The 72,089-nt window shown below is 37.3% G+C and overlaps 4 protein-coding genes across 4 annotated transcripts in view; 2 read left to right on the plus strand and 2 right to left on the minus strand.

Annotated features, from left to right (window-relative positions):
• The first annotated feature begins 2,586 nt into the window (after nucleotides 1-2,586).
• On the plus strand, nucleotides 2,587-5,431 carry LOC130470579 (uncharacterized). The gene is made up of 3 exons (XM_056840966.1): nucleotides 2,587-2,858; nucleotides 4,108-4,166; nucleotides 5,055-5,431. The coding sequence occupies exons 1-3, from the start codon at nucleotides 2,659-2,661 to the stop codon at nucleotides 5,195-5,197; spliced, it is 402 nt and encodes a 133-aa protein (XP_056696944.1). The 5' UTR covers nucleotides 2,587-2,658; the 3' UTR covers nucleotides 5,198-5,431.
• Nucleotides 5,432-12,120: 6,689 nt separating this feature from the next.
• Nucleotides 12,121-46,525, plus strand: LOC130470187 (uncharacterized). Its single transcript, XM_056839826.1, has 4 exons — nucleotides 12,121-12,903; nucleotides 43,825-44,686; nucleotides 44,818-45,293; nucleotides 45,518-46,525. Exons 1-4 carry the CDS (start codon nucleotides 12,121-12,123, stop codon nucleotides 46,523-46,525), a joined length of 3,129 nt encoding a protein of 1,042 aa, XP_056695804.1.
• Nucleotides 46,526-48,694: 2,169 nt separating this feature from the next.
• LOC110800867 (zinc-finger homeodomain protein 6-like) lies at nucleotides 48,695-50,872 on the minus strand. Its single transcript, XM_022006192.2, has one exon. It carries the CDS (start codon nucleotides 49,776-49,778, stop codon nucleotides 48,939-48,941), a length of 840 nt encoding a protein of 279 aa, XP_021861884.1. The 5' UTR covers nucleotides 49,779-50,872; the 3' UTR covers nucleotides 48,695-48,938.
• An 18,381-nt stretch (nucleotides 50,873-69,253) lies between these two features.
• The window catches only part of LOC110800866 (uncharacterized), an 8,893-nt gene continuing 6,057 nt past the window's right edge, over nucleotides 69,254-72,089 (minus strand). Inside the window, exons 6-8 of the mRNA XM_022006191.2 lie at nucleotides 71,549-71,891; nucleotides 70,724-70,872; nucleotides 69,254-70,151 (exon numbers count right to left, since the gene is read on the minus strand). Of these exons, the coding sequence (XP_021861883.1) occupies nucleotides 69,632-70,151; nucleotides 70,724-70,872; nucleotides 71,549-71,891 (1,012 nt within the window). The 3' untranslated portion in view covers nucleotides 69,254-69,631. The remainder of the gene's footprint in view (nucleotides 70,152-70,723; nucleotides 70,873-71,548; nucleotides 71,892-72,089) is intronic.

The raw sequence follows: 72,089 nt of genomic DNA on the forward strand, positions 1-72,089 counted from the left end.
CCAAACAATGACGGGAATAACCGTCGCAAATGTCTTTTACGACGGATTTACGACAGGATTTTCTATTAACGACGGCCCCCTTTTATGACGGGTTCGCGACAGGAAATCCCGTCATTAATCAACGATTATTGGCCTTTCGCGACGGGATTTCCCGTCATTAATAGTACAATTTCTTGTAGTGTTAAATATTGCACCATGTTGAATTTACGATTCCCAACACACAACTTTGACTCCTAATCTTTCGAATTATGCATAAGTATATATTGATACGAATCTAACAAGATTTTACATTATTATATTTTTTTCGTATATATTACAAAAAATGGTCAAAGACACAACGTAAATAGTACAAAAGTTAACATAGTGCGATATTTATGGATAAAAATTATCCAAGAAGTGGGGGTAAACAGTCAACTAAAGAGAGTTGACAAGTTGTTTGGAGCACCAATGATCAGAATCTGATCCTATTAAATTATTGTATTGTAAAATATACTATTCTTCTTCTTGAATTTTCTATCCAATGAGGTGTATATAAGTGGATCCTGAAAATCTAGCTTTTCCAACTTCAAACCACATTACCAATAATTTGGTAGAGAAAGAGAAATTAAGAAGAAAAGGAAATTAAAGAAGTGAGAGTTAATTAGATGAGGAAATGGGGTCTTACATGAAGATAAGAGCCTTATTTGGTAGCCAAGGATGACTTGCCTGGTTTAAATTATAAGTTAGAGCTCTACTTAATTACACCATGCAAGTCATCTATGGCTTGCTGATAAGCTCTTCTCTTTCATGCTAGGCCTCCTATCCTATTATAATGTTAACCCTTAAATGAGCTTGCGGTATTATTTTCTTTTTAGCTGCAACATTTCTTTTTAGTTAGAACAGTTTCAGAAGACTAGTTGTAGTTGTAAGTACGTTGAATGTTCGATCAATTCCATTTTGTAAGCAATCTAAAAACTTATCTCGATCTCCTATCCATGCTAGCAACTAAGGCTTCATTTATTTTAACGGAAAACATTTTTCCCGATCTTCATGTAGCAACTAAGCTTCATTTGTTCACTTCTCTAGCTCGGAATTCCTATTTTTCTTTGTTTGTTTTTGTTAAGAGTGGAAAACAGTTTTGTTAAAGGTGCACAATAATTTTCCCGGCCAAGTGGAATCAACTTTCCTTTAATTTTAAAAGAAGTAGGAATGTCACATTTTCTCTTTATTGTCGTACATTTCTTTTTCTTGCCTCCTATCCATCTCTTCTTTCCGATTTTATTTATTTTTCTCTATAACTTTTCTTGTAAGGAAACAAACATTAGAAAACCATTTTCGAATGTTTTTTTCTTAAAAATTATTATCCATGAAAAATCATTTTCCTTTAAAAGTATTTTCCGTTAAAATAAACAGATCCTAACAGAGAAAATACGATAGAGTATTGTCAATGTTTGCTTATTGTTCCAGGTCCATTTCCAGATAATTTAAAAGTGTATGTATTTTGCATCTTTTTTATTGGCAAATTAGGTTCTTGAATACTAACAACATTTGACGTGATAAAAGGCCAACGGATTGATAATAGACCTAGTGACCTAAAGGTTCTAAACATAAGTAGGAAAAAAATAGAGAGTAGTGATGAATTGAAATTTTGTTGTTAAAGGAAATAAAGGCACCTTAAGTACAAAAGACACGTTTTTTTGTTGACATAATATTTTACGAAGTATTTTATTTTGGTGACGGAAAAACGTACAAGAAAGAAAAGAACATCGATTGTCAATCTTTGATTACTCTCTCTCAAATGGTATAGTTTACTTGTCTGGTCTTGATAGAATTTTGGTTGATATTTTGGATTTGTGTAGTTTTTATAAGTCAGTTAATTGGTTGTACGTTAAAATAAATGATAATTTTGTGGCTTATCACCTTGCTAAGGTAGTTTCATTTGTAGTTGAACACGTATGTGAAAATCACGGACTATATTAGCGTGGACATGGTCCATAATAATATTAGTGTGGACCGAAAAATCAATAGTTTTCTTTAGCACATTTTACATACATATAGACCTTTATTGTTCATATAATCACTATATTGCTATAATAAATTAAACGCCAAATTTCTTGAATCATAGTAACCCTGTGTTTTTAAAAGTGAATTGTGACTTAAAATCACACTATTCAAGCACATGTATCAACGACACCAATTTGACTCTTTTTTTCATAATAATCATAATAAAATGGCAAAATAAATAAGGAACAAGTTGTTTTCCCTTTTTTTAAGCATGGTCTACAATAAATTTAAATTATGGACTATGTCCATTTAAAATTGGTGAAAATTGAAAAATCATTATCCTATTGAAATCGCTCCATATGTATTGATAGACACTTTATCCTTATATTAACATTTTAGCCTTACTTTTTCCCAAAAAAAACAACTAGACGCGGAAAATTGACAACAATGAAGTATGATGGATTAAATTAAAACCGCATAATACAATCTATATTATGATAAATAAAGCTTTAACAAACGATTTTTACGGAGTTAAATTCTCTGTTCCATTGTTTTTCTTTTAACATCCCTACTTAAAAATGGGGCCTCAATACAAAGTTGTTTTTAATATCACAAACCTATTACATTTCTCGATATAAAAAAATATATAAACAGAAAAGATAAACAGAAATAAAAATGGCGTGCAAAAGAGCAACACCAGTGGTGTGGATGCTGGTGGCGGCGGCGGTGGCGATGGTGGTGGCGCAAAATGGGAGGATGTGCTCCGCATTCGACATGGATGAAGCAAAAGAGACCATGATGGCCAAGGCCGGAGAGGCCAAGGAGACCGCTAGTACTTGGACTTCTTGGGCTTACACCAAACTCTCCGGGAGCAAGTAACTATTTTCATTTTTTCTGCAATTTATGTTTGTCAATGCGCATTTTATATCATTTTATCTCAAATTAAACATTAGTAAAAAAAATATTATTGATGTTACTCCGTATTAAAATATTCATTGAGATGAATCAAACAAGACCTCATTATATAACATCATTATATAAAAGAAAAACTTACAAAATTCTGTTCAATAGTGGAAAGTGTCAAAATTCTAAATTGGAACATCATTATATAACAGAGAATTCACATGGATATATTTTATCTAATATATTGGAAAGAATTTACAAGATTCTTTTCAATAGTAAAAAGTGTCAAAATTATGAATTGGAACATCATTATATAACGGAGGGTGTATATATTATCGGATCAAAAGCTCTTGCGTGCACTTGGTGTAAAATACATCTATTGTACGTGTAACTTTTGTCCAATTTTAATAACCTTTTTAACATGTTTTGATTATCTTTTAATACTATGAAATGAATTTAATGAATAATTTTTTTAAAAGGTTACATAATTACCTTTATACATTACGATTGATTTTAAAGGGATAATTTTTAAAGGGGAAAATTTGTGTATCAATGAAAAAAAAAAAAAAATCGATGTAACTTATAAGTTTTTGAGGTAATTTTAGATTTGTCTTAATATATTTGTTGTACATTGGCTTTTAATTAAAAGTTTGTATTATTGGACTACTTAACTAATACTGAAGTTGAGTATTATACTAATTCATCAAAAAAAAAAAGTTGATTATTATACTATATCTGTTTCATGAAGATCTTTACAGATAATATTTATACAAATATTAAGACAAATATGATTAGGTGTGTAAAAAGAGTGAGTATAATAAAATATGGATAAATTAAGAGATACCGTAGAATAAAAATGTGAATAACTGTAAGAAAAAAATGATTAAAGTAAGAAAAAGTGAGCGAGAAATGTAAATTTACCGGATAAAAGTGGTAAAATAGTACATTTTTATGCCTAAAAATATTATAAAAGCAAAACGCAAAAAACATTATGAAACCGAAAACTATAAATGAGAGTGTAAAAAACTCTTTAATTTAAAACGAAAGTAGTACGCAATATTTAATATTTACTCCGTATAATATATATTTTTCATACGGCTCTAGTATTATCTGTCCGATCACTTGAAATAATGACATAAATTAATTACATTCATAAAATAGCCCAGAAATTCAATTGTTTGCCTTTTCAGATAATTTCTAATTTTATGAATTTTGTGACAGCAAAATAAGTGTTAACCCAGAAGACATGAGATTGAAACAGCCACCGAATGATGATGATGGTACGTAATTTCCTTTCTCCTTAATTAACCACCTAATACGGGAGACCTATACATATGTTGTTCAAAATATCTAGTACAATTGTTAGTTGAATAACATGAGTAAAAATCGAGTACCCGAGTCTGACTAACATGTAATAGAGCCATAGACCTGTTAAACGGGTCGGTCGGGTAGAGTTGTAAAAAAATTAATTTTGGGTTCGGGTTAGATCGGGTCGGTCATTTTCAGGTTCGGGTTTACAAATGCTTGTTCAAGACCCAGAATTTTCGGGTACGGGTCGACCTAACGGGTTGAGAGATTTTAAAACGCTTATTATATTTTCATTAATTTAGGTAATAAATATACAAAATACGGGCACAAAATTAAAAAAAAATTCTTACACAAGTTTATATTTAGTCTAATTCAACCATAAAATGGCGTATAACTCAAATTCTACACTCAACAATAATAAAAACAACGTGTTTACTACGCTTAAAGTTCCTCATAATCCCATTATTACTATAAGTGCAATGTTTTTCAATCGGTCGGGTTCGGGTCGGTTTTCGGGTTGGGTCGATTTTTGACAGATCTAAGTAGATGATCATAATTCTGATTGGACCGGGCTTTAATACAAAACTCATGTCCAAACTGTAAACATTGATTTGGTGCGGGTTTATCAGACTGTGCTCGGACTTTCGTCTAAAAATGCGTATTTGAGCCTGCTCAAACCCACACTTTTTCCGGCTCGTACATGATCAGGGTCATTGTACGGGGATATAGTTGATCAGGTCTAACATGTAATAAAAAAATACACAATCACGACTAAATAGTTACACTTTATCATGTATATATTTTTATATATTTTTCTTAATGCTGGCATTAATAGTTTTTATGTATGACGGTCTCAACAGACGCAACACCCTTTGTATCCGGGAAAGTGCACGCAGTTTCCCACGCAGTAAAAGACAACACCGATGAGTTTTACGCAGCGGCTAAGCGCGACGTTGGGGCAGCCTACGATTCCATGGCATCCAAAAGTGTCCGAGAAGGTTAATTGCATGCTTCTAATTAAGATGAACTCAAAATGTACTCTTAATTAAGGTTATCAATGTATGTATTGATATGAATTCAAGTAATTAGCGACAATAGGAGGTATATAATGTGTAATTAACCTCATGATTTTATGTGCGCTAGTTGTGTTAATTAGCGCACATAGATTATTGGTTTATATGAGTATAATGTCGCATGTTTTGCTTAATTATTGGTTCGGGGTTGATTTTTCCCATAACTTAGTGAGGATAATGTGCACTTCAATCATTTAATTCCAGGTGGAGTTCCTATGGGTAGGGGTGTGTACAGGTCTAAAATCGGATTGGATCGGAACGGAACCGATTGGACCGGAATTTTCAGAATTCACAGATTGAGGTTCGGACCTGAAAGAATCCGGACCGGAAATTTCAGGCCCGGTCCGGTTTTTTTAAACTTTTTTATTTACAATATTAAACTCTTACAATTTTATCTTTTTACAACCTATATTTCTCTTTAAATATCTCATACATAACATCATCAGCTTAATAGAAAGGGGATGAAGGCCAATGACATATAAAAAATATCCAAGTCTTTTTTAGTGTTGGGGAGATCAATATACGTGGGCTACAAGTTGGGCTCTTATATCCAAAATATTTATATATTCTGGGTCACCGGTCCGGACCGGAAATTTCCGGGTTTTGACCGGACCGGACCGGAAAATCGGAATCGTATATTTTCAAGGACCGAGGACCGGACCGAAATCTATTGGTCTGGTCCGATCCGGTCTGATTCCGGTCCGATTCAAGCCTAATTTCCAGTCCAGGTTGGACCGTGCACACCCCTACCTATTGGTATCATCTTTACTAATTGACATTTAAAAAGTTCATCTAGAATACGTACTATAGAAAAATCTAGTAGTCTGGCTAAAATAATATCTAGAATATACCTAAGAAATATCTAGCCAAGTGTCTAGAAAAATCTAACTAGGGAATGAGGTAGAAAATTCTCGATAATGAAGATTATCTACGTTGTACATCTATAAATAGAGCTATATATGTTTGTTGTATGATAATGTGAGACAGGAAATGAGAAATGAAATACAACATTTTATCTCATGCTCATGCTCACCCTCACTCTCCGTATTAAAACATATGCATCAAATACCTATCAAATCTTCCGCATCCAAATTTTTAACATTGACTTCCTTTAATCAACGTTATTAAAACGTTAATATACGCATTTGACGGTTACTTTAAGTTAACTTAAGATGAAAAAGACATAAATACTCTCTTTTAAAACCTTATCATGTCCCCTAGTGTTTAGCTATTGTTGCTTTAAAATAAATGAGTAGTTAAATAGCTAAATTTGGTACTATTACCTAAGAGCATTAAGGATAAAAATGGATACACATCTGCTTAATTGAGAATCACTACCTCAAAATCGGCTAAAAGAATCATCAATAAGAGGTCTTTTTGGACCAAATAAGAGGTTTCTTAATAAAAGAAACCTATTATCATAGAAAAGCGGTTTCTTTTGTTCTCTTTGTGCTTTAAATATCCTATTTCACATAAGAAACCATTTTTTCTTTTAAGAGGTTTCTTTGTTTTCTTTATGAAAAAATAACAATTAAAAAAAAATTAAGAATAGATAAAGAACCTCATCAGTTATGTGGTTTCTTCAATTGTTTTTTTTAAAATAAAAATAAATGAAAAGATAGTGAAAAGAAAAAAGAAAAAAAGAACCCCATACTTACTCCATTATTACTCCATCTCCTTGCCTCCATTATCAAGGGGAAAAGTCCCTCTCATTTTCCCTCCATCTTCTTTGTACTTTCGCTGGCTCGTCCGCCGTTATTCGTAATTTCTTTCCGCTTCCCTCACTCAACCTACCCATTGCCTATGCCGCCTTCATCAACCACCGCACATCGTCAATTCGTATTTATCTCGCTTCAGTTTTCCCTGAAATTGGTTAAGAACTGAATTCGCCCTAATATTTGTGTTGCGTTGTTTATCAATTACTCCCTCCGTCCCGGAATACTCGACCAGGTTTGACCGACACAGAGTGTAAGGGAGTTGAATTGACTTATTTAATTTAATAGGTATTAGTTGATAGTGGGGTATTATTTTAATGTAGTTAGTGGGAGGTGGATTAAAAGGTGGGGTTGGGGGAGAGTAGGGGTTGAATTTTTAATTATTTTTTGTATGGAGTAAGGGGTAGGTGGGTTAATAGGGGTGGAGTGAGAAATAATATAATATTGTTAGAATATTTCCATTTTTAGAAACAGGTCAAATATTAAGGGACGACTCGATAAGGAAAACAGGTCAAGTATTACGGGACGGAGGGAGTATATTAATTTGATATTTAGGTTTTGTGTCTATAATTCCGATTGTAATTGATGATTTAGAATTTAGTGGATTTTTAGGGTATTGAATTTGATTAATTATTTGGCGTATAGGGACGCCAAGTAGAGCAATAGAGCAATGATTCTCCTTATTGTTGTTTCTCCTTCATGTAATTTTCCTTATTGTGTATATAAGGATTGACTTTAATTTGAATTTTTAATATATAAGCTTGGGCTTGTTTTGGATCTACGTTATGCTGAATTGACTTGAGTTAGAATTTGTTTTCTTAGTTTTACATGTCTTTTCCTGTTAGATCTTTGTTATGTTACAAAAACATGAATTTGAATTTCATTCAGTTTACATACAGTATATATGTAAATAGTAGTTTAAATTACAAAATATTCGGTAATAAGTTAATTAAATGGTGTTTAGGCAGTTAGTCTATATACGCAAGGATTTGATTTTAAAAGTTGATGTCTGGATATTATTAGGAATTAATGATTTGTATGAATCTTTAGTCTTTTTTCCAATTTAGTTACAGTTAAGATCACTAGCGTACTTCGCAAAACTCTGAATTTAAATGGATATGTGTTGTAGGTTGAATCTAATTTCTGTTATTTATTCAGCAAAATGATTGATTTCGTTATAAGTGTTTATAAATGATTTGAGTCATATGTATAATAAGGTCTTGCTTGTTGCACTGGTAGCTAGGTTAAGTATTTGTGGATTAGGAACATAATTTATAAGAAATTGAGTCATATCTATTATATTATCTTTAGGCCTCCCTTCTAAGAAATCATCGAGTATAATAGTCATGTACTCATGTACTTTTTGACTGGTTTCTAATAGTCTGAAGAGTTGTCTTTTTTTGCATAGATAGTTTGATAGAGTCGGTTTCTTTGCATAGAACTTTATTATTGTGCCAGATCAGATGTGCCTTCTAATAAGGTTTGTGTATGTTTGGTGTTTGGATTTCAGGTTTTGGAGGAAATCAGACTCGGGCTAGAGTTGAATGACTTCACTATGCAACAACGACGACTTGCACACATGCGTTTCTTAGCGGCGCTATGCTATACTTGATTCTTGTTTGCTGATTAATCCAAGGATGAAGTGGCAGAAAACATAGGTGATCGGTCGGTCGGATTCGGGTTGGTTTTCGCGTCGGGTCGAATTTTGACAAATCTAAGTAGATGATCATAATTCTGATCGGACCGGGCTTTAATACAAAACCCATGTCCAAACTCAAACATTGATTTGGTGCGGGCTTATCAGGCTGTGCTCGGGCTTTCGTCTAAAAATGCGTATTTGAGCCTGCTCAAACCCACACTTTTTCCGGCTCGTACAGGATCGGGGCCATTGTACGGGGATATTGTTGATCAGGTCTAACATGTAATAACAGAAATACACAATCACGACTAAATAGTTACACTTTATCATGTACGTACTCCCTCCGTCCTTTAATACTCGACCTGTTTGACTTTTTGCACTATTCACATAATTCACTTTGACCCTATTTTATTTCTAGTATATGAAAACAAATGTTAGCATATATATTGTTGGCTTCACCTTAATATATATTTTCAAAATATTAATATTTTATAAGTTTTTATAATATGTAGTTAAAAAAATTGGTGGTCAAAGTTGTGTATTAACAAGCGTGTCTGGTCAAAACATATCGAGTATTAAGGGACGGAAGGAGTATATATTTTTATATAATTTTTAATGCTGACATCAATAGTCTTTTATGTATGACGATCTCAACAGATGCAACACTCTTTGTGTCGGGGAAAGTGCACGCAGTTTCGCACACTGTAAAAGACAACACCGATGAGTTTTACGCTGCGGCAAAGCGCGACGTTGTGGCAGCCTACGATTCCATGGCATCCAAAAGTGTCCCAGAAGGTTAATTGCATGCTTCTAATTAAGATGCACTCAAAATGTACTCTTAATATAACTAAGTTTATCAATGTATGAATTCAAGTAATTAGCGACAATAGGAGGTATATATATAATGTGTAATTAACCTCATGATTTTATGTGTGCTAGTTGCGTTAACTTGTACATATAGATTATTGTAAAGGTGTACAATACAATATTGTACCCCCAAAACATATAAAGGTTTATATGAGTATTTGTCGCATGTTTTGCTTAACTCTTTATTTGAGATTGATCTTTCACATAGCTTAGTGATAATAATGTGCACTTCATCATTTTATTTATTCAAGGGAAATTATCATCTTAGTATTGGTTTTTCCCGGCCAACAATACCATTTTACTAATTAACTTCTCACTGATAAATTTGTGATCGTGTTTCTACCAATGTTTTAAAACGTTAATATACGCACCGGATATATATATTAAGTCGAAAAACATGTGACCTTTAAGTTGTGTCACAATGATGACATGACATGCTTACGTGTCATGATTTAAATCGGAAATTAAAATATTTAGCGTATACTTCCTCCGTTTCGCAATAGATGCATCATTTCTTTTTTCATGTATCCCAACATGCTTCTTTGAACATTAATGTCTCTAATTGCGTGTAAGTAAAAAATTATACAAAAAATGATATTTGGAATTCTCACATTGATACGAATTTAACAAGATCTCACTTGACTATGTTTGTTTTTACATAATGTGAAAGAATAATTGTCAAAGTTAGTTAATGAATAGTGTCCAAAAGATAAATGATGCATCTATTGCGGAACGGAGGAAGTATAACCTATTATACATGTTTCAAAAAAAGGTAGGAAAATCTTAATATTCTAATTATTTCCTTATTTATATCGACTACCTTATTTACATTTTTTCATAAAATATTGCATTGATAGTAAAAAAAATTGATGACGCATAACCTACGTGGCGCCTATATGTATCAATTAAACTTCAACACGTAAGATTGCGTTAACTAAATATTGTCCCAAGTTGCGACCTTTATCATCACCCTTATTAAGTTTATGGTATATCGAGTAATTTTTACCAGTGTATCTAATTTTTGATAACTTTTTACATATTTTGAGTAGGATTTTTTGGTATTTACTACCTTCAAAATACACCACTTTTGCATTTACTACCTTATGAAAATTTTATTTTAAATTACTACCTTAAAGTTTCATTTTTTTTGTATTCACTACCATTTTACAGTTTTCTCATTTTAAAATTGAGATATCTCTTTCGTTTTTTAATCATTTTAAGTGATTCAAAACCCATTCTTCTTATTTATGTGTAAGGATTCCATAAGGATCTTTCATTTAACCTTTTGTAAAAGGTAAAATAAATTAAATATTATTTGTAAAATATTAAACTACTTATGAATTATGAAATAATTTTTTTTTGAAATGACGTTCTCAATGAATTCCCTATAGAAAAAGGAAAATAATGAACTTTGAATCACTTTAAACGATTAAGAAATGAAAGAGATATCTTAATTTTAAAATGAGAAAACTATAAAGTGGTAGTAAATAAATAAAAATTGGAAGTTTAAGGTAGTAATTTAAAATAAAAATTTCATAAGGTAGTAAATACAAAAGTGGTGTATTTTAAAGGTAGTAAATACCAAAATTTCCTTTTGAGTATTATAAAATTATTTTTGATAGATTGATAAACTTAATTGGTTACATGGTTACTTTATAAGTGATTTTGTAAGGATAACTCTTTTAAAAACTAATTATCACTAAAAAGTTCTTAAATTAGTTACATTGGGTTAATTTTTAAGTACTTTTATACCGTCTTTAATATTCATGAGGATCAAAGTTTTGTGCGACATTGATAAACCTTTGCGCAGAGGAGTTAAGCTTGCAACGGGGCCTGAAACCGAGATTTGGCTGGACATAAAATACGAAAGATTGGGTGACTTCTGCTACTTCTGTGGTAAGCTTGGTCACACAGAACGGGACTGCCAATCTCAGGTGAAGGCGACGGAGAGTGAGAATGCCGTAGTGTACCAATATGGGCCATGGTTGGTGGCCTCACCTCATAGGCGCCCTAAGATGTCCATAGCTGATAGGGAGAAGGAGAAGAAATGGGTTGATAAATTCTCGGTGAAGAAGCAAGCGCGCCCACAAAGCTACAATGATCCGTTGGCTGTGCGGCTTGGACCACCAAGTGTTGCTCGGAAACTGTTATTCGCTCCCCCACCATCATCAAGGGAGCCTGCCCCCATTGCATCGTTTCCCCAGCCTGAGGAAGACAAGGCTGAGAGCTTGAGCACGGGTAAGGAGGGCAAGAGGGCCACTAGCAGCCTATCACCAACTTCCGAAGGAGCATTGCAGGTGGGAGAGAGTTCTGTACCAAGGCAGGCCCTGGAGTGTAACTTGCAGGAAGCAGAGGTTTCGAAAGATAAAGGTGGAGCTCCAAGGGGGGACACTGATGGCACGACAAAGGGTCCACCTGCGAGGAAAAAATGGAGCAGAAGGGAACGTGAAGGAGGACTCTCAAAAGTGCCATGCACTGGGACTTTATCCCAGAAACGTGCGATCGAGCTAGTGGATATGGAGGTGGATAATGATGGAGATTTTGTAGGGAAGCGCTCTAAACATGCTCCCTTGGGATCTCTTTCTGCAAACCTTGAGGCAGAGGCTGGCACGGATCAGTCCCGCCGCGACCAATGAATTCCTTATGTTGGAATTGTCGAGGGTTTGGCAACCCTCGATCAGTTAATGCACTCCGTAACTGGTGTGCAACTCTTGCCCCCGATCTTGTGTTTTTGTCTGAAACGAAAATTCATAGAAAAGCTGCTAAAAAAGCTAAACACAGATTGGGTTATTCTTGCGCTTTTGGTGTTAGTAGTATTGGATTATCTGGAGGCTTATGTGTTTATTGGAAGGGGGAAAACATCACTTTCAATCTTGTTTCTTTTTCCCAAAATCATATTTGTGGTGACGTTATTGTGTCCAGTGACAGGTCTTGGCGTTTTATTGGCATTTATGGCTGGCCCGAAACGGCAAACAAATACAGAACGTGGGAACTTGTTCGAAAACTCTGCGAAAATGTCCATGGCCCTTTGGTGATAGGTGGTGACTTCAATGAAATTTTGAGCCATGACGAAAAAGAGGGTGGAGCGGACGTGGAGAGAAGAGCCATCCCTGAGTTCAGAGAGATGATGGATGATTGTAGTTTGAGGGACCTGGGTTTCGAAGGACATTGGTACACATGGGAAAGGGGGATAACGGCGCAAACTATGGTTCGTGAAAGACTCGACAAGTTTGTATGCAACACTTCTTGGGCAGCGGCTTTTCCGGAGGCCTCAGTCCAACACCTTGTCCGGTTCAAATCAGACCATACACCCATCCTTCTCTCGATGGGTAGGCCAAGGAAAAGAAAAAAGAAGCGCAAAAGAGCTTTCAAGTTCGAGTCGGCATGGTTGCTAGATGATCAATGTGAACGAGTGGTGCGTGAGTCTTGTGAAGGAAATAATGCCCTTGGTCCAAGTATGCATTCAATGTTAAGTCTAATAAATGCGGTTCAGTATTAATTATCAAGTTAATAATTCAGTGAGATCAAGTGAGCTGAATGCCTAGCTAGAGGCCGCTTCAGTTCAAGTGGAATTAATGATATTAATCCACAGCTTACTCTTGACTGAACCCGTAGGGTCACACAAATAGTACGTAAACGGATCAAGTATTTAATGGCATTAAATACTCTATCTATGGATATTTGGAATCGACGGATCTTAGATGATCAATGTGAACGAGTGGTGTGTGAGTCTTGTGAAGGAAATAATGCCTTTGTTCCAAGTATGCATTCAATGTTAAGTCTAATAAATGCGGTTCAGTATTTATTAACAAGTTAATAATTCAGTGAGATCAAGTGAGCTGAATGCCTAGCTAGAGGCCGCTTCAGTTCAAGTGGAATTAGTTATATTAATCCACAGCTTACTCTTGACTGAACCCGTAGGGTCACACAAATAGTACGTAAACGGATCAAGTATTTAATGGCATTAAATACTCTATCTATGGATATTCGGAATCGACGGATCTTGGTTTCAGTGGGAGCTGAGATCGTCACAAGCAAGAAATGAATACTCCGGAAACGATGATATTGCCGGAAACGGAAATATGGATCGTATCGGAAATATAAATATTATCCAAGTCGTAGATGTTGCCGGAAACGGAAACATGGTACGTATCGGAAAATATTATCGGAAATGGAAATATTGCCGGAATCGGAAATATTACCGGAAACGGAAATATTGTCAGAATCGGAAATATTATCGGAATCGGAAAATAGTTCCGGAAACGGAAATATTAAATATTGTTCGTATCGGAAATGAATTCCGGAACCGGGAATTTAATCGGAAGCGTATCGTACGAATAAGCATCGGACGAGGCCTGCCGGACGAAGGCCCAGCACGAAGCCAGGCCATCGCCCAGCAAGCAAAGACGCGCGCCAACGCCCAGCCCAAGGCAGCGCCAGGCCCACCGCAAGGCAGGCCCAGCGCGCCAAGGCAAGGCTGCCCAGCGTGGGCTGCGTGGGCCGAGCGCACGCGTGCGGGCACCCTCGTGGCTCCGTGCGTGTGTGTTTGTGTTGTTAGGTTATGATACATATGACAATTCATAAATCATGCGGAAAAACCATTTAGCCAGGAATACATATTATTTACACATAATCATATAGCATAGTTTAGATGCATACTCTTTGTTGCGTGCCTTCCCTAGCTGCGCCCGAACCGAACAAGAACAAGTCTTCATGACTCCAAGTGTCGCCCCTGCGTAGATAGTCCACAGCACGTCCGGATCCGCCTTAAGATTGACCAACTAGAATCGCCCTTAAGGTACTAATAATTTCGGCACTTTTAGGCAAGGTATGTGACTGAATTTTTCTCTCAAAAACTCACTTTGAATACTTGAAAAACTCGTTATAAATTGTGAACCCAGGCCACATATTTATAGGGGTATGGAAAGAGAATTGGAATCCTACTAGGATACGAATTAATTAAATTAGAATCCTAGTGAAACTCTTATTTAATTAATTTATCTTTTAGGATTAGGAATTTAATCATTAAACGAATCCTGTACGTTTTAGGTTTCGTATGTGAACACAAACACACACGCACGCACAGCAGCCCACGAGGGGCGCCATGCGCGCGCGCACAGCCCGAGCAACGCAGCCCACGACTGCCGCAGCCTTGGGCGCGCGCTGGGCCTGCCTTGCGGTGGGCCTGGCGCAGCCTTGGGCTGGCGTGTTGTGGCGCGCGTTTCCCTTGCTGGACGTGGGCCTGGCTTCGTGCTGGGCCTTCGTCTAGCAAGCTCGTCCGATGCTAATTCGTACGACGCGCTTCCGATTAATTTTCCGATTCCGGAATTCATTTCCGATACGAACAATATTTAACATTTCCGATTCCGGAATTAATTTCCGTTTCGAACAAATATTTAATATTTCCGTTTCCGGAATTATTTTCCGATTCCGATAATATTTCCGATTCAGACAATATTTCCGTTTCCGGCAATATTTCCGATTCCGACAATATTTCTATTTCCGATAATATTTTCCGATACGTACCATATTTCCGTTTCCGGCAACATCTACGACTTGGATAATATTTATATTTCCGATACGATCCATATTTCCGTTTCCGGCAATATCATCGTTTCCGGAGTATTCATTTGCTTGCCTTTGACGATCTCAGCTCCCACTGGAACCAAGATCCGTCGATTCCGAATATCCATAGATGGAGTATTTAATGCCATTAAATACTTGATCCGTTTACGTACTATTTGTGTGACCCTACGGGTTCAGTCAAGAGTAAGCCGTGGAATAATATCATTAATTCCACTTGAACTGAAGCGGCCTCTAGCTAGGCATTCAGCTCACTTGATCTCACTGAATTATTAACTTGTTAATTAATACTGAACCGCATTTATTAGACTTAACATTGAATGCATACTTGGACCAAGGGCATTATTTCCTTCAGTCTCCCACTTGTCCTTAGGGACAAGTGTGCATTTCCTAATTCCTTTGTCGCTCGATGCTTGCTCTTGAACATAAGGTAAGAGTTGTCATCCTTATTATGTCCAGAGGTGTTCCTCGGTTTCAGAGTTCAACTGATCAAATAAACAGATAATCATAGCCTATGATTCATCCGAGCACGGCCATGCATTTCACAGTTTCTAGCTCTCCGAGTGGCCTTGTACAACTTTTAAGCATCTCATCCCGATTTATGGGAGGACAATCCCAATCTTGCGATCTTGAGATTAGACTTCGTTTGATAGGTGATTACCTGAGCGTTGCCTTTATAGCCTCCTTTTACGGTGCGACGGTTGGTCAACGTCAAAGCAACCAGTTCTCAAACAAGTAATCTCAAATCACTCAGGTATTGAGGATTTAGTGTCTAATAATTTTAATGAAATTTACTTATGACAGATTTTCATCTCTTACAGTAAAGTTTCATAGGTCTTGTCCGATACTAGTCTTCCCAAAGTAAGTATCTATGCAAATGATTATGACATTGCCATGTCCACATAGTTCAAGAAACAGAACTACTAGTCATCTTGCATTCTAGTCGTCTAACGTTTTCTATTCGTCCAATTTTATAGAAAACTCCGACTAGGGACCATTTTCAACCTTTGACATTCAAGTTCACTTGATAGACATTTCTTAGTCACAGGACTGGTCCTGACAGTCTATCTTGAATATTTCGTCAAATTTGAAGGGACTCATCATTTAATACTAAACCAAGATTAAATGGAATATGAAAATACATTTCATATATGATAAATGTTCAACCCCAATGTTTTACGACCATGGGCCTCTAACCCATCTTTAAAACATTTCATGGAATTCAAAGCTATGCTTGATTTCCAGTGCTACAACGTGAGTGTTGCTTCTCACTTGTTGCATAGGTTTAGTTATCATGCTTTGCCAATCTTAACATCCTTTTCATCGAATGTTCTTTGAGATATGATGATAAGATCTTTTCGAGTTTGTTTATTATGTGATCTAGTCTTTCTTACTTCGATGGTGGTTTTACTCATTTTGCAATGAAGAACCATCAAGTTAGCAGACGTTTTTCTTGCTTCAAGAGTGGTTCTACGCATTTTTCAATGAAGAACCATCAAGCCAGCAGATAGGTGATCTACCCAAGTTCAGTGAAGAACTTTAAACAACCCTGTTTTATTGCTTCTTAGGCAATAATTACTTTTACTTCAATTGTATAGGTTGCTAGTGATGCTTTGTTTGGATTTACCTATCCAAGCAGTTCATAGATATGTGGAAGACTCTCCAACTATATCTTAGAACATAGAAATTATTATTTTAATTTCCCACGCAACAACTCATGGTCTCCAACCCATGTTGCCATTTTCAAAACACGATGCTCTATAGCTCGTCTTTATCAATGGTTAACTCCAAAGGGTCTTGCTTGATCCTTTGCCAGTGTTTATGCGTGTAGCATCAATATTTAGCATATCTTTATTTCCTTGAATCAAGAACTATTCCTATGTACCTTTTCAAGTACCATAAGTATTCTTGATCTCAATCTAGTTGATCTTTACTTAGATCAATAGAGATTGGTATATGTTCGTCATGGCTAAAGTCATACGATACGTTTTTGGCGATCCTCATATTATATCATACATGATAAATTCTTTTGCAGAATAATTCCCAATTGAATTCTATTCATGTAACTTTAGCTTATCTGGTTTCAGTAGATACTAAATTCAGCTAAATTCTTTGACATATAATATAGGTTAAGAATCTTATTTAGATCCTTTGATGTTTAACTTAGTAAATGCTTATACATAGTTCAAACATCCTTTACTTAGATTTATTCACATGGGTCGAATATCTCCAATGGAGACTTTCGTGTTTGATTTAGTAAATGCCATTACTTAATCCAAAACAATATCATAAGATCTTTGTAAATAGATCTTAATACCCAGTATGTACTAAGTTTCGCCATGGTCCATCATTGATGAATAATTTCAAATCTAAGTCATTAGCATTTCAATGTTATTTCACAATAGAGAGATATGTGTGTAATACACATAGGACCAATTAAGTTTTAAGTACTCCCACTAAACTTCTTATATATGTATATTTTATGAAACTAAAATGCTTATTAGCTTCACTTAAAATACAGTTCCAATTCCCAATTGCTTGCTTAAATCTGTACTTAGATTTTATAAGCTAGCTTTCCTTTTCAAGCATTTATTTGGATCCACAAATTCTATGACATACCATGTACATATTATATTCCAACATTTGATTGAGGAATACGTTTTGTCATCCAATTGCCATATGTACCAATATGCAATCATTGCTTGAATTATAGACTTAAGCATTACGATTTTGCATGAGGTTTCAACACAATCCATGCCATGAATTTGCTTTTAACCTTTAGAAACTAATCTAGCTTTGTGTGTGAACACAATTCCATGTTTGATGGTTTTTATCCTTAAAATAAACTTGCAACCAATAGGTGTGAAACTATTCTTGCAAATCAACAAATTTTCAATTTTGTCATCAAAACATTGAGTATGTTTTATGGCCTTTAACCAATTAAACATATAGTCTATATATGGCCTCTAACCATTTTAGGGAATCTGGGTTTCGTCATAGCTTTCTTACAAGTCACTTCTTTTAGTTTGACTGCAAGTTGTAGGTTTCTTTACTATCTAATAGAAGAATTGCATAGTTTCAGTGACCTGAACTCCATGTTTCTTCACTATCTAATAGAAGAATCTCATAGTTCCAGTGACTTGAACTCTATGCCTACTAGCGTATAGAACATCAAACAATAGAATATCAATAGCCACTTGAAAGTCCTTTGAATATTCTGTTCTCCTTGAAGCACTTGTAAAGTCTTCTAAGAGATGTCTTTTCTTTAAAGCCACTTCTAAAGTCCTTAAAGAAAAGCCTCCGGAATGTCCGTTTATGTTTGTTGTTCGCCTCGAAGACTTTCGAGGTCTATTTTCTCCCACTTTTCATTTTGGAAACGAATTTCCAAAAAGGACATTATTTCGAGCAAACAAACATTATGTTCTCAAAAATTCGTGGTAGAAACAATACCCTTGTGTTTCATTTGAATAAATCATAATGAAACATATATCTATACTTGAGCCTTAGTTTGTCGAATGACAAACACTAAGCTCCCACTGAGTTTTGCAACTCTCTAGATATATTTTATGAAAAGTTATTCTGAAATTACTTTTCAATAGCTTTGACGAATTTGGTTTAGTTTGGTGGTAGTTGAGCATTTTGTTTTAGAAATTATAGGAAAAGTCTTTATGATCCATCATTGATCGAATCAAGTACTAATTGACTTCGATTATTCCAACTAAGATATGCCATATCTTATGTACCTAGATTGTGAAATTACAACACACAATCATTGATGATCATATTTGGTCTCAAGTAATCATCAACATGATCTAACCTAGATCTTTATGATTTCTTGCCAAGTGGATTTTATACTTCTGAATCTTTGAACTAGCCAAACAGATTCAACTTATATCACATTTGAGTAAATAAACCTATATTCACTCAAATCCATGTGAAATAATAAAGTCATAAAATCTTTCTTTAGCTTTGAACTCTATTGTCTAGGCGTTCTAACAATAGTTCATATCTTTTGTTACTTTCAACAAGTAAGATTAGTTGTCTTAAAATGATCTAGAAATCAATCAACTTTCAAAAGTCCATCAAAATAGAGCTTATGAATGTTAACTTGTTGATATGGTCTAAGCAACAATGCCAAAGATTAGTGGAACTCAAATCAAGGGGTTGATTTGAACCTAGTAAAGTTCTTTAAAGAGTTGTTTGTTTTAATCAAGCATATTGACTCAACCTGTAATTGACCATTTCATTCAAATAAACAAACAAACATTATTTTTGTTTTTCTTGAATGTGAGTCTTTCTGTGTTTGAAGCAGAAATTTAGGTATGCTGATTATGGAACAAAATAGCCATTAAGTTCCAGCCTTCGAAAGGACTTAAAACAAACTTAGATGACCCTACAATTAATGTAGCAAAGCCATGCTTCATTTCCCACTTGTAGGTCATTAGTGTATCCTAGCTTCCATTGTTTGAGTTATTACCGAAGTAAGAACCTCAAGCGGTATATGATACCAAGGAAGTTTGATTGCTAGGTCACTTCTCTTTAAACATTAACTTTTAGGTAGAAACGGAATTGTAAATTCCTTTCATTTGTTCCTTTGTTTTCCTATTTCTTGTACCCTTTCTTATAGTCTTAAGAATTGAATTCTTTAGTGTTGACTTTTATACTTTGTTAGACATGTCCAATGTCACCAACAAGGTTTTTTTACCATTTTAATTTATGTTGAATATTTTGTTTCAACTAGATGATCTTACCAGAAGCTTCTAAAGTTCTCTAAGCATCGATCTATTCGAATGTCTAGGGACTAGACTCATTCGAGAATTAAATGGAAAAAAGATTTTAGGTTGTTAACCATTGGTAAAGCTGAGCGTATTAAACTCAATGCTTTATGATCTCAAAACTACAGTGTATTTTGAATTCACAAGCACCAATTGGTTTGCCATTCGACTTTGATGTTCGAAAACAACCATAAAAGTCGCTATAAGAAACGTACATTTTAAATTGCTCACTTTCTCTCATTTCCGTGAATCGTTCTTGGATTCACTACCAATCGAGGAAATTTACTGTTACCTTTCTAAAAGGATTTACTGCAGTGCAAGATATTTAATTATAAACAATAATTAAAACATACATTGAAGCATGCAAAGTCTAAACATTTATCATGAATAATAACTTGAAAATGAAAAGCAATCATGCAATTTAAACAAGTCATTAGCATTTTATTCGAATTATGTGTTCCGGCAGGTGTGAATAAAATGATTCCAAGATCCTAAAATCATTGAAGAACTAAGCACAGTTTGTCGACTTAATCCTAAAACATCTTAGGTAAGCAAAAGCCTTTTGCTAATAGTCTAGAAACTATTCTTGGTTGATAGGTACGTCTAAGAACTTATTAGGTAAACCTATCGATTTTGCCACGACATAAAAGGACTCCTTACTTATATCGTTGAGTTTCACCAAAACTAACATGTACTCACAATTATTTGTGTACCTTGCCCCTTTAGGACCAATAAGTAACACCTCGCTGAGCGAAAACTATTACTAGATTGATGTAAAGGATATCCAAGCAAGTGTATATTTTGGCATGACACCTTTTAACTCAATTTTTAAGTTTGGAACTTAAGGCTCTTACTATGTTGGTTAGATTTTAAGTGAACTAAAATCCTTAATCATGCAACATAATCAAGCCACAATCTCATGCATAATTAAGACATATTTAAAGCAATAAATAACTTAAAGCATGCATAAGATAAATGTGATCTAGTATGGTCCGACTTCATCTTGAAGCTTTAACTTCAAAGTCCGTCTCGAAAATCTCCGTGGGAGGCACCATTTTCTTCAAATAGGATAAGCTATAATTAAAACTAATTACAACTATTTGATGGTACGCAGACCATATTTGAATTGAAAAACGACTTTGGTACTTTAGACCAATTACATTCAAATTAATGGTACGCATACCATATTTTCTATCCTATTTGGGCCATACTAGTCACTTCATAACCTGCAAAACAGTACATATACAATATATACCATTCACCCATTCATTATCATGAATGGCCCACATAGCTGGTTAGTAAAACACATTATGCATCACATAAACATTTGCAGCAATTAATCAAGGGCACCAATAATCTACCAATTATTCAGTCCTTATTAATTCTAATCAAGTTGTTTTAACCTTAAGGTTTTGTAGACCTAATCAAGAGTTTATGACTAAAAGCGCTCCCACTTAAACCAATAAATTCATATGCTTTACTAATTTTAAACATAAAAATGTATTTCTAGTCTAACCGGAAACATACAAATTTAATTAAAATTTAAAGCTCATATAAATTTATAATTGAATCCAAAATTTAATTTAATTTCAGTCGTATTTAAATTAATTCATGATTTAAATTTTAGTAAAATAATTAGAATAAATAAAATTTATTATAATTATAATATTCAAAATTAAAAATCCAAGAAAATAATTTAAATTATTAATTTTAAAATTAATTAAAATTACGTAAACTGAAAATTTCAAATTAAAATTTCAAAACGATCTAATCGTAACGCAAACACCTCACGCATCGCACGCTCGCCAGCGCTTGCTGTGCGCGCTCGCTAGCGCTCGCTTGGTGCGAGCCAGCGCTCGCTGCGCGCAGCATCGATGCTGGGTGCAGCACTCGTGGCACGCGAGCTTGCGCTCGCTGCGCGCGAGGCAGTGCGCGTTGTGGCGCAGCTCGCTTGCTGCCCACACGCGACCAGCGTGCCTTGCCTTCGCCCATTGCCCATTCGTCCATCGCTCATAGCCCACGACGCAAGGCAGGGCTGCTGCCTTGTGCTCGTGCACCATGGCCTTGCTCATTGCATTCGTGCCGCATGGGCGACGAGCTCCCTTGCTCGTCGTTGCATGCCCGCACTATACAACACCCCTTAAGGGTAACCGTAGCGTCCATTGCTTTGTGCGTGCAAGATTTACGAACGAATCGCATAAAATTTAAAATTTTATATTTAAAATTAATGACAAATTAATAAATAATATTAATTTCATAATTTTTGGGCGAAAAATCGAAAATTTATTATTCAATTGATTTCCGATTAACATGGATTCAAGTCTAGGTCATAAAAATTTAAAATTTAACATAAATTTACAATTTTTATGGTGGTTTTTAATCATAGGTATCTAATTAAATTATAATTAATTATGAAAATCAAATTAATTCTAAATTATTCTAATTTTCAACAAATTAATCATAATTACAAATTAGATTGCATAATTAACAAGGCTAGGCATTCAAACTTGTTAAACATATACAGTAGGTCAATCAAAAATTCAAGATTTATCAACAAGAATCGCAAATATTTAATTTAACATCTTAAATTTACGAAATTTTGTATTCGAAAATTAAAACCTTCGAAAAGTCATAGTTAGGCTTCGAATTTGAGAATTCTGGGTTCGGCAGAAAAATAATACTTTTGTCAAAATTTTAGAATGCCTTTTACATGCGGAATTGACACAAAAATCACTCGATTTGGATGAGTAACGAAGAAACTGCCGAAAAACTGCGTACATATAATTAAATAAACGCAATTTGCAATTAATTAACAATTACGAAAATTAATCACCCCTTTTAATTCTTGCAAATTTGTAATATTTAACCATGTTCATGCAATTTAGATTATGAAAATAATAAGAGGCTCGTGATACCACTGTTAGGTTATGATACATATGACAATTCATAAATCATGCGGAAAAACCATTTAGCCAGGAATACATATTATTTACACATAATCATATAGCATAGTTTAGATGCATACTCGTTGTTGCGTGCCTTCCCTAGCTGCGCCCGAACCGAACAAGAACAAGTCTTTAGGACTCCAAGTGTCGCCCCTCCGTAGATAGTCCACAGCACGTCCGGATCCGCCTTAAGATTGACCAACTAGAATCGCCCTTAAGGTACTAATAATTTCGGCACTTTTAGGCAAGGTATGTGACTGAATTTTTCTCTCAAAAACTCACTTTGAATACTTGAAAAACTCGTTATAAATTGTGAACCCAGGCCACATATTTATAGGGGTATGGAAAGAGAATTGGAATCCTACTAGGATACGAATTAATTAAATTAGAATCCTAGTGAAACTCTCATTTAATTAATTTATCTTTTAGGATTAGGAATTTAATCATTAAACGAATCCTGTACGTTTTAGGTTTCGTATGTGAACACAAACACACACGCACGCACAGCAGCCCACGAGGGGCGCCATGCGCGCGCACGCGCACAGCCCGAGCAACGCAGCCCACGACTGCCGCAGCCTTGGGCGCGCGCTGGGCCTGCCTTGCGGTGGGCCTGGCGCAGCCTTGGGCTGGCGTGTTGTGGCGCGCGTTTCCCTTGCTGGACGTGGGCCTGGCTTCGTGCTGGGCCTTCGTCTAGCAAGCTCGTCCGATGCTAATTCGTACGACGCGCTTCCGATTAATTTTCCGATTCCGGAATTCATTTCCGATACGAACAATATTTAACATTTCCGATTCCGGAATTAATTTCCGTTTCGAACAAATATTTAATATTTCCGTTTCCGGAATTATTTTCCGATTCCGATAATATTTCCGATTCAGACAATATTTTCGTTTCCGGCAATATTTCCGATTCCGGCAATATTTCTATTTCCGATAATATTTTCCGATACGTACCATGTTTCCGTTTCCGGCAACATCTACGACTTGGATAATATTTATATTTCCGATACGATCCATATTTCCGTTTCCGGCAATATCATCGTTTCCGGAGTATTCATTTGCTTGCCTTTGACGATCTCAGCTCCCACTGGAACCAAGATCCGTCGATTCCGAATATCCATAGATGGAGTATTTAATGCCATTAAATACTTGATCCGTTTACGTACTATTTGTGTGACCCTACGGCTTCAGTCAAGAGTAAGCTGTGGATTAATATCATTAATTCCACTTGAACTGAAGCGGCCTCTAGCTAGGCATTCAGCTCACTTGATCTCACTGAATTATTAACTTGTTAATTAATACTGAACCGCATTTATTAGACTTAACATTGAATGCATACTTGGACCAAGGGCATTATTTCCTTCATGTGTCCATGCACAATTCCTAAATCTATTAGGATTTGGTGTATGATTAAATTCCTATTCCTATTAGGATTATTTAATTAATTAGAGTCCTTGTAGGATTCTAAGTTTAATTAAATCGTATCCTACTAGGATTCCAATTCCCTTTCCATACCCCTATAAATAAGGGCCTAGGGTCATAATTTATAAATACGATTGAAGTATTCAAAGGGTAAGTTTTTGAAAGAAAATTCAGCCATAGACTTGCACAACAATAGCCGAAAATTCCTAGCACCTTAAGGGCGATTCTAGTTGGTCAAACTTGAGGCGGATCCGGACGTACTGTGGACTATCTACGGAGGGACGACATTTGGAGTCCTAAAGACTTGTTTTGTTCGGTTCGGGCGCAGCTAGGGAAGGCACGCTACAAAGTGTATGCATCTATATTATGCTAAATGATTATGTGTAAATAATATGTTTCCTGGCATTAAGGTTTTCGGCATGATTTATGTTTTGTCATATGTATCATAACCTAACAGTGGTATCACGAGCCTCTTATTATTTTCATAATCTAAATTGCATAAACATAGTTAAATATTACAAATTTGCAAGAATTAAAAGGGGTGATTAATTTTCGTAATTGTTAATTAATTGCAAATTGCGTTTATTTAATTATATGTACGCAGTTTTTCGGCAGTTTCTTCGTTACTCATCCAAATCGAGTGATTTTTGTGTCAAATCCGCATGCAAAAGGCGTTCTAAAATTCGAAGCCTAACTATGACTTTTCGGAGGTTTTAGTTTTTCGAACGCAAAATTTCGTAAATTTAAGATGTTAAATTAATTATTTGCGATTCTTGTTGATAAATCTTGAATTTTGATTGACCTACTGTATATGTTTAACAAGTTTGAATGCCTAGCCTTGTTAATTATGCAATCTAATTTGTAATTATGATTAATTTGTTGAAAATTGGAATAATTTAGAATTAATTTGATTTTCATAATTAGTTAATAATTTAATTAGATACCTATGATTAAAAACCACCATAAAAATTGTAAATTTGTGTTAAATTTTAAATTTTTATGACCTAGACTTGAATCCATGTTAATCGGAAATCAATTAATTAATAAATTTTCGATTTTTCGCCCTAAAATTATGAAATTAATATGATTTATTAATTTGTCATTAATTTTGAAAATAAAATTTTAATTTTTATGCGATTTGCTCATAAAACTTGCACGCACAAAGCAATGGACGCTACGTGTTACCCTTAAGGGGTGTTGTATAGTGCGGGCATGCGACGACGAGTAAGGGAGCTCGTCGCCCATGCGGTACGAATGCAATGAGTAAGGCTAGGGTGCACGAGCACAAGGCAGCAGCCCTGCCTTGTGTCGTGTGCTGTGAGCGATGGGCGAGTGGGCAAGGGCGAGAGCAAGGTAGCGAGCGGTCGCGTGCAACGCGCACTGCCTCGCGCGCAGCGAACGCTGGCTCGCGTGCGACGAGCGCTACACCCAGCATCGAACGACAGCGCGCAGCGAGCGATGGCTCGCGTGCATCGAGCGCTGGCGCGCGCAGCGAGCAGTTGCCTCGTGTGCTTCGATGGTACCATGCGATGGTGTGCAGCGACGAATGCGACGCAGCACATAGGCTGCGCGCACATGGCCAGCGATGGCTGTGTGCGTGTGGCCTATGGCTGTGCGTTGCGTGATGATGTTGCGCACCTCATGTTACGATTAGATCGTTTTAAAATTTTAATTTGAAATTTTCAGTTTACGTAATTTTAATTAATTTTAAAATTAATAATTTAAATTATTTTCTTGGATTTTAATTTTGAATATTATAATTATAATAAATTTCATTTATTCTAATTATTTTACTAAAATTAAAATCATGAATTAATTTAAATAGGACTGAAAATAAATTAAATATGTGGATTCAATTATAAATTTATATGAGCTTTAAATTTTAATTAAATTTGTATATTTCCGGTTAGACTAGAAATACATTTTTATGTTTAAAATTAGTAAAGCATATGAATTTATTGGTTTAAGTGGGAGCCCTTTTAATCATAAACTCTTGATTAGGTCTACAAATCCTTAAGGTTAAAACAACTTGATTAGAATTAATAAGGACTAAATAATTTGTAGATTATTGGTGCCCTTGATTAATTGCTGCAAATATTTATGTGATGCATAACGTGTTTTACTAACCAGCTATGTGGGTCATTCATGATAATGAATGGGTGAATGGTATATATTGTATATGTACTATTTTGCAGGTTATGAAGTGACTAGTATGGCCCAAATAGGATAGAAAATATGGTCTGCGTACCATTAATTTGAATGTAATTGGTCTAAAGTACCAAAATTGTTTTTCAATTCAAATATGGTCTGTGTACCATCAAATAGTTGTAATTAGTTTAATTATAGCTTATCCTATTTGAAGAAAATGGTGCCTCCCACGGAGATTTTCGAGACGGACTTTGAAGTTAAAGCTTCAAGATGAAGTCGGGCCATACTAGATCACATTTATCTTATGCATGCTTTAAGTTATTTATTGCTTTAAATATGTCTTAAAATGCATGAGATTGTGGCTTGATTATGTTGCATGATTAAGGATTTTAGTTCACTTAAAATCTAACCAACATAGTAAGAGCCTTAAGTTCCAAACTTAAAAATTGAGTTAAAAGGTGCCATGCCAAAATATACACTTGCTTGGATATCCTTTACATCAATCTAGTAATAGTTTTCGCTCAGCGAGGTGTTACTTATTGGTCCTAAAGGGGCAAGGTACACAAATAATTGTGAGTACATGTTAGTTTTGGTGAAACTCAACGATATAAGTAAGGAGTCCTTTTATGTCGTGGCAAAATCGATAGGTTTACGTAATAAGTTCTTAGACGTGCCTATCAACTTTTAGAAAGGTAACAGTAAATTTCCTCGATTGGTAGTGAATCCAAGAAAGATTCACGGAAATGGGAGAAAATGAGCAATTTAAAATGTACGTTTCTTTTAGCGACTTTTATGGTTGTTTTCGAATATCAAAATTGAATGGCGAACCGATTGGTGCTTGTGGATTCAAAATACAATGTAGTTTTGAAATCATAAAGCATTGAGTTTAAACGCTTAGCTTTACCAATGGTTAACAACCTAAAATCTTTGTCCATTTAATTCTCGGATGAGTCTAGTCCCTAGACATTCGAATAGATCGATGCTTAGAGAACTTTAGAAGCTTCTGGTAAGATCATCTAGTTGAAACAAAATATTCAACATAACTTAAAATGGTAAGAACTTTGTTGGAGTGACATTGGACATGTCTAAACAAAATATAAAAGTCAACACTAAAGAATACAATTCTTAAGACTATAAGAAAGGGTACAAGAAATAGGAAAACAAGGAACAAATGAAAGGAATTTACAATTTCGTTTCTACCTATAAGTTTATGTTTAAGAGAGCAGTGACCTAGCAATCAAACTTCCTTGGTATCATATACCGCTTGAGGTTCTTACTTCGGTAATAACTCAAACAATGGAAGCTAGGATACACTAATGACCTACAAGTGGGAAATGAAGCATGGCAATGCTACATTAGTTGTAGGGTCATCTAGTTTGTTTTAAGTCCTTTCAAAGGCTGGAACTTAATGGTTATTTTGTTCCATAATCAACATACCTAAATTTCTGTTTTCAAACACAGAAAGACTCACATTCAAGAAAAACAATGTTTGTTTGTTTATTTGAATGAAATGGTCAATTACAGGTTGAGTCAATATGCTTGATTAAAACAAACAACTCTTTAAAGAACTTTACTAGGTTCAAATCAACCCCTTGATTTGAGTTCCACTAATCTTTGGCATTGTTGCTTAGACCATATCAACAAGTTAACATTCAAAAGCTCTATTTTGATGGACTTTTGAAAGTTCATTGGCTTTTAGATCAATTTAAGACGACTAGTCTTACTTGTTGAAAGTAACAAAAGATATGAACTATTGTTAGAACGCCTAGACAATAGAGTTCAAAGCTAAAGAAAGATTTTATGACTTTATTATTTCACATGGATTTGAGTGAATATAGGTTTATTTACTCAAATGTGATATAAGTTGAATTTGTTTGGTTAGTTCAAAGATTCAGAAGTATAAAATGCACTTGGCAAGAAATCATAAAGATCTAGGTTAGATCATGTTGATGATTACTTGAGACCAAATATGATCATCAATGATTGTGTGTTCACAATCTAGGTCCATAAGATATGGCATATCTTAGTTGGAATAATCAAAGTCAATTAGTACTTGATTCGATTAATGATGAATCATAAAGACTTTTCCTATAATTTCTAAAACAAAATGCTCAACTACCACCAAACTAAACCAAATTCGTCAAAGCTATTGAAAAGTAATTTCAGAATAACTTTTCATAAAATATATCTAGAAAGTTGCAAAACTCAGTGGGAGCTTAGTGTTTGTCATTCGACAAACTAAGGCCCAAGTATAGATATATGTTTCATTGTGATTTATTCAAATGAGACACAAGGGTATTGTTTCTACCACGAATTTTTGAGAACATAATGTTTATTTGCTCGAAATAATGTCCTTTTGGATATTCGTTTCCAAAATGACAAGTGGGAGAAAATAGACCTCGAAAGTCTTCGAGGCGAATAACAAACATAAAAGGACATTCCGGAGGCTTTTCGAAGTTCTTCAGAAAAATCCGAACACTTATTCTTAAGGACTTTAGAAGTGGCTTTAAAGAATAGACATCTCTTAAAAGACTTTACAAGTGCTTCAAGGAGAATAGAATATTCAAAGGACTTTCAAGTGGCTATTGATATTCTATTGTTTGATGTTCTATACCCAAGTAGGCATAGAATTCAGGTCACTGAATCTATGCAATTCTTCTATTAGATAGTGAAGAAACCTACAACTTGCAGTCAAACTATTATGTAGATTAATGAGTTTGTGACCTGTAAGAAAGCTATGACGAAACCCAAATTCCCTAAAATGGTTAGAGGCCATATATAGACTCAAATGTTTTAAATGGTTAGAGGCCATAAAACATACTCAATGTTTTGATGTCAAAATTGAAATTTTTGTTGATTTGCAAGAATAGTTTCACACCTATTGGTTGCAAGTTTGTTTTAAGGATAAAAACCATCAAACATGAAATTGTGTTCACAACACAAAGCTAGATTAGGTGCTAAAGGTTACAAGCAAATTCACGGTGTGGATTGTGTTGAAACCTCATGCATAATCGTAATGCTCAAGTCTATAATTCAAGCAATGATTGCATATTGGTACATATAGCAATTGGATGACAAAACGTATTCCTCAATCAAATGTTGGAATAAACTATGTACATGGTATGTCATAGGATTTGTGGATAAATGCTTGAAAACGAAAGCTAGCTTATAAAATCTAAGTACAGATTTAAGCAAGCAATTGGGAATTGGAATTGTATTTTAGTGAAGCTAATAAGTATTTTAGTTTCATAAAATGCACATGATTCTTATAGATATATAAGAAGTTTAGTGGGAGTACGTAAAACTTAATTGGTCCTATGTGTATCACACACATATCTCTCTATTGTGAAATAACATTCAAATACTAATGACTTGGATTTGAGATTATTCATCAATGATGGACCATGGCAAAACTTAGTACATACTGGGTATTAAGATCTATTTACAAAGATCTTATAATATTGTTTTGGATTAAGTAATGGAATTTACTAAATCAAACACGAAAGACTCCTATGGAGATATTCGACCCATGTGAATAAATCTAAGTAATGAATGTTTAAACTATGTATAAGCATTTACCAAGTTAAACATCATAGATCTAAGTGAGATTCTTAACCTATATTATGTCAAAGAATTTAGCTGGATTCAGTATCTACTGAAATTGAATGAGCTAAAGTTACATGAATAGAATTCAATTGAGAATTATTCTGCAAAAGAATTTATCATGTATGATATAATATGAGGATCGCCAAAAATGTATCGTATGGCTTTAGGTATAACGAACATATACCAATCTCTATTGATCTAAGTGAAGATCAACTAGATTGAGATCAAGAAAAACTTATGGTACTTGAAAAGGTACATAGGAATAGTTCTTGATTCAAGGAAATAAAGATATGATTAATATTGATGCTACACGCATAAACACTGGCAAAGGATCAAGCAAGATTCCTTTGAAGTTAACCATTGACAAGGACAAGCTATAGAGCATTGTGTTTTGAAATGGAAACATGGATTGGAGACCATGAGTTGTTGCGTGGGAAATTAAATATTAATTTCTATGTTCTAAGATACAGCTGGAAAGTCTTCCACATATCTGTGAACTGCTTGGATAAGCAAATCCAAACAAAGCATCACTAGCAACCTATACAGTTGAAGTAAAAGTAATTATTGCCTAAGAAGCAATGAAACAGGGTTGTTTAAGTTAAAGAGTTCTTCACTGAACTTGTGTAGATCACATGTCTGCTGACTTGATGGTTCTTCATTGCAAAATGCGTAGAACCACTCTTGTAGCTAAAAAGAATAGATCACAAACTAAACACACACAAAAGATCTTATCAACCTATCTCGAAAAGACATTCGATGAAAAGGATATTAATATTGGCAAAGCATGATAACTAAACCTGTGCAACAAGTGAGAAGCAACACTCACATTGTAGCACTGGAAATCAAGCATAGCTTTGAATTCCATGAACTGTTTTAAAGATGGGTTTGAGGCCCATGGTTGTAAAACATTGGGGTTGAACATTTATCATATATGAAATGTATTTTCATATTCCGTTTAATCTTGGTTTAGTATTAAATGATGAGTCCCTTCAATTTGACGATATATTCAAGATAGACTGTCAGGACCAGTCCTGTGACTAAGAAATGTCTATCAAGTGAACTTGAATGTCAAAGGTTGAAAATGGTCCCTGGTCGGATTTTCTATAAAATTGGACGCATAGAAAACGTCAGACGACTAGAATGCAAGATGACTAGTAGTTTTGTTTCTTGAACTATGTGGACATGGCAATGTCATAATCATTTGCATAGATACTTACTTTGGGAAGACTAGTATCGGACAGACCTATGAAACTTTACTGTAAGAGATGAAAATCTCTCATAAGTAAATTTCATTAAAATTATTAGACACTAAATCCTCAATACCTGAGTAATTTGAGATTACTTGTTTGAGAACTGGTTGCTTTGGCGTTGACCAACCGTCGCACCGTAAAAGGAGGCTATAAAGGCAACGCTCAGGTAATCACCTATCAAAACGAAGTCTAATCTCAAGATCGCAAGATTGGGATTGTCCTCCCATAAATCGGGATGAGATGGTTAAAAGTTGTACAAGGCCACTCGGAGAGCTAGAAACTGTGAAATGCATGGCCGTGCTCAGATGAATCATAGGCTATGATTATCTGCTTATTTGATTAGTTGAACTCTGAAACCGAGAAACACCTTTGGACATAATAAGGATGACAACTCTTACCTTATGTTCAAGAGCAAGCATCGAGCGACAAAGGAATTAGGAAATGCACACTTGTCCCTAAGGACAAGTGGGAGATTGAAGGAAATAATGCCCTTGGTCCAAGTATGCATTCAATGTTAAGTCTAATAAATGCGGTTCAGTATTAATTAACAAGTTAATAATTCAGTGAGATCAAGTGAGCTGAATGCCTAGCTAGAGGCCGCTTCAGTTCAAGTGGAATTAATGATATTAATCCACTGCTTACTCTTGACTGAACCCGTAGGGTCACACAAATAGTACGTAAACGGATCAAGTATTTAATGGCATTAAATACTCTATCTATGGATATTTGGAATCGACGGATCTTAGATGATCAATGTGAACGAGTGGTGCGTGAGTCTTGTGAAAGAAATAATGCCTTTGGTCCAAGTATGCATTCAATGTTAAGTCTAATAAATGCGGTTCAGTATTTATTAACAATTTAATAATTCAGTGAGATCAAGTGAGCTGAATGCCTAGCTAGAGGCCGCTTCAGTTCAAGTGGAATTAATGATATTAATCCACAGCTTACTCTTGACTGAACCCGTAGGGTCACACAAATAGTACGTAAACGGATCAAGTATTTAATGGCATTAAATACTCTATCTATGGATATTCGGAATCGACGGATCTTGGTTTCAGTGGGAGCTGAGATCGTCACAAGCAAGAAATGAATACTCCGGAAACGGAAATATGGATCGTATCGGAAATATAAATATTATCCAAGTCATAGATGTTGCCGGAAACGGAAACCTGGTACGTATCGGAAAATATTATCGGAAATGGAAATATTGCCGGAATCGGAAATATTACCGGAAACGGAAATATTGTCAGAATCGGAAATATTATCGGAATCGGAAAATAGTTCCGGAAACGGAAATATTAAATATTGTTCGTATCGGAAATGAATTCCGGAACCGGGAATTTAATCGGAAGCGTATCGTACGAATAAGCATCGGACGAGGCCTGCCGGACGAAGGCCCAGCACGAAGCCAGGCCATCGCCCAGCAAGCAAAGACGCGCGCTAACGCCCAGCCCAAGGCAGCGCCAGGCCCACCGCAAGGCAGGCCCAGCGCGCCAAGGCAAGGCTGCCCAGCGTGGGCTGCGTGGGCCGAGCTGTTAGGTTATGATACATATGACATTACATAGATCATGCGGAAACAACCATTAACCCAGGAAACATATTATTTACACATAATCATTTAGCATAGTTTAGATGCATACTCTTTGTTGCGTGCCTTCCCTAGCTGCGCCCGAACCGAACAAGAACAAGTCTTTTAGGACTCCAAGTGTCGTCCCTCCGTAGAAAGTCCACAGCACGTCCGGATCCGCATTAAGATTGACCAACTAGAATCGCCCTTAAGGTACTCAGAAAATTCGGCACTTTTGGGGCAAGATGGGTGTTTGAATTTTCTCTCAAAAAACTCACTTTTGAATACTTTGAAACTTGTGTATAAATTATGACCCCTAGGCCTTTATTTATAGAGTTATGGAAAAGGAATCGTAATCCTAGTAGGATGCGAATTAATTGGAATTAGAATTCTACATGAATTCTACTTAATCAATTTATCCAATAGGAATAGACATTTAATCACACACTGACTCTTGCAGATTCAGGAATCTCGCATGAGCTCAAACTCACACACACACGGCAGCCACAAGGGCTGCCCACGCATGCGAGCAGCAGCCCACGCAGCGCGGCCCACTCATGCGTGGCCTTGTGCGCGCTGGGCTGTGGCGTGCGTGCTTGCTGGGCGATGGCCTGGCTTCGTGCTGGGCCTTCGTCCGGCAGGCCTCGTCCGATGCTAATTCGTACGATACGCTTCCGATTAAAATTCCATTTCCGGAATCTATTTCCGATACGAACAATATTCAATATTTCCGATTCCGGAATTAATTTCCGTTTCGAACAAATATTTAATATTTCCGTTTCCGGAATTATTTTCCGATTCCGGTAATATTTCCGATTCTGACAATATTTCCGTTTCCGGCAATATTTCCGATTCTGGTAATATTTCCATTTCCAACAATATTTTCCGATACGTACCATGTTTCCGTTTCCGGCAACATCTACGACTTGGATAATATTCATATTTCCGATACGATCCATATTTCCGTTTCCGGCAATATCATCGTTTCCGGAGTATTCATTTCTTGCCTGTGACGATCTTAGCTCCCACTGAAACCAAGATCCGTCGGTTCCGAATATTCATAGATGGAGTATTTAATGCCATTAAATACTTGATCCGTTTACGTACTATTTGTGTGACCCTACGGGTTCAGTCAAGAGTAAGCTGTGGATTAATATCATTAATTCCACTTGAACTGAAGCGGCCTCTAGCTAGGCATTCAGCTCACTTGATCTCACTGAATTATTAACTTGTTAATTAATACTGAACCGCATTTATTAGACTTAACATAGAATGCATACTTGGACCAAGGGCATTATTTCCTTCAGTCTCCCACTTGTCCTTAGGGACAAGTGTGCATTTCCTAATTCCTTTGTCGCTCGATGCTTGCTCTTGAACATAAGGTAAGAGTTGTCATCCTTATTATGTCCAGAGGTGTTCCTCGGTTTCAGAGTTCAACTGATCAAATAAACAGATAATCATAGCCTATGATTCATCCGAGCACGGCCATGCATTTCACAGTTTCTAGCTCTCCGAGTGGCCTTGTACAACTTTTAAGCATCTCATCCCGATTTATGGGAGGACAATCCCAATCTTGCGATCTTGAGATTAGACTTCGTTTGATAGGTGATTACCTGAGCGTTGCCTTTATAGCCTCCTTTTACGGTGCGACGGTTGGTCAACGTCAAAGCAACCAGTTCTCAAACAAGTAATCTCAAATCACTCAGGTATTGAGGATTTAGTGTCTAATAATTTAATGAAATTTACTTATGACAGACTTTCATCTCTTACAGTAAAGTTTCATAGGTCTTGTCCGATACTAGTCTTCCCAAAGTAAGTATCTATGCAAATGATTATGACATTGCCATGTCCACATAGTTCAAGAAACAGAACTACTAGTCATCTTGCATTCTAATCGTCTAACGTTTTCTATGCGTCCAATTTTATAGAAAACTCCGACTAGGGACCATTTTCAACCTTTGACATTCAAGTTCACTTGATAGACATTTCTTAGTCACAGGACTGGTCCTGACAGTCTATCTTGAATATATCGTCAAGTTGAAGGGACTCATCATTTAATAAACCACAAATTAAATGGAAAAATGAATTCCTTTCATTTATTGTGAATGATTAACCAATAATGTTTAAACTCTAAAACTTTAAAACATTAAACAGAGACATCAAAGCCATTCTCCAATATGCTTGATTCCCATAGCTGCAGTGTGCGAGTTGTGCTTCGCTTGCGGCAGAGGTTTAGTTAATGGATCTGATATGTTGTCATCAGTTCCAATTTTGCTTATCTCGACTTCTTTTCTTTCAACGAACTCTCGTAGAAGGTGAAATCTACGAAGTACATGCTTGACTCTCTGGTGGTGTCTAGGCTCTTTTGCCTGTGCAATAGCTCCGTTATTATCACAATACAGGGCTATTGGTCCTTTAATGGAGGGGACTACACCAAGTTCTCCTATGAACTTCCTTAGCCATATAGCTTCCTTTGCTGCTTCATGTGCAGCAATGTACTCCGCTTCAGTTGTAGAATCCGCAATGGTGCTTTGCTTAGCACTTTTCCAGCTTACTGCTCCTCCGTTGAGGCAGAAGACAAACCCAGACTGTGATCTGAAATCATCTTTGTCGGTTTGGAAACTTGCGTCCGTATAGCCTTTAACAATTAATTCATCATCTCCACCATAGACCAGGAAGTCATCTTTGTGCCTTTTCAGGTACTTCAGAATATTCTTGGCAGCAGTCCAATGCGCCTCTCCTGGGTCTGACTGGTATCTGCTCGTAGCACTGAGTGCGTACGCAACATCCGGGCGTGTACATATCATAGCATACATTATTGAACCAATCAATGATGCATATGGAATCCCATTCATTCGTCTACGCTCATCAAGTGTTTTTGGGCACTGAGTCTTGCTTAGAGTCATTCCATGAGACATGGGTAGGTAGCCTCGCTTGGAGTCCGCCATCTTGAACCTATCAAGCACCTTATTGATATAAGTGCTTTGACTAAGTCCAATCATCTTTTTAGATCTATCTCTGTAAATCTTGATGCCCAATATGTACTGTGCTTCTCCTAGATCCTTCATCGAAACACATTTCCCAAGCCAAATCTTGACAGAGTTCAACATAGGAATGTCATTTCCGATAAGCAATATGTCGTCGACATATAATACTAGGAAAGCAATTTTGCTCCCACTGACCTTCTTGTATACACAAGATTCGTCCGCGTTCTTGATGAAACCAAAGTCACTGACTGCTTCATCAAAACGTATATTCCAGCTCCTGGATGCCTGCTTCAATCCGTAGATTGACTTCTTTAGCTTGCATACCTTTTTAGCATTCTTTGGATCCTCAAAACCTTCAGGCTGTGTCATAAACACAGTTTCTGTTAAAACGCCGTTTAAGAAAGCAGTTTTGACATCCATCTGCCATATTTCGTAATCGTAATATGCAGCGATTGCTAACATTATTCGAATAGACTTTAGCATTGCAACTGGTGAAAAGGTTTCATCGTAATCCACACCGTGGACTTGCCTGTAACCTTTCGCAACCAATCTAGCTTTGAAAACTTCAAGTTTCCCATCCTTGTCCTTTTTCAGTTTGAAAACCCATTTGCTTCCAATGGCTTGGTAGCCATCTGGCAAATCGACCAAATCCCATACTTGGTTTTCAGACATGGAGTCTAATTCAGATTGCATGGCTTCTTGCCATTGCTTGGAGCTAGGGCTCGTCATAGCTTGTTTGTAAGTCGCAGGTTCATCACTTTCAAGTAATAGAACGTCATAGCTCTCGTTCGTCAAAATACCTAAGTACCTTTCCGGTTGAGATCTATATCTTTGCGATCTACGCGGGGTAACATTTCTAGATTGACCATGATTCTCACCAGATTCTTCTAAAGATCTCTGAGTTTCATCCTGAATGTCATCTTGAGCATTCTCTAGAGTTTGTTGTTCGACTCGAATTTCTTCGAGGTCTACTTTTCTCCCACTTGTCATTTTGGAAATGTGATCCTTCTCCAAAAAGACACCATCTCGAGCAACAAACACTTTGTTCTCAGATGTATTGTAGAAGTAATACCCCTTTGTTTCCTTTGGATAGCCCACAAGGATACATTTGTCAGATTTTGGATGAAGTTTGTCTGAAATTAATCGTTTGACGTAAACTTCACATCCCCAAATCTTAAGAAAAGACACATTTGGAGGCTTTCCAAACCATAATTCGTATGGAGTCTTTTCGACAGCTTTAGACGGAGCTCTATTTATAGTGAGTGCAGCTGTATTTAGTGCATGTCCCCAAAATTCTAATGGAAGTTCGGCCTGACCCATCATTGACCTGACCATGTCTAGCAAGGTTCTGTTCCTCCGTTCTGACACACCGTTCCATTGTGGTGTTCCAGGAGGAGTCAATTCTGATAGAATTCCACATTCTTTCAGATGGTCATCAAATTCATAGCTCAGATATTCACCGCCTCTATCAGACCGCAGTGCCTTGATCTTCTTGCCTAATTGATTCTCTACTTCACTCTGAAATTCCTTGAATTTGTCAAAGGATTCAGACTTATGCTTCATTAGGTAGACATAACCATACCTACTGAAGTCATCAGTGAAAGTGATAAAGTAGCTGAAACCACCTCTAGCATTTGTACTCATTGGTCCACATACATCTGTATGGATTAAACCCAATAGTTCATTTGCTCTTTCTCCAACTTTAGAGAAAGGTTGCTTTGTCATTTTGCCAAGTAAACATGATTCGCATTTACCATAATCCTCTAAGTCAAATGGTTCTAGAATTCCTTCCCTTTGAAGTCTTTCTAAGCGTTTCAAGTTTATATGGCCTAATCGACAATGCCACAGATAGGTGAGATCTGAATCATCCTTTTTGGCCTTTTTGGTATTTATGTTATATACTTGTTTGTCGTGATCTAATAAATAAAGTCCATTGACTAATCTAGCAGATCCATAAAACATCTCTTTAAAATAAAACGAACAACTATTGTCTTTTATTATAAAGGAAAATCCCTTAGCATCTAAGCAAGAAACTGAAATGATGTTTTTAGTAAGACTTGGAACATGGAAACATTCTTCCAGTTCCAAAACTAGCCCGGAGGGCAACGACAAATAGTAAGTTCCTACAGCTAATGCAGCAATCCGTGCTCCATTTCCTACTCGTAGGTCGACTTCACCCTTGCTTAACTTTCTACTTCTTCTTAGTCCCTGTGGATTGGAACATAAGTGTGAGCCACAACCTGTATCTAATACCCAAGAAGTTGAATTAGCAAGTATACAGTCTATAACGAAAATACCTGAAGATGGAACGACTGTTCCGTTCTTCTGATCTTCCTTTAGCTTCAAGCAATCTCTCTTCCAATGCCCCTTCTTCTTGCAGTAGAAGCATTCGGATTCAGAAGTGGGTTGACTGACCTTCCTCTTTGCAGATTTGGCGCCAGTTTGCTTAGTTGGGCTGGCCTTGTTGCCACCTTTCTTAGCATTCCTCTTCTTTCCAGATTTCTTGAACTTGCCCCCACGCACCATAAGCACATCCTGCTTATCACTTTTGAGCGTCTTTTCAGCGGTCTTCAGCATACCGTGAAGCTCAGTGAGCGTTTTGTCCAGACTATTCATACTGTAGTTCAGTTTGAACTGATCATACCCGCTATGAAGAGAATGGAGGATGGTGTCTATAGCCATTTCCTGAGAAAATTGCTGATCCAGCCGACTCATATTCTCAATGAGTCCAATCATTTTGAGAACATGTGGACTTACGGGCTCGCCTTTCTTAAGCTTGGTCTCAAGAATTTGCCTATGAGTCTCGAATCTTTCGACTCGAGCCAGATCTTGGAACATGTTCTTCAACTCACTGATGATTGTGAAAGCATCTGAGTTGATGAACGTTTTCTGCAGATCCGCACTCATGGTGGCGAGCATTAGACATTTCACATCCTTGTTGGCATCAATCCAACGATTGAGGGCTGCCTGAGTGATCCCGTCGCCTGGAGCTTCGGGCATCGCCTCATCTAGGACATACTCCTTTTCTTCCTGCATAAGAACTATTTGCAAGTTCCTTTGCCAGTCAAGGAAGTTTTTCCCGTTCAACTTCTCCTTTTCGAGAATTGATCGAATGTTGAATGAATTGTTGTTTGCCATATTAAAAACTACAATTGAAAAGAATAAACAAATAAATAACCATTCACAGTTTCTCTTAATAAACTTAAATTCTAGCATTCATGCATAATTCAATGTTTATTAAGCATTTTATTCAAGTTATGTGTTCCGGCAGGTGTGAATAAAATGATTCCAAGATCCTAAAATCATTGAAGAACTAAGCACAGTTTGTCGACTTAATCCTAGAACATCTTAGGTAAGCAAAAGCCTTTTGCTAATAGTCTAGAAACTATTCTTGGTTGATAGGTACGTCTAAGAACTTATTAGGTAAACCTATCGAATTTGCCACGACATAAAAGGACTCCTTACTTATATCGTTGAGTTTCACCAAAACTAACATGTACTCACAATTATTTGTGTACCTTGCCCCTTTAGGACCAATAAGTAACACCTCGCTGAGCGAAAACTATTACTAGATTGATGTAAAGGATATCCAAGCAAGTGTATATTTTGGCATGGCACCTTTTAACTCAATTTTTAAGTTTGGAACTTAAGGCTCTTACTATGTTGGTTAGATTTTAAGTGAACTAAAATCCTTAATCATGCAACATAATCAAGCTTTTGATCTCATGCATTTTAAGACATATTTAAAGCAATAAATAACTTAAAACATGCATAAGATATTTGTGATCTAGTATGGCCCGACTTCATCTTGAAGCTTTGACTTCAAAGTCCGTCTTGAAAATCTCCGTGGGAGGCACCATTTTCTTCAAATAGGATAAGTTATAACTAATTACAACTATTTGATGGTACGCAGACCATATTTGAATTGAAAAACAACTTTGGTACTTTAGACCAATTACATTCAAATTAATGGTACGCAGACCATATTTTCTATCCTATTTGGGCCATACTAGTCACTTCATAACCTGCAAAACAGTACATATACAATATATACCATTCACCCATTCATTATCATGAATGGCCCACATAGCTGGTTAGATAAACACATTATGCATCACGTAAACATTTGCAGCAATTAATCAAGGGCACCAATAATCTACCAATTATTCAGTCCTTATTAATTCTAATCGAGTTGTTTTAACCTTAAGGATTTGTAGACCTAATCAAGAGTTTATGACTAAAAGCACTCCCACTCAAACCAATAAATTCATATGCTTTACTAATTTTAAACATAAAATTGTATTTCTAGTCTAACCGGAAACATACAAATTTAATTAAAATTTAAAGCTCATATAAATTTATAATTGAATCCAAAAAATTTAATTTTAATTTCAGTCACATTTAAATTAATTTATGATTTTAATTTTAGTAAAATAATTAGAATAAATGCCATTTATTATAATTATAATATTCAAAATTAAAATCCAAGAAATTAATTCAAATTATTAATTTTAAAATCAATTAAAAATTACGTGAACTGAAATTTTCAAATTAAACATTCAAAACGATCTAATCGTAACGCAAACACCCTACGCGTTGCACGCCCATGGGCTGTACGCACACAGCCATTGCTGGCCATGTGCGCGCAGCCCATGCGCTCGTTGCATAGCTGCTGCTGTCCCATACGCAAGCCTCCGCACAGCGCCCACCGCACGCGAGCTATCGCTCGCAGCGCGCGCGCGTTACCGCGCTCGCTGGTGCGCGCGAGCCATCGCTCGCTGGGGCGCTGCATCGCTCGCTGGCGCGCGAGATCGCTCGCTGGTGCGCGCGAGCCATCGCTCGCTGGGGCGCTGCATCGCTCGCTGGCGCGCGAGATCGCTCGCTGGTGCGCGCGAGTGATGCTGGGCGCAGCGCTCGTGGCACGCGAGCTTGCGCTCGCTGCGCACGAGGCTGCGTGCTGTTGTGCGAGGCAGCGCGCGCTGTGGCGCAGCTCGCTTGCTGCCCACACGCGACTGCCTTGGCTCGCCCCTCGCCCATGCCCATCCGTTCATTGCTCGTGGCACACGACACAAGGCAGGGCTGCTGCCTTGTGCTCGTGCACTACGCCCTTGCTCATTGCATTCGTGCCGCACGGGCGACGAGCTCCCTTGCTCGTCGTCGCATGCCCGCATTATACAACACCCTTTAAGGGTAACACGAAGCGTCCATTGCTTCGTGCGTGCAAGTTATTTGAACGAATCGCATAAAATTTAAAATTTATATTTAAAATTAATGACAAATTAATAAATAATATTAATTTCATAATTTTAGGGCGAAAAAATCGAAAATTTATTATCCAATTGATTTCCGATTGATATGGATTCAAGTCTAGGTCATAAAAATTTAAAATTTATCGTAAATTTACAATTTTTATGGTGGTTTTTAATCATAGGTTTCTAATTAAATTACAATTAATTATGAAAATCAAATTAATTCTAAATTATTCTAATTTTCAACAAATTAATCATAATTACAAATTAGATTGCATAATTAACAAGACTAGGCATTCAAACTTGTTAAACATATGCAATAGGTCAATCAAAAATTCAAGATTTATCAACAAGAATCGCAAATATTTAATTTAACATCTTAAATTTACGAAATTTTGCATTCGAAAAACTAAAACCTTCGAAAAGTCATAGTTAGGCTTCGAATTTGAGAATTCTGGGTTCGGCAGAAAAATACTATTTTTGTCAAAATTTTAGAATGCCTTTTACATGCGGAATTGACACAAAAATCACTCAATTCGGATGAGTAATGAAGAAACTGCCGAAAAACTGCGTACGTATAATTAAATAAACGCAATTTGCAACTAATTAACAATTACGAAAATTAATCACCCCTTTTAATTCTTGCAAATTTGTAATATTTAACCATGTTCATGCAATTTAGATTATGAAAATAATAAGGGGCTCGTGATACCACTGTTAGGTTATGATACATATGACATTACATAGATCATGCGGAAACAACCATTAACCCAGGAAACATATTATTTACACATAATCATTTAGCATAGTTTAGATGCATACTCTTTGTTGCGTGCCTTCCCTAGCTGCGCCCGAACCGAACAAGAACAAGTCTTTTAGGACTCCAAGTGTCGTCCCTCCGTAGAAAGTCCACAGCACGTCCGGATCCGCATTAAGATTGACCAACTAGAATCGCCCTTAAGGTACTCAGAAAATTCGGCACTTTTGGGGCAAGATGGGTGTTTGAATTTTCTCTCAAAAAACTCACTTTTGAATACTTTGAAACTTGTGTATAAATTATGACCCCTAGGCCTTTATTTATAGAGTTATGGAAAAGGAATCGTAATCCTAGTAGGATGCGAATTAATTGGAATTAGAATTCTACATGAATTCTACTTAATCAATTTATCCAATAGGAATAGACATTTAATCACACACTGACTCTTGCAGATTCAGGAATCTCGCATGAGCTCAAACTCACACACACACGGCAGCCACAAGGGCTGCCCACGCATGCGAGCAGCAGCCCACGCAGCGCGGCCCACTCATGCGTGGCCTTGTGCGCGCTGGGCTGTGGCGTGCGTGCTTGCTGGGCGATGGCCTGGCTTCGTGCTGGGCCTTCGTCCGGCAGGCCTCGTCCGATGCTAATTCGTACGATACGCTTCCGATTAAAATTCCATTTCCGGAATCTATTTCCGATACGAACAATATTCAATATTTCCGATTCCGGAATTAATTTCCGTTTCGAACAAATATTTAATATTTCCGTTTCCGGAATTATTTTCCGATTCCGGTAATATTTCCGATTCTGACAATATTTCCGTTTCCGGCAATATTTCCGATTCTGGTAATATTTCCATTTCCAACAATATTTTCCGATACGTACCATGTTTCCGTTTCCGGCAACATCTACGACTTGGATAATATTCATATTTCCGATACGATCCATATTTCCGTTTCCGGCAATATCATCGTTTCCGGAGTATTCATTTCTTGCCTGTGACGATCTTAGCTCCCACTGAAACCAAGATCCGTCGGTTCCGAATATTCATAGATGGAGTATTTAATGCCATTAAATACTTGATCCGTTTACGTACTATTTGTGTGACCCTACGGGTTCAGTCAAGAGTAAGCTGTGGATTAATATCATTAATTCCACTTGAACTGAAGCGGCCTCTAGCTAGGCATTCAGCTCACTTGATCTCACTGAATTATTAACTTGTTAATTAATACTGAACCGCATTTATTAGACTTAACATAGAATGCATACTTGGACCAAGGGCATTATTTCCTTCACGAGCGCACGCGTGCGGGCGCCCTCGTGGCTCCGTGCGTGTGTGTTTGTGTCCATGCACAATTCCTAAATCTATTAGGATTTGGTGTATGATTAAATTCCTATTCCTATTAGGATTATTTAATTAATTAGAGTCCTTGTAGGATTCTAAGTTTAATTAAATCGTATCCTACTAGGATTCCAATTCCCTTTCCAAACTTCTATAAATAAGGGCCTAGGGTCATAATTTATAAATACGATTGAAGTATTCAAAGGGTAAGTTTTTGAAAGAAAATTCAGCCATACACTTGCACAACAATAGCCGAAAATTCCTAGCACCTTAAGGGCGATTCTAGTTGGTCAAACTTGAGGCGGATCCGGACGTACTGTGGACTATCTACGGAGGGACGACATTTGAAGTCCTAAAGACTTGTTCTTGTTCGGTTCGGGCGCAGCTAGGGAAGGCACGCTACAAAGTGTATGCATCTATATTATGCTAAATGATTATGTGTAAATAATATGTTTCCTGGCATTAAGGTTTTCCGCATGATTTATGTTTTGTCATATGTATCATAACCTAACATCTTGGAGTATGTCAGGGGGGAGACCAATCGTGGAGAGATTAGAGTTTCTGGGAGGTGAGTTGCAGGGGTGGAGTAGGGAGAAGTTTGATAACTTGGGGAAGCAAGTTCAGGAAACCGAAAAGAAGCTGCATGTAGCCTAGGCCCTTCCGATTTCCGATGAGTCAGTCACTGAATGTCTGCTACTGGAGAAGAAATTAGAGGACCTGTACGAGAAGCAGGAGGCATACTGGTACCTGAGGTCGAGGGTGGCAGAAATAAAAGATGGTGATAAAAACACCAAATATTTTCATCACAAAGCTTCTCAAAGAAGGAGGAGGAACGAGATAAAGGGATTGAGGGACGAAACGGGGAAGTGGTGCACGGAGGAAGAGGAGATGGAAGTAATTGTTCAGAAATTCTACTCGGCTTTATTCACTTCGTCGTCTCCAACTATGTCTGATTGTGACGCAGTTTTGGAGGCCTGCCAGCCTTCTATTTCGACGTCACACAACGAGGATCTTCTTAGGGAGTATACGAAGGAGGATGTTCGTGCAACCCTTTTCTCCATGCACCCGTGCAAAGCTCCTGGCCCTGACGGTATGCACGCCATGTTTTACCAACGGTTTTGGCATATTGTGGGTGATAATATCAGTAACCATGTCTGTAACATTCTTCATGGAATATGCTCTCCGAGGAAAATAAACAACACCAATGTAGCCCTCATTTCGAAGGTGAAATCTCCTACCTCGATGACGGACTTCCGGCCAATAGCCCTTTGCAACGTTCTTTATAAAATTGCTTCTAAAGCAATTGTGATGAGACTCAAATCCATCCTGCCAGAGGTGATTTCGGAGAACCAAAGTGCCTTTGTCCCGGGACGTTTGATCACTAACAACGCCTTAATTGCACTCGAGCTATTCCATACAATGAAAAGGCGTAGCAAGGGGAGGAAAGGCACCATCGCGATGAAATTGGATATGAGTAAGGCGTATGACAGGGTTGAGTGGACGTTCCTGGAGCGTCTGCTTCTCAGGCTGGGGTTTGCGGAGAGATGGGTTAAAGTGGTGATGGACTGTGTGTCCACGGTGTCGTATTCCTTCATCATCACGGCCAAGATGGGGGTTCTGTGGTTCCAACCAGGGGTCTTTGGCAGGGCGACCCCCTCTCTCCCTATTTATTTATTTTGATTGCGGATGCCTTTTCAGGGATGATCAATAAGGCCGTGGAAAGTGGTGATATCCATGGTGCTCGGGCGAGCCGGAATGGACCGGCTGTCTCACACCTTCTCTTTGCCGACGACATTCTGCTTTTTGCTAGAGCCAACCGAAGGGAATGCCAAAAGATTGTTGATATCCTCAACATTTATGAAGCAGCTTCCGGGCAAAAAATTAATTATGATAAATCGGAGGTCTCTTTTAGCAAAGGTGTTTGTGAGTCAAGGAAAGGGGAGTTGTTAGATATTTTGAAGATGAAGCAGGTTGATGAGCATGCTAAGTACCTCGGCATTCCAACGATAATTGGAAGGTCAAAGAAATCAGTTTTTGCGGCCCTAAAAGATCGAATTTGGAAGAAACTCCAAGGTTGGAAAGAAAAATTATTGTCTAGAGCGGGGAAAGAGGTGTTGATAAAGTCGGTCATTCAAGCAATCCCGACCTATATTATGGGGATTTACAAGCTTCCGGTTGGTGTTATCCAGGAAATCCACTCCATGATCGCTCGGTTTTGGTGGGGCAGTTCAGGTACGGAGAGGAAAGTCCATTAGAAGAGCTGGGATTTTTTGTGTTCTCCTAAGTGCATTGGGGGAATGGGGTTTCGGGATTTGGAGGTGTTTAATCTGGAGCTACTTGGAAGGCAGGCCTGACGCATCTTTCATCACCGCATTCTTTACTTGTGCGTGTCATGCAGGGCAAGTACTACCCAAATGGTGATTTTCTGGAGTCTTACCGCGGTCCTGCAAGCAGCTTTGCGTGGCGGAGCATCTGGGCAGCCAAGGCCTTGCTAAAAGAGGGGCTGATATGGAGAGTGGGAGATGGTAAGAGCATAAATATATGGCATGACCAATGGGTGGCTGATGAAAGCGGGGGGCATATCACGTCTTCCCCTAACGCAGCCATAGAGCAAGTGTGCGAGCTCATTGATCAAGATTCGAAAGAATGGAGGTATGACCTGATTTCAAAGTTTTTTAATGACAGGGATGAGAGGTGCATCCTTGCTATTCCCATCAGCGACAGGATGCCAAAGGATGTGCTGACTTGGGCCTTCTCGAATGACGGTTTATATTCCGTTAAAACTGCCTACATGCTTGGCAAATCATGCAATCTAGATGATATTCACGCAGCCTGGTTAGAAATATGGAAACTAAATGTTACCCCCAAAGCAAAGCATTTTGTTTGGAGGGTATGCACGGGTACCTTGCGAGTCCGCGCTTTGCTGAAAACCAGACACCTGTCAGACGTTGACGGCTGCCCGTTGTGCCCTGATACGGTGGAGACCCTTAACCATGCTCTATTTGAGTGCCGTAGCGTGTGCAACCTATGGAAGGATAGTGGGTATGAGGTCCTGCTCCGTAACTCTAATTCTCTCCCTTTTGGGGATCTGATTGTAGCATGGTCGAAGGAAGAAGCAAAGGTTTGCCAGATGGGTGTGTTCTTGTTGTGGAGTATTTGGAATCGAAGAAACGACAAAATCTTCAATAACAGGGAGACACCACACAACATACTGCTAGAAAGAGTTTGGAAACTAACCGAGGATTTCAACAGCTACAACCAACGTATCTATGGGGCTGTTCTCACCCCTGCTGCACGCAGCCCCAATACTTGGCGTCCACCTCCGCAAGATGTTGTCAAACTGAACTGTGATGCTGCTGTGATAGACAATGGATGGGTGGGGATGGGCGTGGGTGGCCAGGAATGAGAAAGGGGATGTTCTGCTCGCAGCTACAAGGAGGACGAGAGCTCGTTGGGAACCCATCCTTGCGGAATGCAAGGTTGTGCTTGCTGCTGTCAAACTCGCAAAGAAGTACAACATGAGGAAGGTCATTGTTGAAACTGATAGCCAGGTGGTGATCTCAAGGCTAACCAAAGCTACGGTCTATCTTGCTGATTTAGATTCGATTCTCGAAGATATTATGCATCATTGTTCTTACTTTGATTTTATTGTATGGTATCATGTTCGGAGGGATGGTAATAGTGTAGCCCATCACCTCGCTAGATTAGTGCCATTTGGTGTTGAACAAGTATGGATTAATCACAGTCCTTGTGAGGCTAGCTCGTACGTCCTTAAGGACAAACTCTCGTTTGATTAATAAAATGCACTAATCTTTGACCTCAAAAAAAATTTATAATAATTAAAAAATTTGTGACTTATGGCTCTAGTATAACTCTTCTCGTAAGATAATTGTGAAAAAGTTGCCGCTTTTAAGCCATTGTAGGTCATTACACGTGGCAAGCAGGTAAGACCCTTACTAGAATAATAAACCACGACGTGGCAAAGAAAGCAGATGCCACGTACGTTTAATTCGAATAACCCTATCGATTAAATAAATAAATAAATTCCATGTCCAATCCTTGAACTATGTTGTTCGACAGTATCCGAAGTTCAAAATTAAGACAATCAATCACCATTAATTGATCTCAACACATATACAGAAAGTGGCCGGAGTTGGAAAATGGCGTGTAAAAGAACAGCAAATAAGATGGTGGTGGTGTTGTGTGTGGTGGTGGTGGTTGTGATGACGGTGGCGGCGATAGTGGTTACAGAAAACGGCGGTGTCGAGGAGACGATTGCTCATCTTTGGACTGAAAAGGTAACAAAAGAAAACAGTGATGATGTAAAAGAGGTTTATAATGAAGCGAAGCATAAGGTTGAGGAAGCTTATGATGACTTGGTGACTAAAAATGGATTTACTGAAAAGGCTAAGGCTGAGTATGCGGCGGCTAAAGAGCAAGTTTCCGATACTGCTGGTGAGGTTGGTGCTAAGATGCGCCACTGTATTAACCAACAAGCCTTTTGTCATTAAAGGGTAACTTATAGATAAATCTATGAGTGTGGTTGTTTAGTTAGTTCTTCGACTAGTATTTTACGAGTTTAATTTCTTAATTCGAGTATTAAGGTATTTTACATGGTATTACCGGTTGTATATTACACGAGTTAAAAGTTATTGAAATTTAATATTATTCATATGTGAGTTTTCCTACGTTGCAGAAAGAGGAGTAAGTAATATCTTAGAAGTTTGTGAAGCTACACGGCTTACACCTATCGTCAATTGATTTTGGTATGAAATCTTTATTGGACTTATAAATGAATTATATTATTTTGTTCCTTATTGATTGTCCAAGTCTAGTTTATATTATTTTTGAGATTTAATATGGTATCAGAGCTCACGTTTATTATATAGGCATTTCATAACTAGACATTTATAAGCCAATTGTTAAAGGATTTTTGTTGGATATACATGAGAGCTTTAACACATTATGGACGTATGGTGTCCTCTATATTCTAAGGACACTCAGGTTATTGAGATCTAATGTTATTCCTATATTAGTTGTCCCATATTTGAACAAAGAAATAAAAAATATTACCTTATAAAATTTTGGAGTACTTAAGAAAGAAAAGAAAAAAAATCACCTTATAGCTTTTGGGACACTTTCACAATTACTCGATGGAGCGTAAAATAATTGATGTTACGTTATCAGAAGTGCTCACATACAAGAGGGTAAACATACATTAACATATTTTTGGTAATGCTGATAAATGATAATTAACCATGCGATTGCTTTGTTAATAGTAAAGAGTGATATTTCCTCCGTTTATATTAATTAATCTATTTCTTTAGACATATTTGTAATTAATGTATGATTTCAAAGACAGTAGCTTTCAAACTCTCCTTAATTTCCTTCAAAAATGTGACAGACCTAAAAGAACAAAAAATCCATCATCTAATCCTATCATAAACATACATTGAAATGAATTTGCCAAGTGAACTTCACAAAATCCTATATGATTGTAATTATATTTTTAAGTATAAACCACCAAAATAAACGCTAAAATGAAAATGTGTCCGCTAATAAGAAAGGGAGGAAATATAACAAGTTGTCAAATTCTCCTTAATTTCCTTCAAAATGTGATAACCCAAAAGAATTATAAAATCCATCATCTAATCCAAAAAAACAAAAATTAGATTATGGGAAATGATATACTCATCTACTCATCTATCTTATAAACCTAAGAATACACTAAATTTTAATTAATTAAGCTTAATTATTCACAAAGCTTAATTAATTACTCAATTTTTTTTTTGAGGGAGTTAATTACTCAATTAATTAAACTAAACTTGTTTCTTTTTCATGGCTTGCTTATTATTATGCATCCAAACCTTGAAAACTTGCCTCTTAACACCCACATCATGACAAAACTCCTGCACTTCAACATTATTTTGTTTCTGAATCTTCCACCCAATCTTCTCCGCAAATTCCACCATCTTATCTTTCTGTTCTTGATTGAATTTCGTCCGAAACCTCTTCTTATTATTATTACCAACTAATAATCCATACTGTTCTCCGTCGTAATCGAAATTCCCGGCTCGATACGCGTTGAGTTCATCGCTTGAGGATTCCGCCGCCGCTCTCCCGCCACCGAACGCCATCATAATCGGCGGTCGAGGGTGGTGGTGGTGGGGGTGTGTGAAGTTGTTGTTGGTATTATTATCATTATTATGTGGCCGAATTGGTGGTTGAAGAAGATCGTTTTTGTGGTATTTGCTGAAAGAAATGTAACAGTTTGCTGTAGCCGTGGAAGCTGGCGGCAGTGGTAAAAACTGTCCCGCTACCGCTTCCGCCGCCGTGGTGGGGTCACCTTCCACCACCCGTTTGTGGAAATTCCGGTGACAATCGCACACCGCACACTTGAGGGCTTCCCCCTCGCCAGATGGCATGAACTCGCCACACCCGTCAACCACGTGGCTTCCTAGATGAGCCGCGTGGTTTCTCTGACATTCCCGGTACCGGATCATCTCCTCTCTCGGGTTCGGGTTCGGGTTCGGGTTCGGGTTCGGATCTAGGGTTGGAGTTGAAGCTTTTTCTTCTCCTCTGTCGTCTCGAGCTGACACTATAATTAAAGATGGAGGATTATTGTGGATGAAGAAAGAATTAGAGTGAATTGGCTTCATTCTTCACTTCCATTCAAATCAAATCCAAAAAGATTAAAGGGTTAATTAATTTCCTTATCTATATTTAATGGAGAAATTCTATATTTGGGTATGGAATGGATATAGATATGGATAGTAATGGTTGATTATGGATGATAAATGAGGAAAGAAAATGTGATTTTGATATGAATGGGTGCTTAATCCACTAACCCCATATGCCCTAATTTGAAAAGGGCATTTGGATTAGTGGGTTAGGAAAAGGATTTGATGGGGATGATTGATCACTCAATAAACTCCAAAGATAATTAGTTATTTCTTATATATATAACTAATTTTGATTTAGGGAAAAGAAAAAGAGCCTTAAAATTAGTGGTAAGACAAGATGTGATTGTAAATTTCAAATTTGTAATTGGTAAGAAGGGTTGATGAGGAAGGAATTGAAGGGGATGGGGGAGCACTAGTACAAGAAGGTGTAGCACTGAACAACCGACAATAGCATGTTCTTCCTCCCCCACGGCCTGCAAAATGGTCCAATTTCTTAATTATTGCTCTCACAACTTACACTTTTTTCTCCCCAAACCAAAACCAAAACCAAACCCCCCAACTCCAACTTTGTAGTACTCGGTGTACCTTTTCTTTCTTGTGTGTAATAGTGTTGTAACCTTGTAAACAGCCAGTGATGTAGACGAGAATCGATCTTAGATTGTAGAGTATACAGAAACGTCAGTGATGTAGACGAGATTCGATCTTAGATAATAGGGTATAACACTATATGCGGAGTACTGGATACGAAATGATTGGAGTTGTGGGACAACACCTTTGCTTGCTTCCGGTTATGTTGACGAGATTCGATCTTAGATCATATGGTATACGAGAATAAAGCTTACAAAAGAGGCGGGAGCCGTGGGACAAGACCTTTGCTTGCTTCCAATCTCCTTGTACACTCTCTCTCTCTATCACACACACACAAAAACAAAAACAAAACTTGTAAATTAGGAAGATTAATTATGGTGGAATAATATGATTAGCTAAGCTAATAGGTTTTAAAACAGGTGAGATTTAGATTAGAAGAAGAGTGTGTTGAAATTTGGGGAGAAAGGGTTGAATTAAGGGTGATGAAGAAAAAGAGGGAAGTATATTGGTTGGTCCACAAAGCAAAACAGGAAAATTGTCAGATTTTGTGTATGGGGTGTGCCTGGACTACTTAATTGCCTGCAACTCCACTCATTCTCTTGACCATAATTTTTAAAGTAAGAATATTATTAACCCCTTTCTCTCTCTACCGACCTCTTAACTTTCTCTTTCTAGTTTATGTGGTTGATTAGAGGTGTGAATGAGATAATTATGATTGTCATGTACACAGTAAGATTAGGAATGTAGGCATGCTGTTTAATTTAACTGTTTGAGGGAAAATATAAGTAATCTGGTCCTGTCTAGTAATTACTCCCTCCGTCCCGGAATACTCGACCCGGTTTGACCGGTACAGAATTTAAGGGACTTGAATTGACTTATTTAATTTAATAGGTAGTAGTTGATAGTGGGGTATTATTTTAATGTAGTTAGTGGGGGGTGGGTTAAGAGGTGGGGTTGGGGGAGAGTAGGGGTTGAATTTTTAATTATTTTTTGTATGGAGTAGGGGGTAGGTGGGTTAATAGGGGTGGAGTGAGAAATAATATAATATTGGTAGAATATTTCCATATTTAGAAACAGGTCAAGTATTAAGGGACGGCTCGATAAGGAAAACAGGTCAAGTATTCCGAAACGGAGGGAGTAGTTGTTACGGAGTAGTTGTTATTTGTAGGGTGTGTAAAAATATCCGATCCGACAATCTGATCATTCGACCCGAAATTTTGGATATCTTATCCGGTTTTAAGATTTCGGATATTCGAAAAATTTAGTTTAAAAGGCAATTGTTTTTTTAATTTTTTAAAATCCGAATAGTTTTCGGATTTTCGGATCTCCTATCACAAATATCCGATTCGAAAAATCCGGATATCCGAAACTTTAGGATCAGATTCGGATCACATTTCCCTGATCCGAAAATTTCGGATATCCGAAATTGAACATCCCCAGTTATTTGTTAGTGGTTAGTGGTTAAATGGTTGACTGGCTGTTAGTTATTTGTATTAGCCGGTCTGACTAGTTGATTGAATTAGATTTATGTAATGTGTTTGATAAGTTAACTATTAGCTATTAACTATTTAATACATAAAATGACCATTAAAGATATTGATATAAAATAATGTAGGTCACTATGTTGGTCTGCTGACTGCTGGTAAATATTTGTAATTTCAAACAATGTTAGGATAAAGTTGTTATTTTACCCCTAATTCAAAATAACTCGTATACTTCATATGACGTTTTTTCGAAATTAGATTTCCATCCCTTAACTCTTTTCTAAACTTCTCCCATTAACTTTTTCAAAAAAAAACTTGTTTTGTTTTGCTTAAAATTCACGAAATTAAAATAAACTATGATAAAATAGGTTCATAAGAAAACAAGGTCTACTCAAATATATTTTACAGGTTCGTGAAAAATAAGGTCTGTACTATACGGGTTTGAGTTACAAATGAATAAGTTCAGATGAGTGAAAATCATGTAAATAGTATGCAAGTGCAACGCTTTTAATTTGCAAGGATCAAAGATTGAAGAAATGATATGGCAATTGCCTGGGGTTTTTCTTTTTGGAGGGTCCTATAAAATGTTGCATTAGGAGTCATAATCGAACATAGAAGCAAATTAGGGGATGATTAGATCACAAATATCGAATATCTTGTTTAATACAGTAATAGATATTGTAAGAGTTCATAAAACAATTCTAAGCTATTTTCATCCATAAGGAGTACCTCTTGTAAGTAAGCTAGGGTCTCTTTATACTTTCATAACTATTGGGAAGTTTTGGGAGGTAGTGAGGTTGTGATATATTGATAAGTTAAAATAAGTGAAATTTGGGTGAATAGAACACTAACTTACAATGATAATTTGTAAAAGGTGATTAGGTCTGCGACCATATTACAGCTAAACTTAAGTTCTTATGCTCTAATAAGATCAATAGTTTAAGGCTTCGTTTTGTTCATCTTATTTCAGGAAAGATAAGTTTAGTCAAGTACATATAATATAAGTTCATAAAAAAAAAATAGTGTTATCCAAGTACAATTTATAAACAAGAGCAACATCAAGAGGGTCTTGGGTTAAGACTTTTTCTTATATGTCATATCAGCTTTCCACTAATATTTAATTAATTAAATTTTGTTGAAGACATCTCCAGCCTCGTCAAAAATTAGCTCTTCACCCCCTCAAACTCATTTAAACATCCCAATTAATATAACACTTTTTTTTTATTATTATTTAACTCATATCGAGTCTTAGTTTTTCAAGACTCGATTTAAGACTTTGTTAAGACTAATCCGCTTTAATGTTAACAAAATGTTATGTATGATCTTAAGACAAGGTAGAACATATGTCATGTTTGCAAAATTCAAGTCTTAAGACTTAAAGATGATATTCTAAATAAGTTATGATAAATTCAGATAAAATAAGTTTAGAAAAAATAAGTAAAAATCAGATGAATAGAACGATACTTAGATTATAAAAACAAGTCAACATTCAACTTTACTATATTTGTAGTTGAGCTTGTCGTTTAGCCAAGAAATAGAAGGGTTAATCAACTACATAACCCTAGTTTAGCAAGTAAAAATTGTTATTAAGGTGTGATGATTAAGGTTAATTAATTAAATAGTCCAATAGATAAGCCCTCACCGCCCCTTATGAGTTATGACAGGCAATGTCCAATAGATTACATATAAATCCCAAAATAGTACTTAAGTTCAATGTATCTTTGCTTTTAATCTACCTAGATTTGTCAAATAAGGAAACATTATGGTGAAGTAATTTTTTTAATTTTGGGAAATCTGAGATATTATTATAAAAATACTTACTTTAGTTATATGATTAATTTAAATATAAAGTCCCACAAAAAAATTAATTTAAATAAAAAAGTTGTATTATTGTCATGAAAGATCGTAATCCTAAAGATTAAAGGGGAATCAATCATTAAATTAATAAATTAATTAATTTGACGAATATCTTTGTGTGTTTGTTATGGGTTTGATTATCCAACCGAACTACGCGTCGTAAGGGCATCCACAAGGTTGCACTTCAAATTTGGACCGTTTATGTTCAAATTATTATAATAATGTTGAAATAAAGAGAAGGTACTTTTAACAAATTTACATATTAATTGCCTTCTTGGTCCCTAATTGATGTGGTTGATCAATATAATTAGAAAGTGACTAAACAATGTGGATGATTAATGACTTAATGGCCTGTTGGGAATCATGAATTTCATTTGAAATTCTGGATTTGAGCCTAATAACTTGTTTGGCTAATTCAAGAATTTGAATTTGTATTTGGCCCAAATTCAGTGTGAAAATATCTAGTTTTAACCATCGTGACTAAGTTTTGTATTCATTTGTGCCTCGAAGCTAGGTTTTACAATTATTTGTTTTTTTTTTCGAAAATGATAAAGGTCGCAACATGCGACATTTAAGACGTGTCACAATTATGACATGGCATGTTTACGTGTCATGATTTAAATTGGAAACTGAAATATTTAACTTATATATAACCTATTATATATATACAAAAAAGGTGGAAAAATTTTAATATTCTAATTTGTTTCCTTTTTTATATCGACTACCTTATTTACATATTTTCATAGTAAAAATATTGTATTGGTAGTAAAAATATTCGGATGACGCATACCCTACGTGGCGCCTATATGTACCAATTAAACTGCGACACATAAGATTGCGACAACTAAATATTGTCGCAACTTGCGACCTTTATCATCACCCTTTTTTTTTTGACATTCAAGAAAAGTACAGGAAAAAGAACTAAAAAAGAAACAAAACTAATCAGGCTCTCTAGCAAAAGTAGCCCTAGAAAATCCCTCTTGAACTCCATTCCTAGCACGATTATGCGCCTCCTGCACCTGTTCTCGAGTAACCTTATAAATAACGCACCTCAGAAAAATCTACTCAGTTGTCGTATCCTGTCAATCTTCCACTGCTGATGAATATCCTGTGTTTGATGCTGTTGTAAAGACGAGACTAGGACAGAAGAGTCAGTTAAAATTAAGACTGAGTCAATCGAACAAGAGATAGCTCATTACATTCCATTATTTGTTACAAAACACAATTTTTATTACACCAAAATAAACGATTCATAACTTTTATATCGGAAATGTAACAAGGGATGTTAAGTTTTATATCCATCTAGTTAGTTAATTGGCCATAATTTGTATATTTAAATACTCATGTGGTTGTTTGGTCGATAATTCGATATACTTCTATACGAAAATATATTTCCTCGGATATAGTTCAAGCCCTTATTTGATTAACAATATGGGAATTGAAGTCAAATGAAAATGGAGGATTTAACTAATCTACCCTTGTAAAGGTAAGAGCATTCCCAATAATAAGTTAATTGTTAAATTAGTTTGTCATGCCAACTAAGATTTTAAGCAAATTTATTTTCTAGCTAGTTTATGCTCAATGACAAGCTAATTTACCGAACTAGCTTACTATTAAATTATGTTCAGTTTTCAACTAATCATTTAATTTAAACTTTATTTTAATTAAAACTTGCATTCCAATTTGACAGATTTTTTCCAAGGTAATTTATTAAATCACTCCAATGGTTAAGCTACTAGCTTGAGACTTTTGCAAATTACAAGCAAGTCATAACTACAACCATTGGAGATGCTCTAAACAAAACTTTCCGTGGATTTTTACGGGTACTTGTATGTTCCTCTAAAGTATGTTCCTCTAAAGTATTTTCTTCGTCTTTTTATTGATATACTTTCCTTTTGGGGAAAAAAAAATTCTTACTTCCCCCGTCTCAATTTAATCGTCACTCTTATGTCAATGACCTACTAATACTTTAAAATTTTTAATTAACACTGTAGGCATGGAAAATTCGTTAATGTGACACGGATATTATTTGGGTCAAGTTAAAATATTGACTCGGTAATTATTTGACGGTCGATGAAATTATTAATTTGGTTATACGAATTAATTTCTACACATTTTGGTTATTTTAAATCAATTCATTTACGGTTAAAATCCAATAAAATGGATCAAGAGTATTTAATGCGTCATGACTACCAAGTCCAGTTTAAAAGCCCAGTGTGCATCAAAACCCTAAAATCCCCTCCACTCTATAAATAGGGTAACTTACCTCATTTTTAAAGAGAGGAAAAACTAACGGCAAACCTAAAATTTTTAAATCTCTCTCTGCCAGTCAAGTCACAACTCCCTCCCTATAAAAGGAACATCAAGCATTCAAACGATGTGCAATTCCATTCTAGAAGATAAACCTTGGAGGAGATCAAGCCTGAAGGCCCTTATTCAAGAAGATCAAAACTCGTTCGTGAGCAACATCAAATCGACATCTAATCAACCCGGTGGAAGAAGAACAACAAGCACACAAAACTGATGTGTCGTTCTATTCTACATAAACATCCTTGAGCGAGATCAAGCCCGAAGGCCCTCATTCAAGTACAAATCAAATCAGTCTGTGAGTCAATTCAAAATCAAAGTGAAGATCGAATCAGAGGAGCAGATATTAGAGATTGTACCAAGAAACTTCAAAATCAATAAAAATATATTTTGTTCACGTTATTTTGAGTTTATTATTTTGCAGACTTGAAATTTGTGTTTACAAATTTGGCACGCCCGGGGGGACAATTTCTACCTCTCATCTCTTTCTCCACAATCAAAATACGCATGGCGATGAAGAAACAAGATCTAATCATGGCGGCCAAGAAAAGGTCCATTCGATTTGATGATACAGCCTTGTCGTCGCTAATGAACCCGGAAGGTGGATACAAAAGCAACAAGTTTTTCCCTCCAACATCAATCCATGGTCCGTCAAAAGAGACAAAAAAATGGAGCAGTCCAAGGTCCGTCACCTGATCCAAAAAATGGAGCGGTTCAAGGTCCTTCATATGATCCAAGCAATGGAGCGGTCCAAGGTCCGTCACAAGAGGAGCGGTCCAATGTCCGTCACAGGAGCCAAGCAGTGGAACGATCCAAGGTCCGTCACAGGAGTCAAGCAATTGGGGAATAGACGTCGTCGTTGTAAATGTCATAGAGATTGAAGCAAACATAATTGAGGAAGAATTGGCGAATATGAAGAAGATGCTTGAAAAACTTGTCAAGGACGACGAAGAAAAGGGATTCCAAATCAAACGCCAAGACGAGCAAATTGCCAATTTTTTAACAAGAAGCTTGAAAAATGTCCCATTGGCAAAAGATACAAAATTGTTGAAAACGAAAGTCCAAGCAAGGAAGGAGAAGAAAGCCCATGGTGATTTGGTCCAGTTCCAACAAATTCAAGATATGATAGCCAAAACTATCAAACACCAACTTGATGGAAATCCTGACGGAGTGGCCATTGCATCAAACCTTACACAAAAAGGATTGATTCCTTGGAGATGCCTAACGCTTATCGACCTCCAAAATTCATGCAGTTTGATGGAAAGGAAAATCCTAATCAACATGTTGCACATTTTATTGAAACGTGTAATAATGCAGGCACCGAAGGACACTTGCTCGTGAAACAGTTTGTTCGGTCTCTAAAAGAAATTGATTTCGATTGGTATGCCGACGAACTAGAATCTGGATCGATTGATAGTTGGGACCAGATGGAGGAATTGTTCCTTAATCGCTTCATAAGCCATCGCCGTATTGTCAGCATGATGGAGTTAACACAAACAAATCAGTTGGAGGATAAACAAGTCGTGGAATACATCGATCGCTGGAGGACACTGAGTCTTCAATGCAAGATACACGAAACTTCTGCAATTAACATGTGCATCCAAGGCATGCATTGGGACTTGGCTTACATCTTGTAAGGAATCAGGCCTAAAACATTCCAGGATTTGGCAACTTAAGCTCATGAAATGGAGAATTCGTAAGCCAATCATGAAGAAAAGTCTGATTAGTCCGGCATTTGTTGAGACTTCGACGATTTGGGCCCACAAGTCTGCAAGAAGTTTCAACAATGATCTTGGTGAAGGAAATAATGCCCTTGGTCCAAGTATGCATTCAATGATAAGTCTAATAAATGCGGTTCAGTATTAATTAACAAGTTAATAATTCAGTGACATCAAGTGAGCTGAATGGCTAGCTAGAGGCCGCTTCAGTTCAAGTGGAATTAATGATACTAATCCACAGCTTACTCTTGACTGAACCCGTAGGGTCACACAAATAGTACGTAAACGGATCAAGTATTTAATGGCATTAAATACTCCATCTATGGATATTCGGAATCGACGGATCTTGGTTTCAGTGGGAGCTGAGATCGTCACAGGCAAGAAATGAATACTCCGGAAACGATGATATTGCCGGAAACGGAAATATGGATCGTATCGGAAATATAAATATTATCCAAGTCGTAGATGTTACCGGAAACGGAAACATGGTACGTATAGGAAAATATTATCGGAAATGGAAATATTGCCGGAATCGGAAATATTGCCGGAAACGGAAATATTGTCTGAATCGGAAATATTATCGGAATCGGAAAATAATTCCGGAAACGGAAATATTAAATATTTGTTCGAAACGGAAATTAATTCCGGAATCGGAAATGTTAAATATTGTTCGTATCGGAAATGAATTCCGGAATCGGAAAATTAATCAGAAGCGCGTTGTAAGAATTAGCATCGGACGAGCTTGCTAAACGAAGGCCCAGCACGAAGCCAGGCCCACGTCCAGCAAGGGAAACGCGCACCACAACACTCCAGCCCAAGGCTGCGCCAGGCCCACCGCAAGGCAGGCCCAGCGCGCGCCCAAGGCTGCGGCAGTCGTGGGCTGCGATGCTCGGGCTGTGCGCGCGCGCGCATGGCGCCCCTCGTGGGCTGCTGTGCGCGCGCGCGCATGGCGCCCCTCGTGGGCTGCTGTGCGCGCGCGCGCATGGCGCCCCTCGTGGGCTGCTGTGCGTGCGTGGGTGTTTGTGTTCACATACGAAACCTAAAACGTACAGGATTCGTTTAATGATTAAATTCCTAAATCTATTTGATAAATTAATTAAGTAAGAGTTTCATTAGGATTCTAATTTAATTAATTCGTATCCTAATAGGATTCCAATTCTCTTTCCATACCCCTATAAATATGTGGCCTGGGTTCACAATTTATAACAAGTTTTCAAGTATTCAAAGTGAGTTTTTGAGAGAAAAATTCAGACACATTCCTTGCCTAAAAGTGCCGAAATTTTTAGTACCTTAAGGGCGATTCTAGTTGGTCAATCTTAAGGCGGATCCGGACGTGCTGTGGACTATCTACGGAGGGACGACACTTGGAGTCCTAAAGACTTGTTCTTGTTCGGTTCGGGCGCAGCTAGGGAAGGCACGCAACAAAGAGTATGCATCTAAACTATGCTATATGATTATGTGTAAATAATATGTATTCCTGGCTAAATGGTTTTTCCGCATGATTTATGAATTGTCATATGTATCATAACCTGACAGTGGTATCACGAGCCTCTCATTATTTTCATAATCTAAATTGCATAAACATGGTTAAATATTACAAATTTGCAAGAATTAAAAGGGGTGATTAATTTTCGTAATTGTTAATTAATTGCAAATTGCGTTTATTTAATTATACGTACGCAGTTTTTCGGCAGTTTCTTCGTTACTCATCCAAATCGAGTGATTTTTGTGTCAATTCCGCATGTAAAAGGCATTCTAAAATTTTGACAAAAATAATATTTTTCTGCCGAACCCAGAATTCTCAAATTCGAAGCCTAACTATGACTTTTCGAAGGTTTTAGTTTTTCGAATGCAAAATTTCGTAAATTTAAGATGTTAAATTAAATATTTGCGATTCTTGTTGATAAATCTTGAATTTTTGATTGACCTACTGTATATGTTTAACAAGTTTGAATGCCTAGCCTTGTTAATTATGCAATCTAATTTGTAATTATGATTAATTTGTTGAAAATTAGAATAATTTAGAATTAATTTGATTTTCATAATTAATTATAATTTAATTAGATACCTATGATTAAAAACCACCATAAAAATTGTAAATTTTATGATAAATTTTAAATTTTTATGACCTAGACTTGAATCCATGTTAATCGGAAATCAATTGAATAATAAATTTTCGATTTTTCGCCCTAAAATTATGAAATTAATATTATTTATTAATTTGTCATTAATTTTAAATATAAATTTTTAAATTTTATGCGATTCGTTAATATAACTTGCACGCACAAAGCAATGGACGCTACGTGTTACCCTTAAGAGGTGTTGTATAGTGCGGGCATGCGACGACGAGCAAGGGAGCTCGTCGCCCATGCGGCACGAATGCAATGAGCAAGGGCATGGTGCACGAGCACAAGGCAGCAGCCCTGCCTTGTGTCGTGGGCTATGAGCAATGGACGAATGGGCAATGGGCAAAGGCAAGGCACGGCAGTCGCGTGTGGGCAGCAAGCAAGCTGCGCCACAACGCGCACTGCCTCGCGCAAGCGCGCGCAGCCTCGCGCGCAGCGAGCGCAAGCTTGCGTGCCACGAGTGCTGCGCCCAGCGTCGATGCCTCGCGCAGCGAGCGCTGGCTCGCATCAAGCGAGCGCTGGCGAGCTCGCACAAGCGAGCGCGCGCAGCGAGCGCTGACGAGCGCGCACAGCGAGCGCTGGCGAGCGTGCACATCGAGCGCTGGCGAGCGCGCACAGCGAGCGATGGCTCGCGTGCATCGAGCGCTGGCGCGCGCGCAGCGAGCACCAACTCGCGCAATTGCTTGCGAAGGGTAGAAGCAGCAGCTATGCGACGCAGCGCATGGGCTGCGCGCACATGGCCAGCGATGGCTGTGTGCGTGTGGCCCATGGGCGTGCGATGCGTAGGGTGTTTGCGTTGCGATTAGATCGTTTTGAATGTTTAATTTGAAATTTTCAGTTTACGTAATTTTAATTAATTTTAAAATTAATAATTTAAATTATTTTCTTGGATTTTAATTTTGAATATTGTAATTATAATAAATTTTATTTTATTCTAATTATTTTACTAAAATTAAAATCATGAATTAATTTAAATACGACTGAAATTAAATTAAACTTTTTGGATTCAATTATAAATTTATATGAGCTTTAAATTTTAATTAAATTTGTATGTTTCCGGTTAGACTAGAAATACATTTTTATGTTTAAAATTAGTAAAGCATATGAATTTATTGGTTTGAGTGGGAGCCCTTTTTAGTCATAAACTCTTGATTAGGTCTACAAATCCTTAAGGTTAAAACAACTTGATTAGAATTAATAAGGACTGAATAATTGGTAGATTATTGGTGCCCTTGATTAATTGCTGCAAATGTTTACGTGATGCATAATGTGTTTTACTAACCAGCTATGTGGGCCATTCATGATAATAAATGGGTGAATGGTATATATATTGTATATGTACTGTTTTGCAGGTTATGAAGTGACTAGTATGGCCCAAATAGGATAGAAAATATGGTCTGCGTACCATTAATTTGAATGTAATTGGTCTAAAGTACCAAAGTCGTTTTTCAATTCAAATATGGTCTGCGTACCATCAAATAGTTGTATTTAGTTTTAATTATAGCTTATCCTATTTGAAGAAAATGGTGCCTCCCACGGAGATTTTCAAGACGGACTTTGAAGTCAAAGCTTCAAGATGAAGTCGGGCCATACTAGATCACATTTATCTTATGCATGTTTTAAGTTATTTATTGCTTTTAAATATGTCTTAAAATGCATGAGATCAAAAGCTTGATTATGTTGCATGATTAAGGATTTTAGTTCACTTAAAATCTAACTAACATAGTAAGAGCCTTAAGTTCCAAACTTAAAAATTGAGTTAAAAGGTGCCATGCCAAAATATACACTTGCTTGGATATCCTTTACATCAATCTAGTAATAGTTTTCGCTCAGCGAGGTGTTACTTATTGGTCCTAAAGGGGCAAGGTACACAAATAATTGTGAGTACATGTTAGTTTTGGTGAAACTCAACGATATAAGTAAGGAGTCCTTTTATGTCGTGGCAAAATCGATAGGTTTACCTAATAAGTTCTTAGACGTACCTATCAACCAAGAATAGTTTCTAGACTATTAGCAAAAGGCTTTTGCTTACCTAAGATGTTTTAGGATTAAGTCGACAAACTGTGCTTAGTTCTTCAATGATTTTAGGATCTTGGAATCATTTTATTCACACCTGCCGGAACACATAACTTGAATAAAATGCTTAATAAACATTGAATTATGCATGTATGCTAGAATTTAAGTTTATTAAGAGAAACTGTGAATGGTTATTTATTTGTTTATTCTTTTCAATTGTAGTTTTTTAAAATGGAAAACAACAATTCATTCAACATTCGATCAATTCTCGAAAAGGAGAAGTTGAACAGGAAAAACTTCCTTGACTGGCAAAGGAACTTGCAAATAGTTCTTATGCAGGAAGAAAAGGAGTATGTCCTAGAAGAGGCGATGCCCGAAGCCGCAGGCGACGGGGTCACTCAGGCAGCCCTCAATCGTTGGATTGATGCCAACAAGGATGTGAAATGTCTAATGCTCGCCACCATGAGTGCGGATCTGCAGAAAACGTTCATCAACTCAGATGCTTTCACAATCATCAGTGAGTTAAAGAACATGTTCCAAGATCTGGCTCGAGTCGAAAGATTCGAGACTCATAGGCAAATTCTTGAGACCAAGCTTAAGAAAGGCGAGCCCGTAAGTCCACATGTTCTCAAAATGATTGGACTCATTGAGAATATGAGTCGGCTGGATCAGCAATTTTCTCAGGAAATGGCTATAGACACCATCCTCCATTCTCTCCATAGCGGGTATGATCAATTCAAACTGAACTACAGTATGAATAGTCTGGACAAAACGCTCACTGAGCTTCACGGTATGCTGAAGACCGCTGAAAAGACGCTCAAAAGTGATAAGCAGGATGTGCTTATGGTGCGTGGGGGCAAGTTCAAAAAATCTGGAAAGAAAAGGAATGCTAAGAAAGGTGGCAACAAGGCCAGCCCAACTAAGCAAACTGGCGCCAAATCTGTAAAGAGGAAGGTCAGTCAACCCACTTCTGAATCCGAATGCTTCTACTGCAAGAAGAAGGGGCATTGGAAGAGAGATTGCTTGAAGCTAAAGGAAGATCAGAAGAACGGAACAGTCGTTCCATCTTCAGGTATTTTTCGTTATAGACTGTATACTTGCTAATTCAACTTCTTGGGTATTAGATACAGGTTGTGGCTCACACTTATGTTCCAATCCACAGGGACTAAGAAGAAGTAGAAAGTTAAGCAAGGGTGAAGTCGACCTACGAGTGGGAAATGGAGCACGGATTGCTGCATTAGCTGTAGGAACTTACTATTTGTCGTTGCCCTCCGGGCTAGTTTTGGAACTGGAAGAATGTTTCCATGTTCCAAGTCTTACTAAAAACATCATTTCAGTTTCTTGCTTAGATGCTAAGGGATTTTCCTTTTTAATAAAAGACAATAGTTGTTCGTTTTATTTTAAAGAGATGTTTTATGGATCTGCTAGATTAGTCAATGGACTTTATTTATTAGATCACGACAAACAAGTATATAACATAAATACCAAAAAGGCCAAAAAGGATGATTCAGATCTCACCTATCTGTGGCATTGTCGATTAGGCCATATAAACTTGAAACGCTTAGAAAGACTTCAAAAGGAAGGAATTCTAGAACCATTTGACTTAGAGGATTATGGTAAATGCGAATCATGTTTACTTGGCAAAATGACAAAGCAACCTTTCTCTAAAGTTGGAGAAAGAGCAAATGAACTATTGGGTTTAATCCATACAGATGTATGTGGACCAATGAGTACAAATGCTAGAGGTGGTTTCAGCTACTTTATCACTTTCACTGATGACTTCAGTAGATATGGTTATGTCTACCTAATGAAGCATAAGTCTGAATCCTTTGACAAATTCAAGGAATTTCAGAGTGAAGTAGAGAATCAATTAGGCAAGAAGATTAAGGCACTGCGGTCTGATAGAGGCGGTGAATATCTGAGCTATGAATTTGATGACCATCTGAAAGAATGTGGAATTCTATCAGAATTGACTCCTCCAGGAACACCACAATGGAACGGTGTGTCGGAACGGAGGAACAGAACCTTGCTAGACATGGTCAGGTCAATGATGGGTCAGGCCGAACTTCCATTAGAATTTTGGAGACATGCACTAAATACAGCTGCACTCACTATAAATAGAGCTCCGTCTAAAGCTGTCGAAAAGACTCCATACGAATTATGGTTTGGAAAGCCTCCAAATGTGTCTTTTCTTAAGATTTGGGGATGTGAAGTATACGTCAAACGATTAATTTCAGACAAACTTCATCCAAAATCTGACAAATGTATCCTTGTGGGCTATCCAAAGGAAACAAAGGGGTATTACTTCTACAATACATCTGAGAACAAGGTGTTTGTTGCTCGAGATGGTGTCTTTTTGGAGAAAGATCACATTTCCAAAATGACAAGTGGGAGAAAAGTAGACCTCGAAGAAATTCGAGTCGAACAACAAACTCTAGAGAATGCTCAAGATGACATTCAGGATGAAACTCAGAGATCTTTAGAAGAATCTGGTGAGAATCATGGTCAAACTAGAAATGTTACCCCGCGTAGATCGCAAAGATATAGATCTCAACCGGAAAGGTACTTAGGTATTTTGACGAACGAGAGCTATGACGTTCTATTACTTGAAAGTGATGAACCTGCGACTTACAAACAAGCTATGACGAGCCCTAGCTCCAAGCAATGGCAAGAAGCCATGCAATCTGAATTAGACTCCATGTCTGAAAACCAAGTATGGGATTTGGTCGATTTGCCAGATGGCTACCAAGCCATTGGAAGCAAATAGGTTTTCAAACTGAAAAAGGACAAGGATGGGAAACTTGAAGTTTTCAAAGCTAGATTGGTTGCAAAAGGTTACAGGCAAGCCCACGGTGTGGATTACGATGAAACCTTTTCACCAGTTGCAATGCTAAAGTCTATTCGGATAATGTTAGCAATCGCTGCATATTACGATTACGAAATATGGCAGATGGATGTCAAAACTGCTTTCTTAAACGGCGTTTTAACAGAAACTGTGTTTATAACACAGCCTGAAGGTTTTGAGGATCCAAAGAATGCTAAAAAGGTATGCAAGCTAAAGAAGTCAATCTACGGATTGAAGCAGGCATCCAGGAGCTGGAATATACGTTTTGATGAAGCAGTCAGTGACTTTGGTTTCATCAAGAACACAGACGAATCTTGTGTATACAAGAAGGTCAGTGGGAGCAAAATTGCTTTCCTAGTATTATATGTCGACGACATATTACTTATCGGAAATAACATTCCTATGTTGAACTCTGTCAAGATTTGGCTTGGGAAATGTTTTTCGATGAAAGATCTAGGAGAAGCACAGTACATATTGGGCATCAAGATTTACAGAGATAGATCTAAAAGGATGATTGGACTTAGTCAAAGCACTTATATCAATAAGGTGCTTGATAGGTTCAAGATGGAGGACTCCAAGCGAGGCTACCTACCCATGTCTCATGGAATGACTCTAAGCAAGACTCAGTGCCCAAAAACACTTGATGAGCGTAGACGAATGAATGGGATTCCATATGCATCATTGATTGGTTCAATAATGTATGCTATGATATGTACATGCCCGGATGTTGCGTATGCACTTAGTGCTACGAGCAGATACCAGTCAGACCCAGGGGAGGCGCATTGGACTGCTGCCAAGAATATTCTGAAGTACCTGAAAAGGCACAAAGATGACTTCCTGGTCTATGGTGGAGATGATGAATTAATTGTTAAAGGCTATACGGACGCTAGTTTCCAAACCGACAAAGATGATTTCAGATCACAGTCTGGGTTTGTCTTCTGCCTCAACGGAGGAGCAGTAAGCTGGAAAAGTGCTAAGCAAAGCACCATTGCGGATTCTACAACTGAAGCGGAGTACATTGCTGCACATGAAGCAGCAAAGGAAGCTATATGGCTAAGGAAGTTCATAGGTGAACTTGGTGTAGTCCCCTCCATTAAAGGACCAATAGCCCTGTATTGTGATAATAACGGAGCTATTGCACAGGCAAAGGAGCCTAGACACCACCAGAGAGTCAAGCATGTACTTCGTAGATTTCACCTTCTACGAGAGTTCGTTGAAAGAAAAGAAGTCGAGATAAGCAAAATTGGAACTGATGACAACATATCAGATCCATTGACTAAACCTCTGCCGCAGGCGAAGCACAACTCGCACACTGCAGCTATGGGAATCAAGCATATTGGAGAATGGCTTTGATGTCTCTGTTTAATGTTTTAAAGTTTTAGAGTTTAAATCTTTGTAAAACATTATTGGTTAATCATTCACAATAAATGAAGAGAATTCATTTTTCCATTTAATTTGTGGTTTATTAAATGATGAGTCTCTTCAATTTGACGATATATTCAAGATAGACTGTCAGGACCAGTCCTGTGACTAAGAAATGTCTATCAAGTGAACTTGAATGTCAAAGGTTGAAAATGGTCCCTAGTCGGAGTTTTCTATAAAATTGGACGCATAGAAAACGTTAGACGATTAGAATGCAAGATGACTAGTAGTTCTGTTTCTTGAACTATGTGGACATGGCAATGTCATAATCATTTGCATAGATACTTACTTTGTGAAGACTAGTATCGGACAAGACCTATGAAATTTTACTGTAAGAGATGAAAATCTGTCATAAGTAAATTTCAATAAAATTATTAGACACTAAATCCTCAATACCTGAGTGATTTGAGATTACTTGTTTGACAACTGGTTGCTTTGACGTTGACCAACCGTCGCACCGTAAAAGGAGGCTATAAAGGCAACGCTCAGGTAATCACCTATCAAACGAAGTCTAATCTCAAGATCGCAAGATTGGGATTGTCCTCCCATAAATCGGGATGAGATGCTTAAAAGTTGTACAAGGCCACTCGGAGAGCTAGAAACTGTGAAATGCATGGCCGTGCTCGGATGAATCATAGGCTATGATTATCTGTTTATTTGATCAGTTGAACTCTGAAACCGAGGAACACCTCTGGACATAATAAGGATGACAACTCTTACCTTATGTTCAAGAGCAAGCATCGAGCGACAAAGGAATTAGGAAATGCACACTTGTCCCTAAGGACAAGTGGGAGACTGAAGGAAATAATGCCCTTGGTCCAAGTATGCATTCAATGATAAGTCTAATAAATGCGGTTCGGTATTAATTAACAAGTTAATAATTCAGTGAGATCAAGTGAGCTGAATGCCTAGCTAGAGGCCGCTTCAGTTCAAGTGGAATTAATGATACTAATCCACAGCTTACTCTTGACTGAACCCGTAGGGTCACACAAATAGTACGTAAACGAATCAAGTATTTAATGGCATTAAATACTCCATCTATGGATATTCGGAATCGACGGATCTTGGTTTCAGTGTGAGCTGAGATCGTCACAAGCAAGAAATGAATACTCCGGAAACGATGATATTGCCGGAAACGGAAATATGGATCGTATCGGAAATTTAAATATTATTCAAGTCGTAGATGTTACCGGAAACGGAAACATGGTACGTATCGGAAAATATTATCGGAAATGGAAATATTGCCGGAATCGGAAATATTGCCGGAAACGGAAATATTGTCTGAATCGGAAATATTATCGGAAACGGAAAATAATTCCGGAAACGGAAATATTAAATATTTGTTCGAAACGGAAATTAATTCCGGAATCGGAAATGTTAAATATTATTCGTATCGGAAATGAATTCCGGAATCGGAAAATTAATCAGAAGCGCGTCGTACGAATTAGCATCGGACGAGTTTGCTAGACGAAGGCCCAGCACGAAGCCAGGCCCACGTCCAGCAAGGGAAACGCGCACCACAACACGCCAGCCCAAGGCTGCGCCAGGCCCACCGCAAGGCAGGCCCAGCGCGCGCCCAAGGCTGCGGCAGTCGTGGGCTGCGATGCTCGGGCTGTGCGCGCGCGCGCATGGCGCCCCTCGTGGGCTGCTGTGCGTGCGTGGGTGTTTGTGTTCACATACGAAACCTAAAACGTACAGGATTCGTTTAATGATTAAATTCCTAAATCTATTTGATAAATTAATTAAATAAGAGTTTCATTAGGATTCTAATTTAATTAATTCGTATCCTAATAGGATTCCAATTCTCTTTCCATACCCCTATAAATATGTGGCCTGGGTTCACAATTTATAACAAGTTTTCAAGTATTCAAAGTGAGTTTTTGAGAGAAAAATTCAGACACATTCCTTGCCTAAAAGTGCCGAAATTTTTAGTACCTTAAGGGCGATTCTAGTTGGTCAATCTTAAGGCGGATCCGGACGTGCTGTGGACTATCTGCGGAGGGACGACACTTGGAGTCCTAAAGACTTGTTCTTGTTCGGTTCGGGCGCAGCTAGGGAAGGCACACAACAAAGAGTATGTTTCTAAACTATGCTATATGATTATGTGTAAATAATATGTATTCCTGGCTAAATGGTTTTTCCGCATGATTTATGAATTGTCATATGTATCATAACCTAACACTTTGGGGGCAAAGGTGAAAAAGATCGACCTCAAAGCTCCTAAGCACGAGCCTAAACTGCATTACAAAAATAAATTGCAAATAATTTTAAACTACGTTTGGCTTGATCCAAAAAAGTAAAAAATAATCACTTTATTTGGTACGTAAGCATCTTGGATAATAAAAAAATTCAAGGCCGGTCACTGGATTTGGGTTACAAATGCTTGTTCAAGACCCAGAACTTTAGGGTTCCGATCGACCCAACGAGTTGAGAGATTTTAAAACGCACATTATATTTTCATAAATTTAGGTAATAAATACATAAAATACGGGCACAACTTGACAAATTTTCCTACACAAGTCAAATTCAAATATAAAATGACGTTTGATTCAAATTAAAATCATATTATACCCAACAATAGTAAAAACGTGTTTACTATGCTTAAAGTCATAATCTCATATGTTGCTATAAATACAATGATTTTCAATCGATCAGGTCAAGAATGAGTTCAGTCGGATTTTAACCCATTACTTTTCGGGTTTCTCGAGTTCAGATAAAATCGGATTACATGTCACAAAATTTTGTTCAAAACCCAGTATTTTCGGGTCGAGTTCGGGTCAATTTTCAAGTCAGGTCGATTTTTAACAGGTCCAACGTACGTGGATGTGTTAATGGGTGAGGGCACTATTGTCTATTATCTTCCTTCGCTTTGTCACATTTTCTTAATAAATGTGCCAAAATAAAGTGCAAAGAGAACAGAGTAAGTATGAACTCGTTGTGCACTTACTTATTGTGCACTTGTCCAAAAGCCTTCAACATAGTAGGGATCTAACCATATTCAAGAGATAGGAAACTCGCATATACAACACAAAATGGAACAGGTATAGAATTGCTACTACAGACTGGTAATAAAACTGCCACTGACCACTGACCACTGAATGAAATCTTCAACCATTCATAAACAATCAGGCACACCTCCATTTCCAATCAATTTCTTACATTACCCCAAAAATAGGAGGAATTTTTTTTGAACTTTGTAACAATGTCATGTCCCCTCATCAATTGGAATCTTATCCCACAAATCAACAATTAGCCATTTTGCTTCAAGCTTTCGCCGCCAATTGAAATATGAGAATCCACTCAAGGGTTCTTTTTTTTTACCTTGTCAAGTCAGATTTCAAAAGAATCTGTAACTCCCTAGTGAACAAATTTACAGCTACATGTATAACAATTCACCACCTCATTCAAAGAAATTACCCCTTATGATCAAAGGACAGGAATAATAGCAGTTAAGTAAGTAAAGTAATTAAGCAAGTTGCATACTTTCAGTAGCCAGCTTTATTCTCTGATGGTGCTCAGATACCTTGTAATCCACAATTTCCTTGAATAATTCCGAGTCCAACGCGCAATCTGGCCGCCCGTAAACAGCCGCTTGAACACTAGCCATGAGCTTCGCTATCTCACGGCCTGAAAACCCTTCTGTCTTCTTGGCAGCTTCACGAATAACTTCTTCGGAGAGATCTTTAACAGTTATACTTTGAGGTTTCTTTCTGATTTTAAATACCGGGCCCCACTTAGCGTTGGTGTTGGTGTCGCCATCAGAAAGGTATTTGTTCAAATAGAGGTTCAGCAGCTTGTACCGTTCCTCTTCCCCGGGAAGTGGAAATTCAATGACATCATCAATTCGGTCAGTGACAGCACTATCAAGATCACCTGGTCTGTTGGTGGCAAGTACGAGAACTATGTCTCTTGACTGATCTCCTGTCCGGAAAAGCAACGCATTGAGAGCACTTCGCTGAGCTTCACTCATATATGTGCTGTTTCGTCTACAGTAGAGCAGGAGAATATAAAACATCACACTTGGAGGAATCAAGAAAAAATCCTTTATTTTTCAATCATAGGTCATCTAAGGGTGCGTTCTATTCACCTGATTTAACACTTACTTTTCTGAACTTATCTTATCAACTTATCAAACTTATTTTAGTTATAAATTGTACTTGGTCAACCCTTAACTTGTCTTATTTGAACTTATCTGAACTTGACTTATCTGAACTTATTTTTCCTAAAATAAGTGGAAATAATGTGAACAAAAGAGAGCCTAAGTCATTTCTTTTTCGGTCATCTCTCAGACTCTCACTCTCCTCCCCAAGAACCAGAAGGAAAAGGTCGTGAATAAGTATGCCCTTCATGGAGGCACCCACTTAATCCATGCAGTATACAAGTCTACCCACTTCACCCATTCAGTATACAGGTCTTCCAGGTTGGATACTTCTAGAGTTATCTGCTTACATATTTCCATAAGCAATTTGTCGCTTTACCCGTTCTTGGGAATGGACATTATTCTACCAATTTTCTTGAACAACAAGTCACGAAGCAACAGAGACAAAGATTCACTTACTCACAAAGGAACGCATCAGCCTCATCAATGAAAAGTAACAACCCTTTCTTCGAAGTTTTAGCCCAGTCAAATATTTCATGGATCTTGGTAACAGCTTGTGGACCCAAAGGTGCAACATCTCCTCCAGTCATCATGGCATAATCTAACCCCTGTTCAATGCTTGAAGTTAAGATGGTGGATAAGTGAAATAATACTATCAAATGATTTCAAACATCATTGTGTAGAGGCATTACAGACTTGACTTTATCTTCCTCAACGTGGTAAAAGGAAACTCAAGCGGCTTAATAATAAACCACAAACAAAAATACGGTCCTGCCATCTTCTGGTATTAGTATCAAGTGTTCCATACAACCATTTGCCAGCCTTTAATGGTTATCCTAGTGATAAGACGTAAGCATCCAACAAATTTTCACACACTGACACACGTACATTTGCTAACCATGTTCTTAAAAGCATGATCTAACGCACATCACGCGCACGGCGCACACAGACAAACCATTGTCCCATAAATCGGGGGGAAAGAAGGGGGAGTGAGAGATAATTGAGACGTTAGTCTAGGGTCTGATATTGCACGAGAGAATGTGTTACATGTATAAAAGAAGAACCCCTCCACTAACAACAAATGCGCCTATATACATACAGATCATTTGGAACATCTGCCAGCATAATTTATAATTTTATATACACTACTGACACAGGCTCAAAATCGGAAGACCCAGCATGCTAGAAAATTCTATACGTACAGAGCATAACATAGACAAAAGGTATAGGCATATAGCTATTAGGACAAATAAACTTTCTTTGTATGTATGACACAAGACTTACCGACTTTCTGGCTATTTCTCTCGCGACCAGAGTTTTGCCTGTCCCTGGAGGCCCATAGAAAAGCATGTTACGAAAGGGTGCTTGGTGAGATTTGGTGTTAGCTGTAGCTCGTGCAAGTTGCTCAATTCTCCGCTGTAGTGATGGATGAAGAACAACATTTTCAAATCCAGATCTAACTGTTGAACCTTTGGCCGGTCCAGCAACTATAGCATTGTTGAACAGATTTTGCCTCCCTCGTGAAGCAAGTGCTGACCAGGGGAATTTGGACATTGATGACTCTCTGATCAAGGATGGTTGGCCTAGAATGCGATTGATGTAACCCCACGAAACTCTAGCACCTTCTCTGCAAAACCAATAGATGTTAAAAGGAAACCTCAAGCAGACCAATGAAGGCAGATAAGTTCACTTAACTTCAAAGTTGAAAACATCTTTTAGACCTTTATATTCTAATAGATAGTTTGACCAAATTCCAAACAATTATCCCTTCGCCTTGGGTGAACTATTCATCAGTAGAGGTTTCCTTTCTCTAAAAAGCTTCACA

The sequence above is a fragment of the Spinacia oleracea genome, chromosome 3 (genome assembly GCF_020520425.1).
Source record: "Spinacia oleracea cultivar Varoflay chromosome 3, BTI_SOV_V1, whole genome shotgun sequence".
NCBI lineage: Eukaryota > Viridiplantae > Streptophyta > Magnoliopsida > Caryophyllales > Amaranthaceae > Spinacia > Spinacia oleracea.

Coding starts and splice junctions, on each gene's coding strand:
- LOC130470579 (XM_056840966.1), top strand. CDS start 2,659: ATGGCGTGCAAAAGAGCAACACCAGTGGTGTGGATGCTGGTGGCGGCG. Junction 2,859..4,107: donor ACCAAACTCTCCGGGAGCAA/GTAACTATTTTC, acceptor ATTTTGTGACAG/CAAAATAAGTGTTAACCCAG. Junction 4,167..5,054: donor GCCACCGAATGATGATGATG/GTACGTAATTTC, acceptor CGGTCTCAACAG/ACGCAACACCCTTTGTATCC.
- LOC110800867 (XM_022006192.2), bottom strand. CDS start 49,778: ATGAAGCCAATTCACTCTAATTCTTTCTTCATCCACAATAATCCTCCA.
- LOC130470187 (XM_056839826.1), top strand. CDS start 12,121: ATGAATTCCTTATGTTGGAATTGTCGAGGGTTTGGCAACCCTCGATCA. Junction 12,904..43,824: donor ATGATCAATGTGAACGAGTG/GTGCGTGAGTCT, acceptor CTACTGGAGAAG/AAATTAGAGGACCTGTACGA. Junction 45,294..45,517: donor TGGGGATTTACAAGCTTCCG/GTTGGTGTTATC, acceptor CGTGTCATGCAG/GGCAAGTACTACCCAAATGG.